The sequence below is a fragment of the Pelecanus crispus genome, chromosome W (assembly GCF_030463565.1).
Source record: "Pelecanus crispus isolate bPelCri1 chromosome W, bPelCri1.pri, whole genome shotgun sequence".
Taxonomy (NCBI): Eukaryota; Metazoa; Chordata; class Aves; order Pelecaniformes; family Pelecanidae; genus Pelecanus; species Pelecanus crispus.
This window is the reverse complement of record NC_134675.1, coordinates 5,089,252-5,161,340: the sequence shown is the minus strand read 5'-3', so window position 1 is coordinate 5,161,340 and position 72,089 is coordinate 5,089,252. Positions and strand designations below refer to the sequence as shown.

At 41.8% G+C, this 72,089-nt stretch overlaps 1 protein-coding gene across 1 annotated transcript; it reads right to left on the bottom strand.

Moving 5' to 3' along the window:
- Positions 1–27,645: 27,645 nt before the first annotated feature.
- On the bottom strand, positions 27,646–59,005 carry LOC142596571 (excitatory amino acid transporter 1-like). Its single transcript, XM_075725754.1, has 7 exons — positions 58,776–59,005; positions 57,009–57,051; positions 35,519–35,814; positions 33,036–33,269; positions 30,751–30,945; positions 29,165–29,299; positions 27,646–27,850 (listed from the first exon to the last, which is right to left on the bottom strand). The coding sequence occupies exons 1-7, from the start codon at positions 59,003–59,005 to the stop codon at positions 27,646–27,648; spliced, it is 1,338 nt and encodes a 445-aa protein (XP_075581869.1).
- Positions 59,006–72,089: the final 13,084 nt, after the last annotated feature.

Below are 72,089 nucleotides of genomic sequence, written 5' to 3'. Positions count from 1 at the left end.
AAGCACCATCTAGGACAATTTTGACCTTTCATAACCACTCTTTGTATTGCCAATGTCTTGGTTTTGCATTTGAGAATTACTTTAAGTAGTGTGCTTTGGCCAGGACAAAGGACTTCGTTGCTGTAAGTGCCACTGCACTGCTAGTGAAACCATCACAGGCTGGTGCCTGATGATTAGAAATGAGAAAAGTAGTTGGATGTATCAGCAGTTTCTCATTGCAGTATGTCCCAAAGATGCATCTTAGCTCTATTTTGACCCTGGCCTGAGTACTCAACAAATGGTGGTGGATTTCCAGCTACACCACATGTTTCTAAATCGCTTTCCTCCTTTCTCCCCTCCTCATCACATACTCTTTCATGGCCATCAAATTCTGCTGAACTGAACTGAAATCTGAAAGAAGCCTGGAGCCCAGAATATAGGTCAGATTCAACTTTGAGTTGCAGCAAGTTTTGCTTGCCATGCTGGGCTTAGCCTTTCAGTGACAGATGCATTCTCCAGACATGGCACTGCAGACTACTTGCAAGCATTGCTTGAACATGGGATTAGTGTGTGCAAGCTTTGTGCAAATCTGCTGTAGCCTAGGTAGAGTCTGAGTGTCAGGTGTTCCCCTTTAGAAGCTGAATGCACCTGTGCTGCCCCCACAAATGACTGGAATATATGGTGTGCACATATTGCAACTAATGGCTAAGCAGACCTTCCTGACGGATGTGAATTCAGCTTGTGCAAAAGACAGTTTCAGATCACAGAGTGCAACACACTAAACACAACACAGCAACGTGCAAAACACCCACCTCTCAGTGTAACTGAGAGCCCAGTAGGCTCTGGTTTGAGTAGAATTAGCTTATCTCAGTGACAGAAAAATAAGTGTCATATGATAACAGTGCTTTTAACAAGATAAGTAGTAAAGTAAACATTGGGGAGCAGATCAAGTGGCTGCAGATGTGGATTTCTTTTCCTAAATCTTTGATTCATGGTGTGACCTTGGCTAAATCAGATCCTACACCTTCATTTTCTCAGATGTTTTCCCACCTTTTGGAAAATGCTTTCCTTAGATGGAAGATAGCATCTAAAAGCAAAGCATCATCACTGCTGCAATTCTATTGCCTTATGAGCTATTTCTCTTCTGATTCTCTCTGGTGAGCATACTTCCACTGCACAAAGCTTGCAGTCATTTTCATTATCTGTCTGTCTGTCTTTTGATTGACAAGCCATTTTCTAGAAACTCCTGTGTGTCCATACAAAATAAGCACTTACTATATCTGATGTTTATAAAATGTAGCTGATTTTACCAGGATTTGGGAACCCCGAAAACCTGTGAATGGAATGTGACTTCCATCCTTGTTGATAACAAACTATTCCTGTATCTTTTATTGTTCATTTTATGATGCATCCCCGCAACTTACAGTTTCTTAAGTTTCAGAGAGGGATTGCAGCTGGGTCTTTAGGCTCTCTTAATTATATTAGCATAAATGTTGCCATACTGAAACCAGGGAGAGTTTAATTTTTGTAATAGCTTTCATATGTGGGACAGTAGTCAGATCCTTTTGGATCTAAACACTCTCAAACTTTGAAGAATTCTAAGTGGAGCTTTTGTTCATAAGTTGGTACCCCTGTGGTTTCAATGTAAGAAGCCTAGAACTTCCTACTGTCATGAGTCTTAAGGTAAAGGTCTTTCCTTCCTCATTTGACCTGGATGATCTCAAATGGACGTCAAGACTGTCTAGATACTGGTTCTGCATAAAATCCTATTTTCTGGATTATGGCAATTCTGTCTGTCTTACAAGCATCCTCTTACAAGCATGACTCCAAATGGTATTTCTTTGTAACTCAAGTTAGTTGAGTTTTATTTAAAAACCTAAAGTAGAAAGTCAATTACTCTGCAAGCAAATGACATGAAATGAAGAGTCCAGTCTCAATTTTGTAAAAATAAACAACATTCCCCAAATTCTCTATTCTTTTTTAGCTACCAGTTTCCCTGTAGTTCTCTCCCCCATTTTGATCAGTAATTTGATCGGTTACTGTTGTGGTTTAGCCCCAGCCAGCAACTAAGCACCACGCAGCCGCTCGCTCACTCCCCCTAGCCCAACGGGATAGGGGAGAGAATTGGAGGAGTAAGACTGAGAAACACTCCTGGGCTGAGATAAGAACAGTTTAATAACTGAAAAAAAGTAAAATCATAGAATCATAGAATCATAGAATCATTTAGGTTGGAAAAGACCTTTAAGATCATCCAGTCCAACCATTAACCTACACTACCAAGCCCACACTAAAGCAATCAAGGGTAGACTAGACAAAACCATGTCCCAGAGTGCCACGTCTACCTGTTTTTTGAACGCTTCCAGGGATGGTGACTCCACCACCGCTCTGGGCAGCCTGTTCCAATGCTTGACCACCCTTTCCATGAAGAAATTTTTCCTAATATCCAATCTAAACCTCCCCTGGCGCAGCTTGAGCCCATTTCCTCTTGTCCTATTGCTAACTACATGGGAGAAGAGACCAACACCCACCTCACTACGACCTCCTTTCAGGGAGTTGTAGAGAGCAATAAGGTCTCCCCTCAGCCTCCTCTTCTCCAGGCTAAACAGTCCCAGTTCCCTCAGCCGCTCCTCATAAGGCCTGTGCTCCAGACCCTTCACCAGCTTTGTTGCCCTTCTCTGAACATGCTCCAGCACCTCAATGTCTTTCTTGTAGTGAGGGGCCCAAAACTGGACACAGTATTCCAGGTGCAGCCTCACCAGCACCGAGTACAGGGGGACAATCACCTCCCTGCTCCTGCTGGCCACACTGTTCCTGATACAAGCCAGGATGCTGTTGGCCTTCTTGGCCACCTGGGCACACTGCTGGCTCATGTTCAGCCGGCTGTCTACCAACACCCCCAGGTCCTTTTCAGCCAGGCAGCTTTCCAGCCACTCTTCCCCAAGCCTGTAGCGTTGCATGGGATTGTTGTGACCCAAGTGCAGGACCCAGCACTTGGCCTTGTTAAACCTTATACAGTTGGCCTCGGCCCATCGGTCCAGCCTGTCCAGGTCCCTGTGCAGGGCCATCCTACCCTCCAGCAGATCGACACTCCCACCCAGTTTGGTGTTGTCTGCAAACTTACTGAGGGTGCACTCAATCCCCTCATGCAGATCATTGATAAAGATATTAAACAAGGCTGGCCCCAAAACAGAGCCCTGGGGAACACCGCTCGTGACCGGCCGCCAACTGGACTTAACTCCATTCACCACAACTCTCTGGGCTCGGCCACCCAACCCAGCGAAGAGTATGCCCATCCAAGCCATGAGCTGCCAGCTTCCCAAGGAGAATATTATGGGAGACTGTGTCAAAGGCTTTACTGAAGTCCAGGTAAATGACATCCACAGCCTTTCCATCATCTACCAGGCAGGTCACCAGGTCCTAAAAGGAGATCAGGTTGGTCAAGCAGGACCTGCCTTTCATGAAACCATGCTGGCTGGGCCTGATCCCCTGGTTGACCTGCACTTGCCTGTTGAGTTCACTCAAGATGAACTGCTCCATAATCTTCCCCGGCACCGAGGTCAGGCTGACAGGCCTGTAGTTCCCGGGGTCCTCCTTCCGGCCCTTCTTGTAGATGGGCGTCACATTGGCAAGCCTCCAGTCATCAGGGACCTCCCCTGTTAACCAGGACTGCTGAGAGATGATAGAAAGTGGCTTGGAAAGTTCCTCTGCCAGCTCCCTCAATACTCTCAGGTGGATCCCATCTGGCCCCATAGACTTGTGAGTGTCCAGGTGGCATAGCAGGTCATTAACTGCTTCCTCCTGGACTATGAGGGCTCCATTCTGCTCTCCATCCCTGTCTTCCAGCTCAGGGGCCTGAGTACCCTGGGGATGACTGGTCTGGCTGTTAAACACAGAGACAAAGAAGGCATTAAATACCTCAGCCTTTTCCTCATCCTTGGTGACAATGTTCCCCCCAACATCCAGCAAAGGATGGAGATTCTCCTTGGCTCTCCTTTTATTGCTGATGTAGTTATAAAAACATTTTTTATTATCTTTTACAGCATTGCCCAGATTGAGTTCTTGCTGGGATTTTGCTTTTCTAATTTCCCCCCTGCATGACCTAACAAGATCCCTGTACTCCTCCTGAGTTTCCCGCCCCTTCTTCCAAAGCCGGTAGACTCTCCTTTTTTTCCCTGAGTCCCCGCAAAAGCTCCCTATTCAGCCAGGCCGGTCGTTTTCCCCCACCTGTTGGTCTTATGACACATGGGGACAGCCTGCTCCTGCGCCCTTAAGACTTCCTTCTTGAAGAAGGCCCGGTGTTATTATCATTACTCAGTGAGTAATGAGAATAATAACAATATTATTATAATAATAATAATAATAATAATAATAATAATATACAAAGCAAGTGATGCACAATGCAATTGCTCACCACCCGCCGACCGATACCCAGACAGTTCCCGAGCAGCGATCGCTGCTCCCCGGCCAACCCCCCCCAGTTTATATAATGAGCATGACGTCTTATGGTAGGGAATAGCCCTTTGGGCAGTTTGGATCAACTATTCTGGCTGTGCCCCCTCCCAGTTTCTTGTGCCCCTGGCAGAGCATGGGAAGCTGAAAAGTCCTTGACTAGCATAAGCAGTACTCAGCAACAACTAAACCATCAGTGTATTATCAGCATTCTTCTCATCCTAAATCCAAAACACAGCACTATGCCAGCTACTAGGAAGAAAATTAACTCTATCCCAGCCGAAACCAGGACAGTTATATACCAGCTTCCTTAGGTTTAACTGAATAGTCAGCTCTATAATAGTTTCAGGTGTATTCTGCAAGGCAGTATTTGGGTATACACAATTTGAAGAGATTCTGTATGTAAGTTTCTTGCCAGTGGTAGTAAAGGCATCATGTGCTGTTATACCTGATTGTTGCAGATCAACAGATGTTCAAAATTAACTGAGGTTTGCCCTTAGTTACAGTTAATTAAATACCTTTCTCTAGACCCCCACCATCCCCCACCACCTCAGAGTACAAATTCTGTGAGTTGGTACAACAGGAATTGTTACTGATGCTGTGTCTTTTTTTTGTCATATTCTCCAGAATGCCTTCTTTCATGTATTCTGGTTGCTCCTTGGTATTTTTTCTTTGGTATATTGATGTGTAATCTAGTTTCTTGTTTTATTTGACAATTAGAATGATTGAAATGTTGAATAAATGAGATAATATATTTTGAGTTTTGTAAAAGGGTTTTTAATATGCAAGAGAGTTTAATTTAGAGCCCACTGTTTCTCCATAATGTACCTTGTAAAAAAACTTATTACATTGCCCTCTGGTGGTATGAATTGGTAGTTTAAAATACTTTTTATATCGTGAGGAAAACATTGCCTCGAGGAATTAAATAGAGAAAATTCAGTTAATGCAGCAATGATATTACAGTTCAATATCAATGTGAAATTAAACAGCATTTGCTGCTCTGGTTGAATACACCATCATTCAACTGATAGAAATGAGTTTGGTTGGAACAATTGCAAAAATAAGTTTGAAATAAGCTGTAGTCAGTTTCCTGTCCTAGAAAGTTCCAATACGATCCTTTCTCCAAAAAGTCTTTCAGTATGGTGCTTTACAAGAGAGAATTTCATTTTAAAGACCAAGGTAATAAGAACAGTCATCCTTTCTGATGAGCACAAAGAACATGCTTGCGATAAAACATGAATAGATATAATAAGGTTTGTGCTATTTGTATAAAGGGCTTGAAGCTGCAGTAATGCAGATAGATTTCCATTCTCATGAAGAACTCACTATAGATTATGACTACAAGGTCAGTATTTTAAGTTGTTTTATTTTACCCAGAATCCTTTTTGCCCACGTGTACCTTTCTAGAATGCATAAACAGAAAGAAATAATGAACAACCAACAATAATGTGCCACATTCCTCACCAAATCACAGTTTCTTATCATGCCATGAAACTCCCCAAATACACTAGGTTCTGCACAAATGTCTAGGAACATGCATCCCTACCTTAAGCAGATTACTTACATTACTTTCTCTGAGAAAACAAAGTGGAATTTTCTGCTAAAATCTAAAATTATTCAGTCTGTAAAATTTTATCTCCTAGTTGTGTTCAAATTACTTGGCATGAGTTTACTCTCAGTGGTACTAGTTCTGTATCTGCATCAGTACACTGCTTTTAGTTGGTTGCCTACTTTATTAAAAAAAAAAAAAAAAAATTTGTGCCATTTTCTTCTCTGGCATAGCATGCCCACAACCTGTAGCTGAAATAAAAACCTCTGCTTCTCTCTCTCTCTCCCCCCACCTAGAAACAGAGATTCCGTGGCATACAGAGAAAGCATCCAGTGTGGGCCATGCTTTCTCATCATGTATTAGGGTAACTGCTGCACAGCCTTTCTCCCCTGACTCCACTCCCACACTCAGCCCCCGCATGCAGATCATGATTATGTGTGACTGGGCTTCATCTATAATATCTATTTAATCTTGTTTTTTTTATGGGTACAGATGCTTAGCAGTAATGAGCCATATTTTGACACACATTGTTTCTTTCTTGCTTATGCTATGAAAAGAGAAAGTCAGCATTGGCCACTGTGCAGACATTCTCCTGGGAGCGGCAGATGAGCCTGTCAAGCTCCTGCTTTGGATGTAGAGATGCAATTCAGTGGCTCCCACCTCTTCTCCTCCTGCTGTGTCACCTGCCTCTCGCACAGTTACAGTGCGGCACTGCTCTTCCCTCCCCTCCTGCTTCCAGCAGGGCTATGAGCTGTGGACCTGCTGTGCCTAACACAGGGGTCCTTCACAGGGGACAGGCAGTGTGCAAGATAGTGCACTTGCTTCCCCCTTTTCCACCACACCCCTTTGCCTGATTCAGATCAGCCAAAGTTGCATCCATCACATGGCATCCTGTGACCTGGTTTGTGAGCTTGGGATGCCAGCATAGTGTTTTACAAGATCTCCACGTGTTCTTGCTACAAGCAATGTGTGACCATTAGAGAAGGAATGTCACTTGACCACTGGCTATACCTGCTAGGTAAAAGTGGAGTTTAGAGGACAAGTCATAGACAGAAATAACTAAAACTAGCCTTAAGATTGTTCTTGGCATGGAGCCTTTGGACACAGGAAACTGAAAGTTTGTATATATGCCAGTTAAGTCACATATATTAAAACATCAAGCAATAAGTTGCCAGTATGAATCTGGAACACATTGTGTTAGACAACATTGTGCTCAAACATTTCACAAATATCTGTCCCTACCCATTGGGAACCATCCTCTCTGTAGCATTCCTCCTACTTCCACGGATTTGTCTTCGGTGTATTTTTCCTGGTGTCGTGGTTTAGCCCCTGTTGGCAACCAAGCACCACACAGCTGCTCCCTCACCCTCCCCCCCGGTGGGATGGGGGAGAGAATCGGAAGGGCAAAAGTAAGAAAATTAATGGGTTGACATAAGAACAGTTTAATAATTGAAATAAAATAATAATAGTAATAAAAATTGTAATGAAAAGGAGAACAACAAGAGAGAGAAACAAAACCCAGGGAAAAAAAAACAGGTGATGCAACCGCTCACCACCCGCCAACCGATACCCAGACAGTTCCCAAGCAGCGATCACTGCCCCCCGGCCAACTCCCCCTAGTTTATATACTGAGCATGACGTCATGTGGTATGGAATAGCCCTTTGGTCAGTTTGGATCAACTATTCTGGCTGTGCCCCCTCCCAGTTTCTTGTGCACCTGGCAGAGCATGGGAAGCTGAAAAGTCCTTGACTAGCATAAGCAGTACTTAGCAACAACTAAACCATCAGTGTGTTATCAGCATTCTTCTCATGCTAAATCCAAAACACAGCACTATGCCTGCTACTAGGAAGAAAATTAACTCTATCCCAGCCAAAAACAAGACACCTGGGAAGGATATGAGGAGTTGGAAAGAAATCTGGAGAAAGAGCACATTGAACATCTAAGGGGTTTTACATGCTTTTTTTAGACTGCCAAGCAAAAGTGCTTTTTGTAGTGTCTATTGTTGTGAAATCAATAATGCAATCCTTGATCCCCTAAAAAGGCTTTCTTTTGGAAGAAACAGTGTACAGTGATCCATACAGAGAAGCTGGAGTTATTCTGGAGTTTGCCAATTTCTGTAAAATAAGTTTCAACTTTGCCATTTCTAACTGCTGCCAAACACCTTATTCTCTGCTGTATTGCATCAGGATTGCAAGAGGCAGCATCTTCTCTTAGTCACTTCAAGGAGCCGCTACTCTGTTGTATAATGTGATGAGACCAGTTTTTTAAAACTGCTCCTTGGCTCTATGGGTATGTGTTTGTAGTAGCAGGGGTTTAGTGATCCTCTTTTATGCTAGTTCAGACTGTGTTATTTGTGAACCTCATAAACCTTGCTTTTCCAATATATGAACTTTATAACACCTGTATAAGCTCAGCCTGCAGTGAAAGAAAGTTAGTCTAAGTCATATTGCCTTACAATTGCTGTGCACCCAGAGCACTCAGACAGTCGTTTCCTGCAGCTCACCCAGTGTGCAAAAACTTGTTTGCCTTTGTCCACAGGAATGATGTTACTGTAACATTGATCTAGATGCAAAATATGAACTCTGTTTTCCTGCACAAAGTCTAGGGCAAGGATCTTTCTAGGAGGTCAGACATGTAACTGAAAAGCTAGACATAGAGCTGCACAGGAATAACTACAGATTCATACCGGGTCCAGCATGGATTTTAGTTTGGGTGTCCATATTCTCTAATAAGAAAGCCAGACCCCCGAGATGATCGTCCGTGTAGTTTGCATCCCCATGATTCTCATCCATGTGAAGCAGCCTACAGGATCAATCCTGTATAGAGGTTGACAAGTAGGGACAGAACAGTGCTTAAATCATTATTTGAACAAAAGAGCTCATTAAACATCTCTCAGGGCAGAATATATAATGTAATCCCACTAAAATCAATAGAGGCTAGAAATGAGCTAGACTCCAGATGAACTTGGTGCTTTATGCATTATTCTAATCTCTTCATTAACAAGATGCTCTTAGCTCCACCACTTTTTGGTGATCTCAGCTGATGGTATGTCTTCGTATTCTATCTTTGTATTGATAGATCACAAACCAACCAGAGTCCTTCTGATCCACCCTCCTTTCATCCACTCATTTCTCTTCTTGCTCTCTTATGAAATTAAATGTTCACACGCTCTTACCCAAACCTCTTTATCTTTGTTCCCAAGCCATTGCTGCTCCCTGCATTTCCAGCCATTAACATTACCACCTCCCTGCTGTCTAACCTTCCACTGAACCACATAGATGGGGGCTGCTTTTACTCTGCTTCTGGGACTTGTTGTTTCTGGATGTGAATGAGGGACAGCTCCACCCAGCTGATAATGATTCCTAAGGGATAGTTTGGATATCACTGTTACAGCACTTCTTTCCTATGGACATCCCTACCCTCTGCCACAGCAATTACTCTGCTGGCTCCAAGTGGAGGTGGTTGTGTCAGTGCACCATTGTCTTGTATTTCCACTTGCCCTAAAAAACTCTTGCTCTGCACCTTGGTGAATTTTAGAGACACCAGCAGAGTTGTATCAGGCTTTGTGTGCAATTTAGACTATAGGAGATCAATAGGATCTCCCAGCTAGAGATCTGTGGGATGCAAGACAGTTGAGTGCTTGGGGTGAGGCTGATTCCCATGGATGTATCGTTTATAGTTTTTTAGCATTTAATTCTGAAGCCAGTAATAGGTTTCCTGTCCCCCTAGGGTGAGAGGAAGTGCTGCTGGAACCACAGACCTCCCCAGGGCTACAAGGAAGTACACCAAAGTTACATATGTGCTGCTCCCTTTGCTCAAAAGACCTCCATATATCTTGCTGGCCCTGAATGTGCCAAGGTAACCCCAGAGGCACTTTCTGTGGTGATGAGTACACTGCAGTAACTCCCTGTTTCTGCCTCATGCTTTGGTTTTGTTGCCCTATTTGCATTTTGCTTTGCCCATTTTCAGAGGTCACAGAGGAAGGGAGCAGAAAGGCCTGAATTAATCCTTAATGTTCAGAAAGCATGTCAAAGATGCCAATGCATGACTGCTATTGCTATTGTAAAAATGCATCTTCCACCTCTGTCATGCATGTCACAATCAGCACCTGCCTGTTTTGAGGGTGCTCCCACCAGCACTCAGCTGTCCCAGGTGGCAGTGCAGAGTGCTGCTGCCCTGCTGGGCCTGCTTACTGAGCCATCCCTTTTTACATCTGACTCATGCATTTTTATGCTGGCTGAATAATTACTCTCTGAAATTAAAATTGTTCCAGCCTATGTATGGCAGAGATTTCTTACTTCAAATTAACATTAAATGTTGCATGCATGAATCCTGTACAGACTGGAAAGGGAGGGATGGGGTTGCTTTGTGGCATCCAGTTCCCACATCAGATGATATGAAACTAATAAACAGGTTGGTGCCAGGAACTGGATTTTCACAGACTGGCTAGAGATGCAGTGGAAGATCTTCACTGTGGGGAAACTGTGGCTGCAAACATGACTTGGGCACAATAACCTATGAAGACAGTGAGATATTTACTTGAGTGAGCTCAAAAGGCTCAGACTGAGGCAGATTTGCTGTTTCTGGCAGAAATAGATTCCCCATGAGAATCTAGTCATTTCAAGAAATCTGCTTGCAGATTCAGACGGGATATTCTTAGCCTAGAGAACTTTTCTCCACCTGATCTCTCTTGTTATAAATGCCTCTTACTTCAAGCAGGAAAACAAAAGAGCTTTGAAATGAGCAAACAACCTGTTCAAATAGCTAGTTACTTACAGCTCAAGAGGACAATAAACACTTCATTGAAAATCCTAGGATCCATGAAGAAAACTGAGCACACTGTGCTTGCTTAAAAAAGGATGCTGGTTCTTGCCTCTAGCACAGGGGCTGTGTCTGGCCACATTCCTTCCCAGTTCGTTGATGTGCTTAGGTAAATGCCTGATGGTGAGCAGTTGACTAGTTCCCATGGCTTTTGGAGACTTACAGGTAGATACTGCAGGAACACCTATAATCCTACGTAGGTTGGAGCACAATATTATATTGTCCACTCAGCACTTTGCAGGAGTTTGTTGCTGAATTAAGATGATTTATTTCCCTTATAAAGTTACTCAAATGTGAACTGAGAAGGTCCTTGATCATGTGAGGGGAATTCAACATAGTCCACTGCTGGCACTGACTCTCTGACAGAAGATAAACAAACATATTTTCGTTCCTTGTTCTTTCCCATGCTGGAAAATGTCCTGCAAAATATTATTGCATTCCCTTTCTCACTTTCCCAGCCCCCCTCCCTTTTCTTCCTCTCCCTCTGCCTGATACTCAACCCGGTTTTAATGAAGTTGCTGCTGCCAGTAAAACAGTGGCTATATTTGTTTAATGAGCCTGTTCCAATGTGTTGTTTAATTGCTCCATTATTTCCTTTGTCAGCACTCTGGATAACAAAGTTATTGGCATTTGACTAATTTTTCATGCTTGAATTAAAATATATCAGTAAATATAATGCCAGCTGCAAAGAGGAAGTACCAGCAAACTATGGGGATTTAGGGACTTTTTTTTTTCTCTCTCTCCCTGAGCAGTAATTACTGAGGTAAATGAAATGTCTGGGAACTGTTATTTCAAATTGAATTTTAACTGTTTGCTTCCTGGAAGGGAAGACATCAAGCTTACTGAGTGAGTGAAGCATAAACAAGAATAAATATGGAGACACTTAGTGAAGGACTCACAGGGAAGGCAGATAGTGGGATGTTTACGCTAAATGCTATGCCCCTCATATTTAGGTAACAAAAAACGAAGTAACTCAAGTGAACACTACCAATGTAATGTTTTTATCTGGGACAGGGTCATCTCCTTCCCTAAGGAGACATGCTCACAGGGCATTTCAGGTCCATTTTCTTATTCTCCTTTCCAAAGAGGGAGGGGTTTATAGCATGATCACTGGGAAATCAGAGCACAAGGCTCCAAGAGGAAAACATGCTGCAGTCACAATGGTCAGTGCTGTAAGGGAAAGACTAGATCTGGCTCCTATAGTAGACTTCCTCCCCCACAGAGCACCTTTCTGACCTGCATCCACCTCTCCAGTTCCTCCTGGGGCAGGAAGGGAAGGGGGGAAGAGAGGAGAGAGAAAAGGGGAAGGGAGGGGAAGGGAGGAGAGGGAAAAAAGAAAGTCTGATTAAATTCCACACTGAGCTTTTCATTACACCTGAAATGAGTGGTTGTGCAAGTAGGTAAGGGCAGAGTGTGACCCATAGTGATATCAAACCCAGCAATAGTACTCAGAAAATGAGTGGATAAAAGCAGCTGAAAGCTCAGTTGACTTTTTGCAAGAAGATACTTTCAAGTAGGACTGATTCTGAAATCATCTTAAGTAACAAGGACAGAGTTTCCGTAGCCTTTTAAGCTGTGCAAGACAGAAGTTTTCCTTCTGTGTTGTTGTGCAAGCCCAGGCTTCTATAACCCCTTGAGACATCCTGTCACTGATTAGCATAGAGCATCAGAAAGCTGGAAACTTGGAAAGCTACCTGGGACTGGAACACATCCTCATTATAAAACCTGTGATTGCTGCAGTACAACATCCTTTCCAGCTCATTTCATTTAAGCACAGGGCAGCAGAAGGTGAGATGAGAGCAAGTCACTGAAAGTCCTACTGCCAAAATCAGCATAGTGAGCAGAAGAGGAGCAGAGGAGACTAGGGGTGGGGATTGCAGCATTCTCTGAGACAGATAAACAGAGGGGTTCATGTTAAGATGTGGTTAATCAGGTACAGCTGCCTCTTAGGGACTGTGCTCTTGCATCAGATACTTGGGTGCTTTCATCATGGTTGTTCTGACAAGATGACTGGAATTCAAGCCTGTAAACTGATGCAACAGTGATTACAGAGCTGACAGCAAGGGATTTGTTAATACTAATGTGATGGAAAGGAGTGAAAGAAAACTCCTAAACATACCATTTAGGCTCTGAATTAGAATACAAAGGAGGACCTCCAAAATAAATCAGTGCTGCATAAAAAAATGTGCGAGAGAGATGAAATTATATCTGCTGTCAAAATGATACATTGATTTTTAAAAAAGGATAAAGTCTAGAAAGTGCTAGTACTTTACTAAGGCTTCTACATGGGAAAAGACTTCATGGGAAAAGCCTTAGGAGTCCCTTGCAGCACAAGATGGGAGATCTCAGAACATGGCAAGGCTCAGGTTTCCAAGATAAGTCTCCAAGTGTCTGTATTCGAAAGATTTAGTATGTCTGCATTTACATGTTCCATCTCCTGAACATCTCTTTTGATTATCACGTATGGAATCATGAGATCAAAATACCTACCTTGTTTTAAATGGAATTTTGATGAATTTGTGGGCAGGCAATGTTACATGGCTGTTCATCCACTTCGGAGAGAAAATCTCTAGATTTCAGTTCCTGCTTCAAGCTATGTTCATGTGTTTTTATTAAATGACTGTTTGATATAAATATGTAAGTGTGTGTTGGAGTAGAGGCCAGAACACAGCTGCATATCGAAATCACCAAACAGCAGAATGATATTTTTATCTCAGAATCTTAAATTGTTTTCCATGTGTCCTGGTTTCGGCTGGGATAGAGTTAATTTTCTTCCTAGCAGCAGGCATAGTGCTGTGTTTTGGATTTAGTAGGAGAAGAATGTTGATAACACACTGATGTTTTTAGTTGTTGCTGAGTACTGCTTATGCTAGTCAAGGACTTTTTTCAGCTTCCCATGCTCTGCCAGGCGCACAAGAAACTGGGAGGGGGCACAGCCAGAATAGTTGATCCAAACTGACCAAAGGGCTATTCCATACCATATGACGTCATGCTCGGTATAGAAACTGGGGGGGGTGGCCAGGGAGCAGCGATCGCTGCTCGGGAACTGTCTGGGTATCGGTCGGCGGGTGGTGAGCAATTGCATTGTGCATCACTTGCTTCGTGTATCATTATTATTATTATCATTATTATACTGTTACTATTAGCATTACTATTTTACTTTATTTCAATTATTAAACTGTTCTTATCTCAACCCAGGAGTGTTTCTCACTCTTACTCCTCCGATTCTCTCCCCCATCCCATCGGGGTAGGGGGAGTGAGCGAGCGGCTGCGTGGTGCTTAGTTGCTGGCTGGGGTTAAACCACGACACCATGTAGCAATACAATTTTAAGCAAAGGAAGAGACCATAGTGTCCCCATATGCCCCCATCCTGAGAGCTTTTTACAGAGCCAACTCTCTCCTCCAGGGCAGGTGCACCCTCTGCAACTGTGTAATGTAAGGTACTTTCCTTCTGCTTTATCCAAGAATCAGTCAAAGGGAGAGCAGCACCCTTTTGCTGTCAAAATGAGTGTGGCAGAGTAGCAGCCATTTACAAAGACCTGTCTCTTCCAGAGAGAGCAGGGTATTTTGTGACCAGACAGGCAGTCACCACTGGATTACCCTGTGATGAGTTTTTGCAGGAAGACTGGGAGTGGAAAGTTACACATTGACTGAAATGTCATTTGAATATTATTTGAACAGTTTTGAATACTGTAGAAAATGGTATAAATTTTGTACTGTTCATAGACATAATGAATGTATTCAGCTGTCTTAGGTACTTTTTACAAAATGTAGATTTGTATGTGTTAATAATAATTCTTTTGAAGTAGTCATCAAAAACAGTAGACATGAACTCTGTAGAGAGATTAAAGTGACTTAAGTTTCTAAGTCTGTAGGATCAGGGCTTCAGATATGTAGAGGAGAGGAAAAAAAAATACTTTGAATGGGCAGCAGATGCATCTATGTGACTGATACACAGTGAAACAATGGCTACACTGGTTACCATGCTCAGGCAGATCTTGTGTATATTTGTTTGTACAGGCACATGCATGCCATGTATGTGTTGCACAACAAACACTCACTGTACTGGTTACCAAGTTTCATTCATGCTTGAAACAGGAATTACAGGTTTGCAGGGAAATTATACTGTAAATTATAATGAATAGGTTAGAACATATAATGGTTTATATATTATCAAATATACTGGAGAAAGTCCCAGAGAAAATGAGAAGAAATGTAAAAGGTTTGTAAAACATGCTATTAAGAGAGACTGAGGGAATTGGGTTTGTTTAAACTGCAAGAAAGACGACTGCGAAACAGCCACAGTCTATCCATATAGTGAGGCTATTATAAAAAAGGAAGGTGATCAATAGTTTTCTGTTCTGTGTGAGAAAAGAGCAAGAAAAAAACAGTAGGAGATACTTTTAACTGGAGTGTAACACTGGATGTGGTTAACTGAAGATTTTCACAGCCATGTTAATTTTCGAGAGCAGGTTGGACAAACATCTACCAAAGATAATGTTGGTTGTACCTGATCTTGCCTCTGCACAGGCACTTAGGCTGTACAGATCTCTCTGAAGCCCCCATTGCTGTGATACCAGTCTAGCCTGAGCTTAGTAGAATGTAAGGACATGGCAAAAAACAGAAGGAAGTGAGATGTGGGGAGTAAATGAAATGGGATAAAATGCAGCATGGATTCACTAGATGTAGATCAAGCCAAACTTGCTGTGTCATTTTCTTTCTAAATATAACTAATTTTCTTGACAAAAACAATTTACTAGATTTCATTTATTTGTTATTCAATCTAGTGTTTGGTATGATGTCTTGAAAAAAATTAACTGAATTGAAGAAGATGGGTTTGTATAGGAGTTTGAGGCACTGGTTAAAAGAGAAAGAGAAAAGTAGCATTGAAGGGGAGTGTTACTAGTAAAGTTCCTCACTTGAGACAAGTCTTAATAATTCTATTAATTACTTTGATATAAAAAGAAGTCAGGTACTGATTAAATGCAATTAAATTCATTTGTGCAAAGTCATTGCACTTAAGGACTAATAACAAGAATTTTTGCTATAAACTGGGAGATAATTAGTTGAAAATGTTTAAAGGATGACTGCATATAGAGAGAATGAGATGGTAGTAAAGCAGTAAATGAGATCTTGGGATGTGTCGGTGAGGTATTTGGTAGCTATTAGGAAGAATTAATGTTTTTGTGCATCCCTATCTTCATCTGAAATACCATTAGCAATTCTGGTCACTTATATGCAAAAAGAGTAAGGGCTCAAGTGCAGAAGAGGACTGCAAAAGATTTACTTTTAGTCCATCAGAAAAGGCTGAGAGGGAATACTATAATTGAACGTGAGAACTAAGAGCTACTTACATGCTAGAAGGTATCTGAAATAAGGACAAATGGATATAAAATAGTTTTATAAAAGTAGGAAATTAAAAGGAATTTCCTAAGGACAGGTTAATAAACAGCTTCCCAATTATAGTGATAGAGGTAAAAATCCAAATCCTAATTGTTTTTAAAATGGAGCTTGGTAAATTCATGACAGGAGATGTATGATGTAGTATTGATGATAACAGGGCATTTGCCTCACAGGCTCTTGCTTTCTTGCCTTCCCCTCCTCCAGTAATAAACATACATGTCTTTTGCTTTCACATGCTGCTGTGGTAATTGGGGACATGAGAACTGCCATCCTGGATCAGACCTCTAGTTCATGTCATTTGATAATTTGATTTTGGCAACAACATCAAGCCAAAGCTTCAGAGAAAGTGCAAAGCTGCTGAAAAAGGCATGTGATCTAGCATGCCCCAGGTGGATTTTCCTCCTACTCATCACACAGAGACTGGTGGGTGCCCTGAGGCATGAGAATTTCTGTCCCTTTTAAAAGTTTGTATATTAATTTATCTGATGTGAGTATGGATGTTCTCATTGTCTTTATTAACATGGAAATTCTTCTGGATTCTGCTGAAATCTTCACCTCAATGTAATCTGAAGTAACTAACTGTAATGTGTGAATTTACAGCTGCACATTTCATGGACTGCCACTTTGCTTCTTCATTAGAAGAGAGCATAAACGGCACATCTTCTTTCTACTTAATGGAGATTGTGGCCACTTAATGTCTTCTTTAATAGCACTCCAACTAATCCTACTCCTTCTATGCTCTTTTCATCTGGAAAGTTTTCTATGCCTCTAATATAATTTCTTTTGCCTTTCTTGGAATACCCTTTTGCTGTTGCATAATTTTTGAAATGATGTGGCTAAATATGAACAGCGAGGAGTTGCTATTCACCCCATTGGAAAAAACACAACTATTTTCTTCTTTTATCCATCCTTTCTGGGTATAGACTTTATCCCTTTTAAAGACTTTATAGACTTTATTCCTTTTATACCCTTTCTGGGTATAGACTCGCTCTCTACAACTACCTGAAAGGAGGTTGTAGTGAGGTGGGTGTTGGTCTCTTCTCCCAAGTAGTTAGCGATAGGACAAGAGGAAATGGGCTCAAGCTGCGCCAGGGGAGGTTTAGTTTGGAAATTAGGAAATATTTCTTCACGGAAAGGGTAGTCAAGCATTGGAACAGGCTGCCCAGAGGGGTGGTGCAGTCACCATCCCTGGAAGTGTTCAAAAAACGTGTAGATGTAGCACTTCGGGATATGGTTTAGTCTGGTCTACCCTTGATTGGTTTAGTGTGGATTTCGTAGTGTAGGTTAATGGTTGGACTGGATAATCTTAAAGGTCTTTTCCAACCTAAACGATTCTATGATTCTATGATTCTATACAGCTTTGTATCGATACTTACCAGGCTGCTCTGAAAGGAAGTTGGATTTGCTGAAATTAATTAAGGAACAGAAAAACATGAGATGAGAATATGTGACATTTTGTTCACTGTTTCACCTGGCCTTTCTTACATTGCCCAAACTGCAAAATGGTGCTTACTAGGAGATCTAGGAAGCAGGTCTTGCTGCTCCAGGTCTAGAACAGAGGTCTGTGTCTAGAGAAGCCATGTCAACTTTGTAAAAGGTTTAACAAGAGAACTTTGTAACATGCTGCAAAGGAAGATAACATATCATACACATGAGCAGACACAGCATTGCAAGTATGAAAGCAGAAAATAGCTCTTACTGAAAGATGTTAACCATCAGTTTCCAGCTCCAGGGTGACTACTTTATGTAAGATGCAGGAATTGAAGGAATGAGTCAGTGAAGTGGAAAGTCACAGAAGGAATTACTGGTGCCATAGGATGCTCATCAACAGATAACAGAATGGGCCATGTTGTGTTGCCCAAATGCCTGCTATTGTGTGACAGGTGGAAAAAATTAAACACTTTACAAATGTCCTACTAGGTCAGGCCAATGATCTGTTAAGCCCAGTATTCTCTCACTGCCCTGCAGTGGAGACGGTATTTAGTGAAAGCATGTGAACTGGCGCCTTCTGTGGGTGACTTCTTTAACTTCCAAAGTTGTTGCAGTAAGGATGCTGGAGGGTTTGTCATTCCTTGTTCCTTTTGCTATCTGCTTTTAAGCCTGTTCATGAATGTATATAATCCTGTATATGAACCTGTTGATACCATTGCCTCCACTGTGATACTGTCTGCCTGCATGTCCTGTGACAGCGAAGTTCCAAAGTTCACTACCTTCTTTGTAAAGCTGTACTGTCTTTTAACAAGTTTAAACTCTGTATTTTAAACTACTCTCTCAGTAGTGTCATCAAGTTCCCCCTGTGTCTAGTGGTGTTGGATATGGTGAATAGCAGTTCTACATTTACCTTATCCATTGCCTTCTTGATTTTGTAATTCTTCATCATACAACCTCTTCAAGTAAGGAGTCACAGCCTTTTTGTATCTCCTCCTAAGGCAGCTGTTTTATTTCCTTGCTCATTTCTCTGTACCTCTCTAATTGCTGTACAACCTCCTACAGGACTTGAAGTATGGCTGCACCAAGACCTTAGCATAGCAGCAAAATGATGTCTTCTGTTCTTCTTGTTCTGAGTATCTTTGCTGATGACACCCGGCATCTTGCTGCCTTTTTTGGCCTGTGCATTGAGCCAATGATTTCAGAAAACAGTCAGAGACAACTGACAATCCTTTTCTTGGCTCATAACTGCCAGTTTTGAGTTCAGTGCCATGTAGACATGGTTTAGATTATTTTTCCATAGGTGCACTACATATTATATTTGTCTAAAGGGAAGCTTACCTGGCAGCCTTTCGCCCATTCAGTTTTGTGAGCTCCTTCTGGAATTTGGTGCCATTGGCAAGGAATTTAACTACCTGAAAGAGCATAATTTCATCTGCACACTTAAGAGCTTTCACTGCAAACTCCTTTCTCCAGGTGACTGATAAAGGTATTGAATAAAACTGGTCCCAGCACCAGTTTCTAGGGGGACTCACTTCTTCAGGATGCTTCTTCATCCTGAAAAATGTCAGTTAAGCCCTACCATTTTTTTCTTATCTTTTAACAAGCTTAAAATCCATAAAAGGACCTATCCTCCAGTCCATGTTTATTTTCTGCATTAACCTTTGGTGTAGGACATTGTCAATGGCGTTTTGAAAATGCAAATATATTGCATCCACTGGTTTCCTTACTAGTGTACTTACAGAAGTCCAGCAGGTCCATGCAGCAGGATTTCCCTTTGCAGAAACCATGTCAGCTCCTTTGCAACACACTGTGTTTATCCATGCACTGAGTGGGTTTATGCTATTATCTTACTATGGCAGGAAGTCAAAATTGCTGCTCTGTAGTTTCCAGTATCCCCCCTAGCACCCTTTTACTCTTCCAATACTGTCTCTCGTGTGTCCAGAGCTGAGCATATTTCTGGAGCATGCTTTACCCACCAGACTAAAGTATACTCTGAACATGAATCAAAAGGAAAGAAGGAACAAGCAAAGCTTGACTCTGCAGTTTATTGATTAGGGCTCTGAAATAGAAGAATCACTTTGGGTTGGCAGTAAACAAAGTCCTAGCCATGCTCCTGGAATTATTTTCACAATTTTATAACTCTTCTCTACATTTTTAGCAGATGATGCGCTTTTTGATAGTGGTGGAGTTTCATGGTGGTTCAGTTGTTGCTAAACTGTGAAAATACTAGTGCAGTTTGATGAAGACATTCATTGACAGAAAGGTCAATATTTGTGAGAGTAGCTTTTGAGGGATGTTATTTTAGTAGAATTCAGTTTTACAGATTGCAAATGTTCAAAATCATGAGTTAGGCTCTTTTAAGACTGACTTAATAATTTGGAGCTCTTTATGTCACATTAGGTTTTTAGAGAGCTATGAGGGCTGGAAATGTATTTTAAGACAGTGTAACCAAAACTCTCCTGATTCTGACTCTAGGAGTTTACAATACAATATTTAGTACTATGAGAGTTGGCAGCACTGCTGGTTTGCAAAGGAAAAGCTTAGGCCCTGGCCAGATGCCACATAGCGTTTGCTTCATGCCAGCAGAGAGCAGCTGCATAGCTGGTGGATGTGGCCCTGGAAGATCTCATCTGACTCATCTGAATTCTGATGTAGTTCAGAGATTTTTGAGGCAGATCGTCAGCCCACCAGGAAGGAACACATGTAAGAAAGGTACAGTACTTGTCCTTTGTCTGTACTCTGAGGGGCTCTGTAACTTGTTGGCAGGTTAGAGCAGTTGAGCCCGGGAACTGGCCTGGGCCAGACTCTGTCTTAGGAGCAAGGAAACTTAAAAGTTTTGTATGTTTTTCTCTTCATCAGGTGCTCTTTGGCCACAACTGACACCCTGGATGATACTTTTCAGTTAGGTGTTAATCAAGGGTTCCTGTAGAAAGACTAACATTTGGCCTGACTCTCAAGTCCCTTCAAAATGCATTATGTCTATGTACTGTCTATATGCGTTGATCACATCTAGCATTTTCATAGCACCTTGGGGGACATCAGATTACCAAGAGAAAGCCCCTTCAAATCAGAACAATGAGAGTGGAAAAGAGATTAGTAATTGTGTGAAACTCCACTGTGTTAGCAGTTAGTGTTAGCAAATTAGTCCATACACGACCATTCCCCCAGTATCTAAAAGAGTATTTCAGGAACTGTGGCACACATGTTCCCGAAGACACCTTCATCTCGCCTGAGAGATGCTCAGATAAAACATAGTGTCCTGGTTTCGGCTGGGATAGAGTTAATTTTCTTCCTAGTAGCAGGCATAGTGCTGTGTTTTGGATTTAGTAGGAGAAGAATGTTGATAACACACTGATGTTTTTAGTTGTTGCTGAGTACTGCTTATGCTAGTCAAGGACTTTTTTCAGCTTCCCATGCTCTGCCAGGCGCACAAGAAACTGGGAGGGGGCACAGCCAGAATAGTTGATCCAAACTGACCAAAGGGCTATTCCATACCATATGACGTCATGCTCGGTATAGAAACTGGGGGGGGTGGCCAGGGAGCAGGGATCGCTGCTCGGGAACTGTCTGGGTATCGGTCGGCGGGTGGTGAGCAATTGCATTGTGCATCACTTGCTTCGTGTATCATTATTATTATTATCATTATTATACTGTTACTATTAGCATTACTATTTTACTTTATTTCAATTATTAAACTGTTCTTATCTCAACCCAGGAGTGTTTCTCACTCTTACTCCTCCGATTCTCTCCCCCATCCCATCGGGGTAGGGGGAGTGAGCGAGCGGCTGCGTGGTGCTTAGTTGCTGGCTGGGGCTAAACCACGACACATAGACAAATGAACACACACACACAAAAAAAAAGAATCAATATAAGAAGAATGAAGGTGTTTACAGCTGAACCTCTTTAAGGCTGTGTTGAACAAAGGAAAAGATGAATATGTTCTTTATGTGAATAAATTGGATTATAACAATAACATTCTGCAGCTGAAGCAAACGTTAAGTGTTGTGCTAAACTGTTCATCAGAGGATTTAACTTAATTTTTTTAATTGGAGGGAAAAAGTTTTGTAAAAAACATTTGCCACACGATGGCAGCATAATCCAATGAGACAAAAATTTTGGCTGTCATTGCTGGGAAACATTTTTCAGTTTTTAGGAGGCTGATTGTTGCAGGGCCACAGTACATCTAAAAATGAAGTGTTGGCAGCATCTGAATAACTCTTTTGCACTGTGGAGGCTAAGTGGCACAGTGGGTTAGTACTGTAGTCTTTTTCTTCTGGAGACTCAACCTTACATCCTGGCTTAGCCTGTAAATGAAAGCAAGTTGGGTGATCTCATCCCAGTCCCCATTTGTTCATATCACAAAACCACCAGGCACTTTGGCATGGCCAGGAGTTGCTGCCTGGGAGAGGAGCGGGATTCGAATAGGAGGGGAACTCCAGGTCATGAATGAGGTGAACCAGCACATCTGTGAAGGGAGATTTGTGTAGCACCTGCTCAGACCAAATGACAGTCACCATATGTCATCAGTACTAATTTCATTCTGAATATATTTGCACTGTAGTTTATTCCCTGTGCATGAAATCCAAGTCAGATCTTTATTTTATCCTTCTCCCTATTGCTATTCATAGGAGTTTTGCCAGTGAAAGGAGCCAGCAAGCACCACAGGATTTGGTCTGTTTTTATGTACAATTATGATGAACAAATTAATTTAAGTTTCGTTTTGAAGCAAAGGTAGTATAAATTCTCAAATACACCTCAAGTACCTAGAGCACAAGAGATAACAGTACAAAGGTCCTATGCACTAGGGGCAAATCCTCAGGGTTTGGATGGTGCACAAGATGTGATTCAGGTATGTGTGTCATCTCCGTTGTACAGACCCTCCACAATCTTGATCTTTCTGGAAACAACCCTGGTGCTAGGGCAACGCTATTGCCCCCATTTTACTGATGGGGAACCAAAACACAGAAAGGCTGAGAGTCTTGTCTAGGTTTATGAAGGAGACCAAGGGTACTATTGAGACCTGAATCTGGGTTTATGAAGACCTGCTGCAGTGGAGTTCTTGGAGGAGAAACTGTAAAAATGAAGGTTAGAGCTAAGAGAGAAAGTGGGATAGATGGAGAGAGGAATATGGTACTGCAGAAAATGGGAATCTGGTTGAGGCATTGAAAAAAAATTATGCAGGAAATGAACAGAAGTTTAGGAGCAAGACTACTAATAATAATATTGGAAAAATATCAGGAAAGTTGTTTTTTATCATTTTAAGGAGTTTTAAAAAAAATATTAAAAAGCCAATGGTACAATGAAGAAAAAATCTGAGCAATCAGGAAAAGCAGAAAAATGTGCAATGTCTAGAGAAAGGAAGTTGAAAAGAGCAAAGAAAAAGCATTCATATAAAAATATATTGTTGAAAAATGCAGTTTTGAGGCAAGTACTTGTGAAGCTGTGCCAACTTCTGTAAATACAATTGGCTTTAAAGCGAGGAGATATTATAGAAAATTTAAAATATTTCATTTTGACATTTTCCTAGCAAAACAGTTCAATGTTTTATTTCAGAGTTACAGTTCATTTTACAGCTGAGTTTGTTTTAATTTTAAATAGAGTAAAAGCGATCCAGAAATGAGATAGGATGTTTCAAGAAGTAGAGAATGAAACATTTCATTATACCTGAAAGAAAGAAACTGTTTGTTTTTTTTTTTTTTAAGCAATTAAAAAAATGTTTCATGATGCCCTGGAAGGATTATTCTCCCCAGTTTTTCAGTTCTCTCACTGAAGTGAAAAATCAATTATTTGTGCAGCCCTAGTTGTGTAATGAGGCATGCTGAAGAAAAACTTTGGTTAGAGATGCAAGTGCTCCTGTACTAAAATTTTGGAATTTTAGATACCTCTGGGTATCTTAGTCATCTAAGGAGCCAGGTGGGGGAAGAGGGGAAAGGAAAGGGCTTACCGTGCAGGATTATATAATCTGTTTACAGTTCTCTTTGTTATCAGAAGGAATCTTGCTGCCTCACTGATGTTACAAGTCTAGGTTTTCAGTTTGGCATGGAGCTGTAGAAGTCTTTCTCCATATCCCTCTTTGTTATTCCATACTTCCAGTGTAAGCCATCCTCTTAAAAAGATGACACAGAAACCCAGACAGGGAGTGATCTATCAGTTCATCTCAGATTTTTTTATCCTGTTCCAGGAAATAGTTGATCACACTAGAAGCAAGTTGATCACACACTGTTGATCACAACTAGCACAGTTGATCACACTAGAAGCAAGATATACTCTTCTGTACCATTTCCATTGTAACTTTATTAAACCAAGCACATGTTACAGTGTCAGTTGAAAAAAAAAAAAAATGCCCTAAATTTCTCATCAGTTATGCCTGCACTGGAACACAAATGTCACTTGTGCAAATCCAGTCCTTCAGAAAGGAAGACAGAAGTACTTTCCTGTGCCAGTTGTTGATTTTCCACATGCATGATCACTTTGCTTTATAGTGGCCACACACTGTTACAGAGACATAAATTCTTGCTGAAGAATGGCATGGCTGTTTTGTACCCCAACTTCCAAATGACAACACTGCTGAAAAATTATGGGATACCAGAGATCTTTATTCTGCATGGGGGCACAGAAAAGTGAGTGAGGCCACTGTGCCAGTAATACCTCCAAGTAATACACTAACTCTCTTTCTTTAGCTCTTCCCATCATGATAGTAATTCTAGAAACACAAAGATTGAGTGAATGAATGAGTAGGTAACTAGAAAAAAAATCGGAAAAGTTATGCTCATGCACTTTATAACACCATGTCTTCTCTGAAATTTTTGTTTACAAAAATGGTTTAACTTATATATTGTTTTCACTCAAAATACTGCAGACAAATTAATAGAGGTCATTGTCCAGTGGTCTGTTGGTGTATGTTCAGGAAGGCAGGACTTCTCCCTGCTGCCTCCATCTGCTCCAACCAACACAGCTTTCCAGATACAAATGATTCAGCTTGTGTCTTTTATACCTTCCTGGTCCTTCTGACAAGACATTCACTTCCAGTAGATGATAACTTTGCTAGCTGAAGTTGTTGCTGAATGAAACTTTACACCATCACAAACCATTTCTGTGAGAAAAACAGTGGATTGTCTAGGATGACTGTAATGCTACGACACTGTAATACCCCAGTCAATGGACGTATTTTGCTTCCCATGGCACAATGACCTTTCTGAGTTTTGGACCATCTAATTACACATCCATAATGAACTGGCAGCTTTGCAGTAGCTGAATCAATGAAAATATAAATGCTTATTTTTTTAATATTTTGTTGATATCAGTATGAATTTATATACTTGAATTTGAATGAGCTTAAGTTGGAATAACACTGGTTCTTTTAGTTTTTGATGGTGCTCCCTCCCCCCCTTCCTTGCTTTCTTTTGTCTGTGCAGTTTCACTTATTTATTTTTGATCATGAGACCATAAGCAGGTATTTGAAGTGAGGAAGCCCTGCTATATCAAAGCCCTGCTGTATAAAATGGCCTGGAATTCCTGAAATCCCATATTATGAGTTTGTTTGCTCTGACTTTGTGTGAAGCTTCTGTTACAGAGCCTTTGAAAGAAATCCTAAATGACAGAAAAGCAGTAATGTAAAACTATTTTTATTGAAAATACATCTACAAAGTAATGTTTCTCAATCCACTCTGGGTGCATACCAATGCAAAACCAATGAGGGATGGGGAAGGGAATCTTTCGATAATACCTGATTTCCATAAGAAACAAAGTTAGTATAAAAAAGATCACATTCTTTGTGACACAATTCATTTTTCTCAGCTATGTCATAGAAAGACAGCCATTTACATTGTCTTTGCAATGTATTTCCAAACAAAATCTTAACAAAAATTAAATTGTTATGCCATAAATTCTACAGTTAACATTTATACACACATTCTGACTACAGTATCTATATAAAAATATCTCTAATTACGTATCAGAAAATATCTGTTTGTATCCTAGATTTGCATTTTGTTAGCAAAAAAACCCCGCCCCATACTTGTTTTCTTTCAGTCAGAGATTCATTTAGAGCTTTGTAGGTTTGACTGCTCAATACTCTGTATTAAATCCTGATCACTTAATTCACTGGAGAGTTCCTGCTCGTATTGTCTGGGTTACTCAACCGGAGAAGATAGGCAGGAGTTTTCAGTCCTAAATAAGAGTCTTGCCTCATTGCTCTAAACATGGGAAAAGGTTTGCCTTCCACTAGCATGCTGACATTTTCACTACAGTTACTTGTACACCATATTTATGTTCTTTTAGTGACATGAGCAACATATTGAATATTTTTTTGAGTGGCAACTGGAACATTGCAAGGGAATTCTTAATTTCTATCAGAATTCTTTGGTGGAGGGAGGGAGAAAGAAGAGAACCGAACATTTAAATAAAAAAGATCACTCAACATTGTTGTGCCTTTTGATTAATATTTCTTAATTCCCCCAACTGTAACTGCATTATAAATCTTTCCAGTTTAACCTCTATAATAACACAAGGCAAAAAGGAAAAAATACATAATTTATATTTCTAAAAAAGGGCTTCATCAGGGAATAACGTTGGAATGAACAAAAAAAGCCACCAGATTACAAGTACATTGTCTCTCTTTTTTTCATTCTTTCCTTATCTATTCCCTGAAAGAAACCTACAATATTGTGCTTTAAAATACTTTCTAATTAAAATGTCAACATTTATTATAGCATTTGCTATTTTGCAATTTATATATTTTTCCTAGTAAAAAGTAAAAAAGCACCCATTAGTTTTACTTTCTAAAGGGTTATTTTTTTCTTTTTTAGATGCTGCTGATAAACACACAAGGATTTTGAAATTTCACATTGAGATAGGGAACCTTCTTCTCCAGATGGAAAAATGTAAATCCAGCTAATAGCTTTATAATTTATCAGTGGAATGACCAAGCATTTGGGAGGTTTCCAATCAGAAAACTTCCTGTTGGTCTCAGGGATTCAGATTTAGAATCCAGTCCCTTTACAATCTGAGCATCTTACCCTTCTGCACCTTCTGCAGAGGGCTGGCACTGCCTGCTATTCTTATTATTGCTTATTAAGTAGATAATTGGCATACCCAGAGCATGTTAGCTTGTTTTTCAGAGACATGAAGACACATTTTCTGTCCCAGAGTCAATACAGCCTAGGGCCTTGCTCCTACAAAAACACACATAGATTGTTCAACTAGGTTGTGATATTGAAATTAAGGGGGCAAATACAGAGTGGAGGTACATACATACATACATAAATGTTTGCAAGTCAGTGGGAGCTGACTAGGCTAAGTTTTTGTCAAGATCAGCTGAAGCTAATGCAAAAAACTGTGTCCAGATAAAATCACTTTCTCAGAAATATTTCAACTCAGCTGATAAAAGTGCTCATTGTGGATATTTTTTTCTTTATTTATACATCTTCTCCTCTTTTATCCTTTTAATTAATGTCCTTTTTATTGTCCTGCTAGTATTTGAACAAGAATATAACACTAGAGAAAAAAACATCAGATAAAAAGCAAAAACCCAGTTAATTTACTTAGCTGGATGCAGTTATCAAGTTAGAAGTATTGACTGTGTGTTTATAGATGTTAGGAATTTTGCAACAGGTATTTTAAAAAATTAAACCATTTTCAGGCTCTGTTATCTGGTTTTACTTTCCAGTTCATTAAAAAAAAGAAAAAAAAGAATAAGATCACATTTACAGGACTGAGTAGCATATACACTGATTTTATTTTTTTTTATTTAGTTGACAGTCTGTCTTTATTTATCCTCAGTTAGCACATGTCTAGCAGGACTGGTGTTGTTGCCTGTTATTTTTTTTTTTAAATCAGAAGCCAACATATACCTTGATCACTGCTAATTTGGAATACATTTTCATTAATTCTTTCCAGTGCTAGCATAAAGGGAGAAAACAAGGAATAAGTGAACTTGGTGAATTTAAGATATAAATGGCTGGAAAAAGTGTGTTTTCCACACTTGTAATGTTGGACTCATGCCTTCTTTACCCTACATCTTGGTTTCACTATCTAATGGTTTCTCACTCTCATTTTCTTGTGAGATCAGTTGGTATGGTTTCTTCATTTCATTCTCCTCTATCACATAATTACACATCTCAGCATCCCTGTTCTTCAGCTCATGCCATGATAAATGTTCAACAATTCCTGCTCCGATGGAGTCTCCCAAGACATTGGTAGTGGTACGGAGACGATCCCTAAGGAGAAATAATAAGTTAGCCTTGACTTGATCACTTGTTTAAGGAAGCATGCAGACTAGCTGTTAAAATGGCCTTTAAATAGGTACTAGATGATTCATTAATTTTATGTATATTCATTTATCTGAACTGTTAATGTCATGATTCCTTTTACAGGAATTAACGAATATACTAGAATTTGGAGCCACAAAATATGTTAATACTCTTGGCAGCTTCATATCAAGAAACAGCTGTGTGATGAGGATGACAAAGGGAGCATATGGCAGATGCTTTTCGGAGGCGTTTCTATACTCTGGTGGTTTGGGTTTATATCCTCTGAACATGTAAGCCAATGAGAATCTACCTTGTTAGGGTCATTTCCCTCCTGACCCTAAACTACGGTCAGTAATTTAGGGTGGAATTCTGCTAAAATGATTCAAAGTAAACTACAACAATTCAGCCATCTTAGAGGGCTCTGCCCAGAAGGTGTAGGAGGCAGCTTGACGAGGAGTGACTGGCACTTACTCGATAAGCATCCACCTACATAAGATTGTGGGCATGTGGTTAGATAATCATAGAATCATAGAATTATACAATGGTTTGGGTTGGAAGGGACCTTTAGAGGTCATCTAGTCCAACCCCCCTGCAATGAGCAGGGACATCTTCAACTAGATCAGGTTGCTCAGAGCCCTGTCCAACCTGACCTTGAATGCTTCCAGGGATGGGGCATCTACAATGTCTCTGGGCAACCTGTTCCAATAATCATTTGAAGACATTACATTCTGATAATGACATGGGCAACTTCTTACAGGGATCACTTGAGAAGACTGAAGGGTAAAAGCCTCTGGAAACTATAACTAATAGGGGTTAGATGAAATAGAGTTTTTTCAATTCTGTGTCCATGGGGTAGACATATGAACCTTTCCTGGATTAGATAGTCAGCAGGGCTGCAATGAACTGGGTTGGGTCTGAAACAGCTCTGAGCCTGATTGATGGAAAGGTTTTCATTGACAGCCTACGAAAAATAGAAGACTAAAGCAATTCTTTGCTGATTGAATTACAGTGTGTGTGAAAGCTTTCTTAGTACCCTAAGGATCCAGGTTTCTAAGTAACCCTTTTGCATGCAAGAGGAACCATCATTAAGTAACACCTCTCACCATTTGCTCTAAGAAAATACATTAATTGCAAGAAATTGTGATTCTTTTTAACAGTTCCTTCCAACTGCCTTCCACAGCAAAATAAGTACACCACTGATCGCAGTATTGCCAAAACGTCTCTGGCTATTGCACTTCTAAATATGGTCTAAGCCCTTAGTGACTCCATAAAAATACTTACAAGAACCAGTCCACTGCAATGATAAGAGTGATATCATCTGTAGGCAAACCTACTGATGTAAGCACAATGACCATGGTGACCAGTCCAGCTTGAGGAATCCCTGCAGCCCCAATACTGGCAGCTGTAGCTGTGATGCTGTGCAAAGAGATGGCAAGAGCAATTAATTGACTTACATAATAAACTCTCCTTATCATCTGGCAAATATTAAAAACAGATATGAAACAAGAAAGCATTTGCTCAGTAGTAAAGAAAAAGATGAGCCCAGTCCCTAATCTGAACACTACACAGCTGCAGGGGAGTGTGGATCTTAATCCAAAATGTTTATACTAAATCTTTATCCAGAACCCTGGAAACATGATTTTGTTAGATGTAAAATCCCTTACTAGATGCTAAGGGACAGACAAAAACATTATAGCTACATGCCCCTACCCACTGAACAAACTCACTCCACAAACTCAAACATGTTAAAAGAAAAGCTGAGGAAGTAATTTTGTCCTGGCAGATCTAAAGCAAGAACTTTTATTCTCTGTCCATCTCACTATAACTTCATGTTAGGTGAAGTATGTGTCCTCCAGCAGTTGGCATTCAGCCATCAGAAAACAGAAAGCTGCCAGAAACTCTGAATCATACAGTCTAGTAACTTGATAGAAATATGCTTGTTCACACCTAGTTTAGGAAGAATTTTTGTCAGGTGATTTGGCAGGGAGCAGCTCTAGTACTAATGAATGTGGAACTATTGCCTCAGAGTGTGAAGACAGTTTTGCCTTCTGTTGCTGAATATTGAATTAAGCTGGTGTTTTTTATGGAGAGAAGCACTTCTGCTTGAAAATCTTCTACATTCCCAGTTCACCATATCTGAACTTTCAGTGTTTCTGAGTGATAAAATACCTCTTTCTGTCCTACAGTGTCCCCCTCTCCCCTTGCTGACATTTTTTTCTTCTGCACATGTACTCATCACCCTTTTCTCTTAAACTGTTTGAGTAACATAATAAATTAATGCAGATCAGTTATCATCAAGCGGTACTTAGTGGGTTGTTTGCTCTTCTATTTCAAACATGAAGGCGTGTGTCCTTGAAATCATACCTATCTTCTCCATCTCTATCAGCTAGTGTAATAAAAGGTATTCTCCTTACACAGCTTTCTCTACTTGTATCCTGAGACCATCATGACTAGGAAAATGCTGCCTCTCCTAGGATTAGCACTGTACCATGCCACTGTGATGCTCTTATGCTACTGCTTTGTACATGCATTAGAAACTATCTGGTACTGATTGTAAGTCTACAGCTCCAAAAAGCTGCATGAATTCTTAAGAAAGAAAATTTAAAAGTCATTAAAAACTGTTCTTGTTGACTCTACTAAGTCCAGTGATAGGTGTGTCATGCTACAGTTTTTTAAAGGTTTACCTAATGGAGAATATGTGCTGGGGGGCCTCTTGTGCAGAAGATGTAAATCATTACAGTTATTCAGCTACTGTAGCAGTTTTTGTTTTTAGCTCTAGATGCTTTTGTTTAATCCCACATATAATGACAAGAAGGAGTCATCACAAAGGTGCTTTTATTAGATGTAGGTAATAATGGCTTGTGTACCTGATTGTGATAATCTGTCCAAAGTTCAGATCAAAGTTGTTAACCTGTGCAATGAAAATTGCAGCCAAAGCCTCGTATAAAGCAGTTCCGTCCATATTAATTGTAGCACCAACTGGGAGTACAAATCTTGTAACTCGTTTGTCCACTCCATTTATTTCTTCTAGACACTTAAATGTAACAGGTAGGGTTGCAGAACTGAAACAAAAAGAAAGAAGGTAATACATGATATAAATTCTACAAAGAGGGAATTAAAAGAATGTCATGCTTTGTGATGACAAGATAGATTGTTCTAATTGTCTTAATTTTTATGTGATCTACCAGATTTTTTTTTTTTTAAATGCCAAGGCTGGATTGTCCTGGTTTCGGCTGGGATAGAGTTAATTTTCTTCCTAGTAGCAGGCATAGTACTGTGTTTTGGATTTAGTAGGAGAAGAATGCTGATAACACACTGATGGTTTAGTTGTTGCTAAGTACTGCTTATGCTAGTCAAGGACTTTTCAGCTTCCCATGCTCTGCCAGGTGCACAAGAAACTGGGAGGGGGCACAGCCAGAATAGTTGATCCAAACTGACCAAAGGGCTATTCCATACCATATGACGTCATGCTCAGTATAGAAACTGGGGGGGGTTGGCCGGGGAGCAGCGATCGCTGCTTGGGAACTGTCTGGGTATCGGTCGGCGGGTGGTGAGCAATTGCATTTGTATATTATTATTGTTATTATCATGATTATATTGTTATTATTATCATTACTCTTTTACTTTATTTCAATTATTAAACTGTTCTTATCTCAAGCCAGGAGTGTTTCTCACTCTTACTCCTCCAATTCTCTCCCCCATCCCATCGGGGCAGGGGGAGTGAGCGAGTGGCTGCGTGGTGCTTAGTTGCTGCCTGGGGCTAAACCACGACATGGATTTAAACACTTCTAGTGATGGTGGTTCTCCTGATGCTCTTGGAAGGTTTTTCCAATGGTTAATTACTGTCACTCTCTATGTAGTCCCTAGTCTGAATGTGTCTAAGTTCAGTATTTTGTCACCAGATTTTGTTATACTTTAGCATGCTAGCCAGAAGAATCTATTTAAAAATTACCTCTTCCCATTTTTGAAGTCATTGTGTTATGACTGAATCACCCTTAAGCATTGTTTTCCTGAATTTATACAAATTGAGCTACTCAACCCTTCAGTAAACAGCATGTTTTCTCATCTTTATTTTCTGGCTCCCCTGGAAAGGGCATTCTGATGGATGATTACATTATTTTACCACTTGTGGGTTAACCCCAGAAGGCAGCTAAGCAGCACACAGCCACTGCCTTCCCCCCCCCCCCCCCGCCCCCAAGTTTATTTTCTCTTAAACTATGTTGACTGGCATTAGTTATATTATCTTCCTTTTAAAATCATTATTAATCAATTTCCCTTTTAGGCATCCCACAAATTTGCAAGGATTGACATTAAAATTTCAAACGTGAAATTAGTAATTGTCCCTTTCTATCCATTAATATACTGGCATAATTTTTTAAAGTCCTAAAGAGCTTTTTCAGTGATACAAAACTTCAGATTCTACATTAATGGTCCCAATAGCATCTTATCCAGATCTTCAGAATAATCCCAAACACCAGGGTCTTGAATTTAGTTATATGGAATGGCTGACTGAAAACATCTGTCTTTATGAGATGCTTTTCAAATCTATTAAAATGGAAGGTGTTTTATGAAAGGTCATATGGTGTAGAAATATATATTTGATTACAAAAATGTTTCTTTTCATCATAGATGCAAACAGGTTTTTTATTCATATGAAGTCCCTATGATTTCATCAACAAAGAGCAAAAATGGCATTTCTATTGCATTTCTGATATCCATTATTGGCTATCAGGATTTTGAGCACAGAATGTCACCTGCCAAGATGGGCTCTCAAGCTCTCTCAGAATCCCCTCTGAACCTTCCTGTTTGCTGCTCCATTTTGCCATGCACAAATGTAAAACTTCCCTTGTCAGCAGCATTTATCAGCAAGCCATTACAAACTACTTACAAATCTCAAACGCCAAGGCTAATCAAAGTCACAAGGGTTCCAGCCATAGTCTGCATCACCAAACAGACCTATTTCATCTCTGGTCAAGGGTTCTCATAGAAAATAGACAAGTCAACATAATGATAATAATCATCTCTGTCGGAGAGCAGTGGAACTGAAATAAAGTGCCCAAGTGAATATTTGAATATGAATACATTAGGCAAAATTGTTTCTCAAACCAATAATATTATAAAAACAATATGGCCTTAAAATATTCTATTATACCTGGAAGATGTTCCCAAAGCTGTGACTAATGCCTGGATTAGGCCTCCAATAAATACCCAAGGGTTCTTATGAGTGATCAGGAAGTAGAGAAGAGGTAAGACAACGACAGCATGAATTAGCAAACCGATGATAACTGTTACAGTATACATGGCAAGCTGACCACCAATCACGCCCATATCTTCCATCTCAACAATTTTTCCAGCAATCAAGAAGAGGATTCCAAGTGGAGCATACCTGCAAATAAGAAATCAAATTAGCATTGCACTGAACAAAGTAGAAATCTGCTCCTCTATCCATACCTTTTGTGTTTATATGCATGCATGAATGTAGGCTTTTGCTGGTAGAATGACTGTAATTATTCAGAAGCAGCCCAAGAGTTTAACTCTTTAACTCTTAACAGTTTAACCTGGATGAAACCACAGCAGTGAATGTTTCTGATAGGCTCTGTTGGATTCAGGATCTGGTAAGGATTTCAAGAAGACATATAGCATGTCTTTCAGACATGTAGGGAGATGAACTCCCTTTGGAATTCAAGTGTCATTTAAAAGCTAGTTTAGCCAATTCTGTTATAATTCTTTCTGTATGAATGAAGGCTCAACCAACATATTTGGAGACTATGCCAAGTGCCCAGTTCTATTATCTCTCCAGTGTTGTTTCCCATGTTGTTGGGGAAGGAACTCACACAGAAGGCTAACTTCTGATGATTTCAAGCTGCTTCTGGCCATGCCCCATTTTATCCAGTGGGGCACTGGTTAAATACTTTAGCATGAAGCCATCTGTATGACAGAGGTTAGCTGCATTGTGGGGCAGCAACAAATGTGGTATAATCTGCTTTTTCCTACTGGTAAGCACAGCTACAGATGAGCATAAATCTCTAACATAATCTTGCTGCAGCTGGACTTTTGATACAGCATTATATCCATAAATGTCCCCTTGTCTTTTTATACTAAGTTACCACAGAACAAAATTTATCTAGCATATCTGTCCTGGTTTCAGCTGGGATAGAGTTCATTTTCTTCCTAGTAGCAGGCATAGTGCTGTGTTTTGGATTTAGCATGAGAATAATGCTGATAACACAGATGTTTTAGTTGATGCTAAGTAGTGCTTACACTAAGTCAAGGCCTTTTCAGCTTCCCATGCTCTACTGACTGGAGATACACAAGAAACTGGGAGGGGGCACAGCCAGAATAGTTGATCCAAACTGGCCAAAGGGCTATTCCATACCATATGACTTCATGCTCAGTATATAAACTGGGGGAAAGCTGGCTGGGGGGGGCTGCTGCTTGGGGACAGGCTGAGCATCAGTCGGTTGGTGGTGAGCAATTGTTTTCCATTTGCACCACTTGTCTGTCTTGGGTTTTATCTCTCTCTCTTTTTGTTATTTTCCTTTTCATTACAATTTATTAATATTAATATTAACATTATTTTATTTCAATTATTAAACTGTTCTTATATGAACCCACAAATGTTCTCAGTTTTACTCTTCCAATTCTCTCCCCCATCCCACCAGGGGGGGAGTGAGCAAGTGGCTGCGTGGTGCTTAGTTGCTGGCTGGGGTTAAACCATGACAATATCTCAATTGCACTTTCAGCCATCAAATCCATGTAGAAAATGTCTCAGAAGTAATAATTCTCATCCACTGCTTTATCATCTTAAGTGAGCTCGTAAATAAGGAGAAAAGATTTTTGCTTTGTATAGATTTTTCCTGGCAGAATAGAATTTTACTTACTGGAAAAAATATACTTATTTTTAGTTTTGTATCTAGTACTACAACATATCTGTGTGTGCTCTTGGGTAGTTTTTTATGCTTTTGGAGTTTGTTTGTTTGTTTGTTTGTTTTCTGTAGTAAAGAAGACAACAAGACATAATTTATTTTCATAATTAACCTTCTACCTGACAAATAATGTATCTTCATTGTTGAAAAGACTTCATACCTAATGTTTGAAGGAAAAGGTATTGGTTTTATTTACCCATTGAACACAATAAAGTGACAAAATTTTGTGTGTCTGTAAGCAGTGTAACTACAATACAAGGACATACATATACACTACACAACTGCAGGAATCAGTTGTGTTGGAAACTAATGATAACAAGGTCTTGCTGTGTAGAAATAAGATTATGGGAGAGGTTTGTCGTTTTCCTTTAGTGAAGTCAGAGTAGGTTATAAGGAAACATTGATAGCATACTGTTGTGATTGCTGTCTTTATGAAGACATAGAATTGGCTCTGTATAAGCTTGGCAAATTCTGCCATATACCCTGATTTTTTCATGTCAAAAGCTAAACACACTGGAAGAATAGGTATGTTTGGGCAAATTATTGATATACAGAATTACAGTTCTTGGGTTCATTTACGAAAAAAGCTACAAGGTAGTTAAGATCTTATTGTGTGACTTCCTGCCAAACAGACTCTTGCCATCCAGTGCATGACTGTGATGAAAAATATTAATAGTAACTTAATATGGAATTTATCAGAGGCACTTACCACATTATTAGAGCTACCAATCTCATGATAGCCTCATTTAGGCTATAAAAAAAGTCTTTTAATGCCTGACCTTGCTCCTTCATGCTTCCAATTACCAGGCCAAAGCTTATTGAGAAAACCACCAAGCCAAGGGCATTCACTCCATTTACAGAACCTGGAACAGGAACTATTTCCTCTTTCATTTGGGTGAGGGTTTCTATTGCTTCTGACACATTACTTAATATGGAAGCCACTGTGGATGTGTCATTGGACGAAATATCAACTTTAAACATTCTCTTTTCATAGTTAGTTTTGAACTGGTAAGACAAAAAGAAAAGAAAGATAGGAATTCTGTGAATTATAGCAAAGGTAAAAATCACACATTAAATTATGAATTACTATTGCAGGACACTTGAATTCTTTGTGTAATATTTGTTGGTAGAATGTACTGTTATGAAAACCTAGCTTTCCTGAAAGCAACAAAAATCCATATTAACTTCAGAGCTAAAGCTTCACCTTTAGCTTCCAGAAATTGCTTTCTCATAAATATGTCAAAATCAAAGACACACATTTGTCATGCTCATGAGCTTTGTGACAAAACTATTGATTCTTAGTTTGCATTTTATAAATTGTTATTTCTCCCAACAACATTTTCCCAACTGTTAAATAAATTGGCCTTTTTTTGCTAGTTGAAATATTTTCATGTGCTCTGGAGTATCCTTACTTTTTCATCTTTTTGAATTAGAAAAAGTTAAAGTAACTGAATAGTTAAGTTCTACCTTAAATGGTTCCATTATGGAATGAGCAAATCAATTTAAAAATCTCAATATGCTCCTAAATGTCTACATTGAAAACCAGTCTTTCACCACCTAATACTTTTTCAAAGAGAAATGTGTATCCTGAATATTTCTCTCTGGGCTCAAAAAGCCCTGCAGCCCTGTTTTGATTAAATTCTTTTGAGCAAAGAATACTAAATATCACTAGTAAAATGTTTCTAATATATCTCAGGATGCTAAATACCATATTAAAGCAATGGGATGCTGGTGTCAAGGTTATTCAGCAACTTTGGATTTTTATTCTTTTGGGCCTGCCAACAAAAAAACCCCAAATATTAAGTCCAGGAGCTGTATTATTCGTAGTATTTGGAGACTGTGGCGCACACTGAAAGTATTTGAGTGAAATGGAGTACTTATGACTAAGATGGGAAACCTGAATATCAGCATCTAGCAACACTGACCTAATTTTCTGTTATTTTCCACACCTGAATAGTTTTGATGCACTCCTTCCACATATTTGCTGTATCCCCTGAAGGCTTTAATCCTTTCAGAACTTCAAGTAAAACTTGCTTAGAGGAGATTTATGGAAATTTTCTGAATAAGATGTAGCAGAACAAATCTCCATGGAGGTTAGATATTCTTGAGTTTTAAATGAAATTTGCTAAAAAGTTTTGACAAACAGTTGGCTGACATGGAAAAGCACAGTTTCACTTCCTCACCCCCTCCTATCCAACCTGTGATAATTTCTCCTCTGTGTCAGTTCTAGTTTGATCTCTCCATGAGCCAATCCTACTCTTTAACTTGGCAGAAAACTTATCAAGCAAAAAAGTGGCCATTTTTTTGATAAAGGCTACGGAGGTGAATCAGCTCACTGAGGAATCAGATGAATGCCAGAGAGGGCAAAACACTGAGACTGGGACTATACAGCCAGGGAAGGAGGGATGGGATTGCCTCTTTAAGTGACAGAGAGGTATTAGAGTGGAAATTATCTAGAAATTATCACTGAAGGGATTTTAATTCAGTCATGACAGGAGTGTTAAAATACTGACTGCCACTGTACATCAAACACTTTTCTTTAAAGAAATGTGTGTGGGTATGATAATTGTGTTATATGTATATTTTTATTACTGTTTTAAAGTAGAAAAAAAAAGTTAGGTAAAAAATCCTTAATGCAAATATCTGAAAGGTGTAATTATGCTGGACTTGTGGGCATGCAGCTTAGACAAACATAAAAAAGCAAGCTGCTTAATGAGGACTGGAATGAAAGCCTAATTTCCTACCACATTTCCTATTCATTTCCTACTTTCCCTAGACACATCATAACTGTCTTTGTCCTCATTCTCCTCCATTACCCTCAGGTCCTTCTCTCATTCCTACCTATTTGACTAGGTCAAAAGCAACACATGATATGGCTATTAGACAGTGTTAGATGTGTGCTGCCTGGCTGAATGGCTGCTGCTTGTTGGAACAGGTTAAGAGCTAAGTCATAAACCACTTTTCTTTCAGTGGCAGCACAATTTTGATTTCTCTGAGACTTGCCCCCCCTTCCCTCCTCCATCAAATTAGGTTGGAATTGGTCATTGGGCTCAAAAATTACAAGGGACTGAGAAAAAGTTGGGCAGCTACAGGGGAGAAAGCACAATCACATGAAGTTTCTTACCTTTAAAAACCCAGTTAGAAATCATTTTAGGTTATAATAAGCATATTCCTTCTTTTTTGTGCTGATTCTGGAATTCTGTCCCAGCCTTTAATCCTTTATTAGTTAAGTCTCTTTAGGGATATAATAGGGATTTTAGGACCTCACTTAGCAAAGCCTGTTTTTGTTTCAGCTACTAGACTGGTACACAGAGATGTAGATCTTATCTGCTGACTATCCTGTTGGTCAGACTTAAGTATTCAGAAATGTTAGCTTTAGCCTAGGGAGAATAGTCCTTCTAGAACCCTTTCCAGAGCAGTAGAGAAACAGTTTATTTAGAGTGAGATTCTGTCCTGGTTTCGGCTGGGATAGAGTTAATTTTCTTCCTAGTAGCAGGCATAGTGCTGTGTTTTGGATTTAGGATGAGAAGAATGCTGATAACACACTGATGGTTTAGTTGTTGCTAAGTACTGCTTATGCTACTCAAGGACTTTTCAGCTTCCCATGCTCTGCCAGGTACACAAGAAACTGGGAGGGGGCACAGCCAGAATAGTTGATCCAAACTGGCCAAAGGGCTATTCCCTACCATATGACGTCATGCTCAGTATATAAACTGGGGGGGTTGGCCGGGGAGCAGCGATCGCTGCTCAGGAACTGTCTGGGTATCGGTCGGCGGGTGGTGAGCAATTGCATTGTGCATCACTTGCTTTGTATATTGTTAGTATTATTATCATTATTATATTGTTATTATTATAATTACTATTTTACCTTATTTCAATTACTAAACTGTTGTTATCTCAACCCAGGAGTGTTTCTCACTCTTACTCCTCCAATCCTCTCCCCCATCCCATCGGGGCAGGGGGAGTGAGTGAGCAGCTGCGTGGTGCTTAGTTGCTGGCTGGGACTAAACCACGACAGATGCAAAATGGCAATCTGAGCAACAGGAATCAGAGCAACTTTATTTGCTCTGAGACAGTCATTTGAGCTAGTCTTTCTTTCATTATTGCCAAATGAGGTTAAATATAACTTTGTGGATGTGTCTGTCTTATGCTCAAAGTTGTCTATCAGAAGTCATGAGAAGGTTCCTGGTGAAGCAAAAGAAATTAGGGAAAACCAAATACAGGGAATGCAAAGGAGATATCTACCAAGGAAAAAAAATGTAGGTTGAGGTTTATTCTTGTTAGTGCTTTTTCAGATGACACAAGGCAAAATAGAAGATTGCTTGACTACCACAAAACAAATGTTTTGTGTGTGGAATGGTGAAAAAGCCAACTGTTTATAGGAAGTGACAGGATGAAAGAGCACCTTCAAGAGGATAGGAAATGTCAAAGGTTTTGAAATAGATAAGGTAATAGCAGAGTTGACTATTACTACTTTGCAGAGAAACTGGTGATAATTTTGTGAGCTTTTATGAGATCCCTACATTCAGGCAGATCTCTACTGTATCTTGGTGGGAATCAGAGTTACCAGCAGTTCATTTAGCTCAAACTGACATTTTAATATCACACTGTGATTCTGCAGATCCTTGTTCTTTTGCAACATTCACTAATGGAAGAAATTAGACAAAGAAAAACTGCTCATATAACATTGTATGCTTAAGGGTCTCAGAAGAGCTGGTTATGTTTTACTAGAAGTCCACACACCTACGCTGATAATGTGTGATGGGCTAGCTTCTCTAGGCTAAACAGACCCAGCGCTCTCAGCCTTTCCCCATAAGAGAGACGCTCCAGTCCCTAATCATCTTCATAGCCCTCCACTGGACTCTCTCCAGTAGTTCCTTGTCTTTCTTGAACTGGAGAGCCCAGAACTGGACACAGTACTCCAGATGTGGCCTCACCAGGGCAGAGTAGAGGGGGAGGATAACCTCCCTCGACCTGCTGGCCACACTCTTCCTAATGCACCCCAGGATACCATTGGCCTTCTTGGCCACAAGGGCACATTGCTGGCATGGTTAACTTGTTGTCCACCAGGACTCCCAGGTCCTTCTCCACAGAGCTGCTTTCCAGCAGGTCAACTCCTAACCTGGGGTTATTCCTCCCTAGGTGCAGGACCCTACACTTGCCTTTGTTAAACTTCATTAGGTTCCTCTCCGCCTGTGGAGTAATTGCTGGAGGTGACTTAGACTTACAATTTCAAGAAAAACACAGCATTGAAGAAGCTGTCCAGATGAAATGCAGCTGGATGCCAGGAATCTATCCCACAGGGAGTTCCCTAAGCCTGCAACCTTGGATGTCGGCAACATCAGGGGAGCCTGGTGCACTGGCTCTAAGGGGAGTTGCCCAGAGGGAGGAGTGGTGTGGAGACACCACGGCCAAGCCCTGTGATAAGGGACTCAGAAGAGCACCATGGCACCGATAAGCTGCATAATTGATACCCTGAGCCAACAAACTGTCATGATTTTGACAAAATGCTGTCCTTTTGGTAAACTTTGCTCATTATAATATCATTATAATACCAAAACACACCTCCATCCCAAAACCTACCCGCCTCTAAGGTGAGACCACTCCTCACTGAGCCTGCGCTCTGAATTTTTCTGAGCCTGTACCTTTAAAACGAAGTGAGAAAGTTTTACACCAATCGTAACAAAAGTATGTATGACTAGAGTCCCTCAAGCTCCACCTGAAAAGTAAAAGTACTATAAATTGGCCTAAGAGAGAGGACATGTTGGGGAAGATACCATCGCGTGCTACTCTGACCTCTGGGATCAGTCAACGGGCTGAGCCTCTCTTCCCCCCCATCGGGACGCCTTTGGGTAAGAATCTAACACTTGGTTATACCAAGTGCACACCTCCCCCCCCATCGCGGGAAACTTAGAAACCTCTATAGAGTCGCTTTTATGTCTTTTGATGCATCTGTATTATCCAAAGCTTTGGTATTTGCATGTGCCTTGCAGTCAGTGAATTTATCACCGGTAATCCAAAGAACCTGTGTGTCTGTTGCTTTAATAAATTGCTTTGATTTATTGGTCTAGCGTGATAGTGGTCATTGAACGTGACCAGACGCTTTAAGTGTGGCCGTGATAGTTCATGCAGCACGACTAGACGAAAGGTGCCTACGTTATTTGTGAATCCGTAATCGTGATATTTCAGTGCACTGAATGCGACCGGACTTATAACGATAAATTGGGTACCTTCCAAAGCCTCTCTTGACGCAACACCGCCCAACTCTCTAGCCTGTCCAGGTCTCGCTGAATGGCAGCACAGCCTTCTGGTGTATCAGCCACTCCTCCCAATTCTGTATCATCAGCAAACTTGCTGAGGGTACGCTCTGTCCCTTCATCCACGTCATTGATGAATAAGTTGAACAAGACTGGACCCAGTACTGACCCCTGGGGAACACCGCTAGCTACAGGCCTCCAACTAGACTCTGTGCCACTGATCACAACCCTCTGAGCTCTGCCATTCAGCCAGTTCTCAATCCATCTCACTGTCCACTCATCTAACCCACACTTCCTGAGCTTACCTATGAGGATGTTATGGGAGACAGTGTCAAAAGCCTTGCTGAATTCAAGGTAGACAACATCCACTGCTCTCCCCTCATCTACCCAGCCAGACATGCCATCAGAGAAGACTATCAGATTGGTCAAGCATGATTTCCCCTTGGTGAATCCATGTTGATGACTACTGATAACCTTCTTTTCCTCCACATGCTTAGAGATGACATCCAGAATGAGCTGTTCCATCACCTTTCCAGGGATGGAGGATGAGGCTGACTGGCCTGTAGTTTCCTGGGTCCTCTTTCTTGCCCTTTTTGAAGATTGGAGTGACACTGGCCTTCCTCCAGTCCTCAGGCACCTCTCCTGTTCTCCATGACCTTTCAAAGATGATGGAGAGTGGCTTAGCAATAACATCTGCCAGCTCCCTCAGCACTCATGGGTGCATCCCATTGGGGCCTATGGATTTGTGGGTGTCCAGTTTGCCTAAATGATCTCTAACCCGATCCTCATCGACCAAGGGAAAGTCTTCCTTTCTCCAGACTTTCTCTCCTACCTCCAGGGTCTGGGATTCCTGAGGGCTGGCCTTAGCAGTAAAGACTGAAACAAAGATGGCATTCAGTAACTCCACCTTTTCTGTATCCTCCATCACTGGGGCACCCACCTCATTCAGCAGTGGGCCCACATTTTCCCTAGTCTTCCTTTTGCTACTGATGTACTTGAAGAAGCCCTTCTTGTTGTCCTTGACATCCCTTGCCAGATTTGATTCCAAGTGGACCTTAGCCTTCCTCACTGCATCCCTGCATACTCTGACAATGTTCCCATATTCCTCCCAAGTGGCCTGTCCCTTTTTCCACATTCCATAAACTTCCTTCTTCCACTTGAATTTTGCCAGAAGCTCCTTGCTCATCCATGCAGGTCTTTTGTCCCCTTTGCTTGATTTCTTACTCATAGGGATGCATCAATCTTGAACTTGGAGGAAGTGATGCTTGAATATTAACCAGCTCTCTTGGACCCCCCTACCTTCTAGAGCCCTAACCCATGGGATTCCTCCAAGTAGGTCCTTGAAGAGGCCAAAGTTAGCTCTCTTGAAGTCCAGGGTTGTAATCCTACTTATTGCCCTGCTTCCTCCACGCAGGATCCTAAACTCCACCATCTCATGGTCACTGCAGCCAAGGCTACCCGCAGCCTTCACATCCCCAACCAGTCCTTCTTTGTTTGTTAGTACAAGGTACAGCAGCACACCTCTCCCGCACTACTTGTGCCAAAAAGTTATCATCAATGCTCTGCAGGAACCTCCTAGACTGTGTGTGCCTAGTTGTGTTGTCTTTCCAGCAGATATCATGATGGTTGAAGTCCCCCATGAGAACCAGGGCCTGTGACCATGAGGCTACTTTCAGCTGTCTGTAGAAGGCCTCATCGACTTCTTCTTCCTGATCAAGTGGCCTGTAGTAACCACCCACAACAGTGTCACCCATATTAGCCTGCCCCTTAATTCTTACCCATAAGCTCTCGACTCATTCTTCATCCACCCCTAGGCAGAGCTCGATACATTCCAGTTGCTCTCTCACATAAAGAGCAACTCCACCACCTCACCTTGCTGGCCTGTCTTTCCTAAATAATATAATGAATTAGTTGTTTACACTTTTATTATTCTTTTGTTTTCATTAGTAGTACAAGATGCCCACAGCCATTTGACTTGAATATATTGCATGACATTTTAAGAAGCAGCATTATACCACGGCAGTAGCACATTCTAGTGATTAACTTGCAGACAAGGTAATTGAATGGGTAACTGCTCTGAAAACTCATCATTTGCTGTCAGTACTCTGAGCTAGTATGATTAGCAATGTATGTGCTAAGTCACTATGGTGATATCATTTTTAGTGAATGATGATTTAAAAGCAACATGTTTGTTTAAATGCAAGCCTAAAAAATGAAAATAAATGAAAATAAGGCAGTGATATCCCATCTTCCTGTTTCATTTTTTCTTTCCTTTCCATATGGACATGTGTGAAAGCATTCGAAATTGTCTGCAGAAGAGCTGATGACACAGGTTAAAATATATCTTAACTAGCCAAAACTATCACAAGGAATAGACAGCATATATTAGTTAATATTCATGTCTGGATGTGTGATTAACACTTCCAATCCCCTTGATAAGAATGAGTTCAGGAAAGAATATTAATTAAAAATAGCTCAGAAGAAATGCAGGTATCAGATGTACCTTTCTAGTTCTTTAAGCTTCAGCTGGCATCAAATTCCACCTATTCACAACAGAATGATCCTCCCCAAATTGTTAGACTGATTCTGCTTCTCTTGATGTCCCAAGTTCACTTGTGTTTCTTTTGGTTTTTGATATATCCCCAGAGCACAGCAGAAAGAACAAGCAGTTAAAAAGCAGTATCTGCCTAACAAGCAGGCTGCTTACAACTGCTTAGCCCCATGATAGATAGCATCTTTGACTTTAGCAAAGAAAGAGAAATGAAGAGATAATGGTTAGAGTTGAAAGATAAATCCAAAGATTTATTTAGATATCCCCAAATTGCGGGTGAATATAGGAGTATAGAGAAGATTTTGAAGAAAGTAATCTAGTTTTAGGTGTGTGGAATATTTATCAGCAGTCAGTCTTTTCAGATTTTCCTGTTACTGATAAAAATCACAAAAAATCCCAAATGATCAGTGCATAGTGAAGGTAGTAACGTATATCATATGGAAATAACCAGCACCAGAAAGTATGCTGTTTGGATTAACAATCTGCTGTTTCCAGTGATCCCTATCTGCCACTGATTTAATTGGAGGAGGTCCTGATAGAGACAGGGTTGGTACAGGACTTTAGTCTTTCACAGGGAGAGAGAGAGTAACTAGTGGAGAACAGAGTGAAGCTGAAGCCCAAAATTTTCCAACTTTCCTGGGGCATGGGGCTGAATGCCACCAGCTAGGCCTGAAATGTTTTTTCTGATTTTCAGTTGAAAGGTTTGAATGTAAGGATTTCCTTAGCTTTCCTGTGGTAGCGAGGGAGCTACAGAGGCGGCTTCTGTGAGAAGATGCCCGAAGCTTCCCCCATGTCCGACAGAGCCAGTTCCAGCCGGCTCCAAGACGGACCTGCTGCTGACCAAAGCTGAGCCAATCAGTGACGGTGGTAGTGCCTCTGTGATAACATATTTAAGAAGGGGGGAAAAAACTGCTGCGCAAGAGCAGCCAGGAGAGACAAGTGAGAATATGTGAAACAACTCTGCAGACACCAAGGCCAGTGAAGAAAGAGGGGGAGGAGGTGCTCCAGGTGCTGGAGCAGAGATTCCCCTGCAGCCCATGGTGAAGACCATGGTGAGGCAGGTTGTCCCCCTGCAGCCCATGGAGGACCCCATGCCAGAGCACATGGATGTGCCTCGAAGGAAACTATGACCCCATGGAGAGCCTGTGCTGGAGCAGGTTTTCTGGCAGGACCTGTGGCCCCGCAGGGGACCCATGCTGGAGCAGTCTGTTCCTGAAGGACTGCACCCTGTGGAAAAGAACCCACGCTGGAGCAGTTCGTGAAGGATTGTCTCCCATGGGTGGGACCCCACACTGGAGCAGGGGAAGAGCATGAGGAGGAAGGAGCGGCAGAAACAATAATAGAGGGGGGAGTAATAGAGCAGCTTGGTGGGCACCTGGCAGCTAGCCAAGGTCAACCCACCACACTTTCTCTCCTACAGGGGCTCCTCCTGGCTTCTGGGATCTACAATGGTGGGGTGGGAGGCTGTTTTGGAGGGGAAGGGGCATTTTGTTCCACCATTCTTCCTGTTTCTGGGGAAGAAAATGTGCAAAGAAGGAGAAGAAGCAGCAAGAGGAGGCAGCTTTGTTTGCCTCACAGACTTGCTGGGAAAGAAGAACAGGAAAGGGAATCCAAAGGACCAGAAGACTAAATGAGAAGCAGCAGAAAATTTAGGAAGATCCTTGCTAAATGAGTCCTAAGGTCCCAGTCTTCCTTCCTGACTCTTCTTCTCCCAGCAGCAATCTTATAAAAGCTTTCCCAACACCATCTAGAAGCCCTCCCCACCTTGATTACCCCTCTCCACACAGCACTTCCATTTCATTTTGCAGGAGAGAAATTCCACGTCCAGAAAACTAATTTTACTTCACTAAAATGAATTACGCGAAGGAAAGTACAATTTTCCACATCTTAGTGTTACAAAATTTGAGCAATAGCTGATCTTTTGAGGCTAAAAAACTTTGAAATGATAGTTGGTCCTGTGTGTTAGTGGAGCTGCTTTGGGAGGTGTTTGTTACTGATGGAGAAATAACAGGTTGAAAATTTGCTGTGAGTCCTAACACAGTCACTAGAGGACCTGTTTGCTGGCCATGGTGAGAAAGAAAGAAAAACCTTCCAGTGGATTCCAGTGCAGATCTCTGTCAGGAAAGAAACCTGCCTAAGGATTCTATAAGACAGAATGTGAGCACTTAATATGTCAAAATATGTGATTTGAATGTGGAGTGTATATGCCAGTGATAGTTTCCAGGTGTGCAAAGCTGTGGATCAGTATTACGCCTTTGAGTGTGGACTACTATGAGTAGTAGTGTGTTTTGTGTTTGGGCCAGCAAACATGGTGTTACAGAACCAGATTAGTGTCAGATGGATCATCCTTCTTCATAAATCTTCTGAGAAACATGAAAAACCTGATATAAACTTTTGAAAAGAAAGCTATGGAGTCAGATGTACAAAGTCATCTGGATACTTATGAATCTTACACATACTTGTTTCTCCTGTAAAATGTTTTTATTGTAACAAATCTGGTTCAACAAAATAACTTATGCCAAAAATCTAGGTTTTGGTACCTGATTCAAAAGGTAATAGTATCAGTATGACAGATTTAAAATCCTGGTGTTTCAGTAAGCATATCTGCTGATGAAAGTCAGAAAAAACTCTCATTAAACATTTCCTGGTTTTTGGACCATTTTTAGGAGATCCCTTGTCGTGGTTTAGCCCCAGCCAGCAACTAAGCACCACGCAGCCGCTCGCTCACTCCCCCTGCCCCGATGGGATGGGGGAGAGAATCAGAGGAGTAAGAGTGAAAAAAACCACTCCTGGGTTGAGATAAGAACAGTTTAATAATTGAAATAAGGTAAAATGATAATAATAATGATATAAAAATGATAATAATAATAACAATATACAAAGCAAGTGATGCACAATGCAATTGCTCACCACCCACTGACCGATACCCAGACAGTTCCCGAGCAGCGATCGCTGCTCCCTGGCCACCCCCCCCAGTTTATATACTGAGCATGATGTCATATGGTATGGAATAGCCCTTTGGTCAGTTTGGATCAACTATTCTGGCTGTGCCCCCTCCCAGTTTCTTGTGCCCCTGGCAGAGCATGGGAAGCTGAAAAGTCCTTGACTAGCATAAGCAGTACTTAGCAACAACTAAACCATCAGTGTGTTATTCTCCTACTAAATCCAAAACACAGCACTATGCCTGCTACTAGGAAGAAAATTAACTCTATCCCAGCCGAAACCAGGACAGTATTGGTAGGAGAGGATGCGTGCTGGGCCCATAACCCAGAGGTCGATGGATCGTAACCATCCTCTGCTACCAGGCGCCCAACGTGGGGCACGAAGGGTTTGAGATAATAACAGATTAACCAAAGTGTATTAAGGAATCTGTTAACAGTTGCCAGTCATGATATTAGTTCATCTGATCTGTACCATGTTCTTTTCTTGGCTGTGCATGTTAAAGCTTGGTGTTGGTCTGTGCATTGTGCTATGCTCTGCAGTGATTAAGGATGTTTTGCTTGGGAGGTTCCTTATCAAAATCCTGAACTTGAGCATTGTTTTATATTTGGGTTTTATACACAAGTCATTACTGTACTTCGGGTACCACCTCATGGAGAGAGTTAGCAATTATACCTTTTCCTCGGAGACATTTGTTGTGCAGGAAATACAGAATGGCACCTTCACTACCTTCTTCTATAATGCTTCCTCCCTCATTACAGAAAGTTTTCGGTATTTTGAACATCCCTGGGCAGTTAAGATACTTCTATTGATACTTCTTGGGTATATTGTTTCAGTTTTGACAAAAGTTAGTAAGCAATTTAAGAATATCATCCAGAGATCTGCCCCAAGGCTGGAGAGTTGTGAGTGGCAGGGTGTGTGGGATAGTATGGGCAAGTACCTAGGACAGTGGGCACCTCCCGTCTTTTGGAACTTCACCCCTGAAGAAGTGCAGAATCCTGAAGAACTAGTAAAGTATTTGGAAAAAGTATGTTGTCACCCTGGCAACTCCAGAGAGACACAAATCATTGCAACATGTTGGGGACTGGCCCATGCTTATAGAGCCCTGTTCAACACTATTCAGTACCCTCAAGGGAAAGAGAAGGTCTCTGGATCAGATGACAAAACAACAGGCACTGTGGCTACTCCAACCACAGCCACGGGCACTGCAGCTACTCCAACACCCACCACAGGTACTGCAGCCACTCCAACCCCAGTGACAGGCAACGTGGCTAAAACAGAGAATCAACCCGCACCGGTATCAGTTGCCCCTATACAGAAGAAAAAATACACAAGAAAATCAGCTCGTTTAGTAAGGGATGAAGATGAACCAGGGCCATCACGAGAACCAGAGGAGGAAGAACCCATAAATGAGATGGTAATCACCCGATCCCTATCCCTGAGTGAGCTGCCAGATATGCAAAAAGATTTCAGTCGTCATCCAGGCACATCATCACCTGGCTGCTCCGATGCTGGGATAACAGGGCTAGTAGCCTGGATTTAGAGGGTAAGGAAGCCAAGCAGCTGGGATCTCTTTCCAGGGAAGGGGGCATTGACAAAGCAATTGGAAAAGGGGCAAAACCGCTCAGCCTCTGGAGGCGACTTCTGTCAAGCGTGAAGGAAAGGTATCCCTTCAAGGAGGATGTTTTATACCGCCCAAGCAAATGGACCACCATAGAGAAAGGTATCCAGTACCTGAGGGAATTAGGCATGCTGGAGGTGATTTATAGTGACCTGAACGATGAGCAGTTACCTAAAGATCCAGATGAAGTCAGGTGCACACGACCCATGTGGTGGAAGGTGGTACGGAGCGCACCAGCATCATATTCCAACTCGTTGGCAATACTAGCCTGGAAAAATGATGAGGCACCAAAGGTGGATGAAGTGGCTAGACGACTCCGGGAATATGAAGAAAGTCTCTCTTCCTCCCTACGGGCCTGTGTCTCGGCTGTGGAAAAACTGTCTGAAAAAATATGCCAAGAGTTCCAACAACTCAGAGAGGATATGTCCTAGTCCCCACCTGTATGGACCAGTATCTCAGCCATTAGGAGTCAACGTCCTTCTGCTCAAGAGAGAGGATGGAGAGGATACACAGCACGGGGCACCCTGTGGTTTTACCTGCGTGATTATGGAGAGGACATGAGAAAGTGGGATGGAAAAATCCACCTCGACCCTAGAGGCACGGGTGCGTGAGTTGCAAGGAAAAACTATTACAAAAGGTGGTTCTCCCAGGAAAATTGCAGCTCCAGTTTCCAGTGAGCAGTTCCCCAGACAGAGAAGGAGGTCTAATTTTACTCCTGATCTTAATCAAGGGACTTTTGATTCACATTTACAAGGAGTGAACAACGAATACTATGACCAGTGTTAGAGGGGCCCTGCCTCCAGCCAGGTGGAGGAAAGGGACAACCGGGTTTACTGGACTGTGTGGATTTGATGGCCTGGCACATCAGACGCACAGGAGTAGAAGGCTCTGGTGGACACTGGTGCACAGTGTACCCTAATGCCATCAAGCTATAGAGGGGCAGAACCCATATGTATTTCTGGAGTGACAGGGGGATCCCAACAGCTCACTGTACTGGAAGCTGAAGTGAGCCTAACCAGGAATGAGTGGCAGAAGCACCCCATTGTGACTGGCCCAGAGGCTCCATGCATCCTTGGCATAGATTACCTCAGGAGAGGGTATTTCAAGGACCCAAAAGGGTACCGGTGGGCTTTTGGTATAGCTGCCTTGGAGACAGAGGAAATTAAACAGTTGTCCACCTTGCCCGGTCTCTCGGAGGACCCTTCTATTGTGGGGCTGCTGAAGGTTGAGGAACAACAGGTGCCGATTGCTACCACAACTGTGCACAGGCGGCAATATCGCACCAACCGAGACTGCCTGATTCCCATCCATAACCTGATTCGTCGACTGGAGAGCCAGGGAGTGATCAGCAAGACTCGCTCACCCTTTAACAGTCCCGTATGGCCAGTGCGAAAGTCTAATGGGGAGTGGAGACTAACAGTGGACTATCGTGGCCTGAACGTCATCACACCGCCACTGAGTGCTGCCGTGCCAGACATGCTAGAACTTCAATATGAACTGGAGTCAAAGGCAGCCAAGTGGTATGCCACAATTGATATTGCTAATGCATTTTTCTCCATCCCTTTGGCAGTAGAGTGCAGGCCCCAGTTTGCTTTTACCTGGAGGGGTGTTCAGTACACCTGGAACCGACTGCCCCAGGGGTGGAAGCACAGCCCCACCATTTGCCATGGACTGATCCAGACGGCACTGGAACAGGGTGAAGCTCCAGAACATCTGCAGTACATTGATGACATCATTGTGTGGGGCAATACAGCAGAAGAAGTTTTTGAGAAGGGAAAGAAAATAGTCCAAATCCTTCTGAAGGCTGGTTTTGCAATAAAACAGAGTAAGGTCAAGGGACCTGCACAGGAGATCCAGTTTATAGGAATAAAATGGCAAGATGGACGTCGTCAGATCCCAATGGATGTGATCAGCAAAATAACAGCTATGTCCCCACCAACTAGCAAAAAGGAAACACAAGCTTTCTTAGGCGTTGTGGGTTTTTGGAGAATGCATATTCCAAATTACAGCCAGATCGTAAGCCCTCTCTATCAAGTGACCCGGAAGAAGAACAAATTCAAATGGGGCCCTGAGCAACAACAAGTCTTTGAACAAATTAAACGTGAGATAGTTCATGCAGTAGCCCTTGGGCCAGTCCGGGCAGGGCAGGATATTAAAAATGTGCTCTACACTGCAGCCGGGGAGAATGGCCCTACCTGGAACCTCTGGCAGAAAGCACCAGGGGAGACGCGAGGTCGACCCCTAGGGTTTTGGAATTGAGGATACAGAGGATCTGAGGCCCACTATACTCCAACTGAGAAAGAGATATTGGCAGCATATGAAGGGGTTCGAGCTGCTTCAGAAGTGGTTGGTACTGAAGCACAGCTCCTGCTGGCACCCCAACTGCCGGTGTTGGGCTGGATGTTCAAAGGGAGGGTCCCTCTACACATCATGCAACTGATGCTACGTGGAGTAAGTGGGTTGCACTGATCACACAACGGGCTTGAATAGGAAACCCCAGTCGCCCAGGAATCTTGGAAGTGACCATGGACTGGCCAGAAGGAAAAAACCTTAGAATATCACCAGAGTAGGAGGTGACACGTGCTGAAGAGGCCCCACTGTGTAATAAATTGCCAGAAAATGAAAAGCAATATGCCCTGTTCACTGGTGGGTCCTGTCGTCTTGTGGGAAAGCATCGGAGGTGGAAAGCTGCTGTATGGAGTCCTATACGACAAGTCGCAGAAACTGCTGAAGGAGAAGGGGAGTTGAGTCAGTTTGCAGAGGTGAAAGCCATCCAGCTGGCTTTAGATATTGCTGAAAGAGAAAAGTGGCCAGTCCTTTATCTCTCTACTGACTCATGGATGGTGGCAAATGCCCTGTGGGGGTGGCTGCAGCAATGGAAGCAGAGCAACTGGCAGCGCAGAGGCAAACCCATCTGGGCTGCTGCATTGTGGCAAGATATTGCTGCCCGGGTAGAGAACCTGGTTGTAAAAGTTCGTCATGTAGATGCTCATGTACCTAAGAGTCGGGCCACTGAAGAACATCAAAACAACCAGCAGGTGGATCAGGCCGCTAAGATTGAAGTGGCTCAGTTGGATCTAGACTGGCAACATAAGGGTGAATTATTTATAGCTCGGTGGGCCCATGACGCCTCAGGCCATCAAGGAAGGGATGCAACATATAGATGGGCTCGTGACCGAGGGGTGGACTTAACTATGGACAGTATTGCACAGGTCATCCATGAATGTGAAACATGCGCTGCGATCAAGCAAGCCAAGCAGTTGAAGCCCCTCAGGTATAGTGAACAACGGCTGAAATATAAATATGGGGAGGCCTAGCAGATTGATTACATCACACTCCCACAAACCCACCATGGCAAGCGCTATGTGCTCACCATGGTGGAAGAAACCACCAGATGGCTGGAAACATATCCCGTGCCCCATGCCACTGCCCAGAACACCATCCTGGGCCTTGAAAAGCAAGTCCTGTGGTGACATGGCACCCCAGAAAGAATCGAGTCAGACAACGGGACTCATTTCCGAAACACCCTCATAGACACCTGGGCCAAAGAGCGTGGCACTGAGTGGGTATATCACATCCCTTACCATGCACCAGCCTCCGGGAAAATCGAGCGATACAATGGATTGTTAAAGACTACCCTGAGAGCAATGGGTGGTGGGACGTTTAAACATTGGGATACGCATTTAGCAAAAGCCACCTGGGTAGTCAACACCAGGGGATCTTCCAATCGAGCTGGCCCTGCCCAATCAAAACTTTTACATACTGTAGAAGGGGATAAAGTCCCTGTAGTGCACATGAAAAATATGCTGGGGAAGACAGTCTGGGTGACCTCCCCCTCTGGCAAAGGCAAACCCATTCGTGGGATTGCTTTTGCTCAAGGACCTGGGTGCACTTGGTGGGTGATGCGAAAGGATGGGGAAGCCCAATGTGTACCTCAAGGGAATCTGATTTTGGGTCAAAATAGTCAGTGAACTGAATTCTGTGATATTAATTGCTGTATAATTCTGTATGTTATCTCTTAACTGTATGTTAATGTTAAGTATATAGTACTGTATGTTATGGTTGCTATATGCCACATCAATGGTATTACAGTGAGAATTGCCCAGCTTAATGAAAATGAACTTTGATGAAACCGTGTTGGAATGAGAACTGGCTTCAGCATGCAACAATCCAACACTGCACACCACCTCTCCTGCTCTGAAAGACTGTGATGACAGATGGAACCCAAAGTCATGGGCTAAATGAACTCAATGGACATTTTAGAGGGATGGGCCATAGATGAAGGGAATGATATCTGTGTGTATATATCAAAACAAGATAGGGAAACCGGTGGTGAGATAATTAGAACACATTGGAGAGGGGAGGGCCTGTGCATGACATAGATGGTATAGAATAAGGGGTGGATACTGTCCTGGTTTTGGCTGGGATAGAGTTAATTTTCTTCCTAGTAGCTGGCATAGTGGTGTGTTTTGGATTTAGTATGAGAGGAATGCTGATAACACACTGATGTTTTGGTTGTGAAGTACTGCTCATGCTAGTCAAGGACTTTTCAGCTACCCATGCTCTGCCAGGGGCACAAGAAACTGGGAGGGGGCACAGCCAGAATAGTTGATCCAAACTGACCAAAGGGCTATTCCATACCATATGACGTCATGCTCAGTATATAAACTGGGGGGGTGGCCAGGGAGCAGCGATCGCTGCTCGGGAACTGTCTGGGTGTCAGTCGGCGGGTGGTGAGCAATTGCATTGTGCATCACTTGCTTTGTATATTGTTAGTATTATTATCATTATTATATTATTAGTATTATCATTTTACCTTATTTTATTTACTAAACTGTTCTTATCTCAACCCAGGAGTGGTTTTTTTTACTCTTACTCCTCTGATTCTCTCCCCCATCCCATTGGGGTAGGGGGAGTGAGCGAGCGGCTGCGTGGTGCTTTGTTATGGCTGGGGCTAAACCACGACACCCCTTAAGCTGTAAAGCACATGAGAAATAGAATATACTTAATTTAAAAAGAATCTACAGGACATCTTTAATTAAGAACATAGATTTAGGACTGCTAGTCACTGAGTTGAGTTTATTGTTGCTGTAGGATACTTTATTGAATGAATTTTTCAAGCTATATCTTAAAACTGATGAGGTAGTTTGTTCCCACAACTCCTAATTGAAGATTTTTCCAGGACCTCACCTTTTAGGTAATGAAGGTTAAAAACCTTACTAATTCCCACTTTAAATTAAGTCATAGTGATTTCCATTTCTTCTTGTATAAACATTTTTTTTATCTTATAGAGCTCTGTTTCCCACTTTTTTTTTTTTTATCATCTGAATAGTTTTTAGAGCAAACTTCTTTTTGCTTTATATGCTGTGTTCTTTTGAACAGCAACTCCTCTCTCCATTGTGCTTATTTTACATTAATCTTCCTTGAACGTAATGACCAGAATACACCCAGTATTCCAGACAGTCACATTCCTCTTGTTTTATTTCCTCTCTTGGAGTTATGTCACCTAATATATCCTAGAGCTGAATTAGAGGGGGGTTAATTATTTTTTCTTTCTGATGATGACTTCCCACCTCTAAGCAGAAATTACAGTTAATTTCTAAATGTTTATTTCACATGTGATGAAGAGCTACAAGGAGATAACCGAACATGCCAATGTGTGCAAGAGTCAATTCACTTTGTTCTTGTGACTTTATAGTGTTATAGGACATACTACCTTCTTTGGTGTTTGTTAGATATCTCAATACAAAGTGCTTCAACTTTCTTGTCATCTGTAAATTTCATTGTGTGCATCCTGTGGCAATGTCATTCATAAAAATATCAATTGAGATACGCCCAGTCCTTCAGCAACTTCCATTGCTATCTCTACAAATTTTACAATTCTCACAATAAACTTATCCCCTGCTCAACTCTTTCACTTCCTTCATAGTATGAGCCTGGTTAGCTCAGTTGGTTAGAGCATGGTGCTAATAATGCCAAGGTCACAGGTTCTGCTCACTGCAGGGGGGTTGGGCTAGATGATCTCTCAAGGTCCCTTCCAACCCAAAGCATTCTATGATTCTATATTAAAAACTCTGTTTTAGAGAAGTCTAAAGAGCTTAGATCCGTTGCACTTCTGTGGCACCACAAAAAAAAAGAAAAGAAGAAAATGAGCAATCTTGTGGAAGAAAGATTGAAGGTTATTCTGGTAAAATCTGTTTCAGAAACCCATGTTATTCTTTATCTTTTTGAAAAGATATTCTTTATCTTTTTGAAAGGCAGGTCCTGCTTGACCAACCTGATCTCCTTTTATGACCTGGTGACCCGCCTGGTGGATGAAGGAAAGGCTGTGGACGTCATCTACCTGGACATTAGCAAAGCCTTTGACACAGTCTCCCATAATATTCTCCTTGGGAAGCTGGCAGCTCATGGCTTGGATGTGTGCAGTCTTCGCTAGGTAAAAAACTGGTTGGGTGGCTGAGCCCAGAGAGTAGTGGTGAATGGAGTTAAGTCCAGTTGGCGGCCGGTCACGAGCGGTGTTCCCCAGGGCTCAGTTTTGGGGCCAGTCTTGTTTAATATCTTTATCAGCGATCTGGATGAGGGGATTGAGTGCACCCTCAGTAAGTTTGCAGATGACACCAAACTAGGTGGGAGTGTCGATCTGCTCGAGGGTAGGATGGCCCTGCAGAGGGACCTGGACAGGCTGGATCGATGGGCCGAGGCCAACTGCATGAGGTTTAACAAGGCCAAGTGCCGGGTCCTGCACTTGGGTCACAACAACCCCATGCAACACTACAGGCTTGGGGAAGAGTGGCTGGAAAGCTGCCTGGCTGAAAAGGACCTGGGGGTGTTGGTTGACAGCTTGGCTGAACATGAGCCAGCAGTGTGCCCAGGTGGCCAAGAAGGCCAACAGCATCCTGGCTTGTATCAGGAATAGTGTGGCCAGCAGGAGCAGGGAGGTGATTGTCCCCCGTACTCGGCACTGGTGAGGCCGCACCTGGAATACTGTGTCCAGTTTTGGGCCCCTCAATACAAGAAAGACATTGAGGTGCTGGAGCGTGTTCAGAGAAGGGCAACGAAGCTGGTGAAGGGTCTAGAGAGCAAGTCTTATGAGGAGCGGCTGAGGGAACTGGGGTTGTTTAGTCTGGAGAAGAGGAGGCTGAGGGGAGACCTTATTGCTCTCTACAACTCCCTGAAAGGAGGTTGTAGTGAGGTGGGTGTTGGTCTCTTCTCCCATGTAGTTAGCGATAGGATGAGAGGAAATGGGCTCAAGCTGTGCCAGGGGAGGTTTAGATTGGATATTAGGAGAAATTTCTTCACGGAAAGGGTGGTCAAGCATTGGAACAGGCTGCCCAGAGAGGTGGTGGAGTCACCATCCCTGGAAGTGTTCAAAAACCGTGTAGATGTGGCAGTTTGGGACATGGTTTAGTCTAGTCTACCCTTAATTGGTTTAGTGTGGACTTGGTAATGTTAGGTTAATGGTTGGACTGGATGATCTTAAAGGTCTTTTCCAACCTAAACGATTCCATGATTCTATGATTTTTTTTCATGTATTTTTCATTTATTACTAAGCCTTTATTTTTTCCTTCAAGGTACTTGTATCCTTCAGTACAACCGATATCAGGCTCATGGGTTATTAACTGCTTAAATCAATTCCGAAATCTTTTTGAAATTGGAATTTGAAAGGCACTATGATTGCTTTCACCAGTTATTCATAACAACTTCCCAACTTGACAGATTTATTAAAAATACTTGCTGCTAGATGTGTAACTTTTGTGCCCCAATTCTTTCATAATTTTGAAATACAAATTATATAATTCCCCAACTTTGTTACATTAAATTCTTTGAATTTTTTTTCTAGTTTAGATACAGACTTTTGTATTTCCATACTGCTCTTCTGCATCACTGTCCTTACTGAAAACAGAGGCATAGCATTTGTTGGTTTTGCACCTGGGACTAGTTTATCTTTAATCTTGACCAAATCTTTAATCTAGAAAGTCTCTGCTTTTTGGTGGTTATGTAACTAAAGAAAATGTTACTGTTTCTTTTCAATTCTTCTGCAAGATGTAACTCAGCTGGACTTTGGAAAGTTTCTACTTTATCCTCTTGCTTCTTGACCTCCAAATTCCAGCTTTTTTAATTGCTACAGCAATAACTGGTAAATAATATCAGTTCAAGATTGTCTGTGGGGTCAATATGAAGCAGGTAGATTATGGCAATATATATTATAGGTTTCACTGAAATGATAATGTTCTCTTTTTAAAGGAGGAATGTAACTAGTTCCTATTATTTTCTCCGTAGAACAGTTAAGGTTAAGACCAGGCTAATGATAGAGGAATTTGGGAAGCAACATAGAAAGAACATTCCTGTGCACTCCTACCATAGGTGACAGGAAGTCCCCTAGTTTGATTTTGTTATTGATGTCCACAAAATTGTTGCCTCAGTGTCTAACCTATGCACATTTCCCACATGACATTTTTTAACATCTTCCAATCTTTGTATAGATAGTATATATCTCAGTATCTCCCAATTTAACATAACACTGTTTTTGAAAAGTAAATTCTGTATTGACTTTAGTGAAGCTTGCTGTAGACTTATGAATTTGACATTTTGAAAAAACTTATTTTTTGATTTGCTGTGTCAGATGTGTTTTCTTCATTTCTCATAGCTAATACTGAAATGATATGATTGAAAACAAAGCATAGATTTGGTTGGGGGTTTTTTGGTGACAGCTGGCAGGATACATAAAATTTGTTTCTGCTAGTACATGATATTTCTAAAGAAAATATTATTACAGTTCAATCTCTTACTTTATTATATGTTTTAGTTGGAAATAACAAAACATTTTTACCTGTTTAAAGCAAGCTTCCACCAGATTTGGAGGGAACATATTTCTGTGAAAAAGAAAGAAAATAACATGAGAAGTAATAAGATTCTAGTAATACCTTAAGTAGTGGCACAGCTAATAAAAGAATTGACCAGCTAATTTTCAAAGGAATCCTAACACAAATATGCAATTGTGTATACAGTGAGTAGAGCTTTGCATATAGCATTGGCCTGGTTAGCTTTATCAGGATGAAATATAGTAGGGTTGGATAGATCCTGTCAATTGCAATCTCTGTATCCAATATTGTATAGCAGGTCTGGTTATGGAGCAGAATATTAGCTAAATTACCAAATGAACAAAGCTCTGTGGGTCAGTGTTGACTTTTAATTTTGTATTTATTAATGCTGTCTGAATCCAGATGAATAAAGAAGTTATTAATATTTAATGCATTTCTACTTCTCAATTTTTGCAGTCACGTAGCCTAGTACGTCATGACATTTATCACTTGATTTAGAGTCTTGTTGTGATTAAGAAATAAAAATTTCTGAAGTCTGAGTATTCTTTAATAATAACACATACACATATAATTATATATGTGCATGTATACTTGTTAGATATGGGGTTTTGCTTGTTTGCTTTCCAGAATGGTGACATTTCTGAGCAATTTAGAAGCACCCTAACTGAATAAATCTTGAGGAACCTGAGTGCAAACCTCTTCATGGGTCTTTCCGAAGTCCCCCTTCCTGGCAGCATGACTCTTGGAGGCCTTTCTCCATGTCTCTGGCTTCTCCAGATGGGTTAGTGGAACACAAAATTTTGGTGGCTTTACCTGTGGAAAAGCTCCTGAGTTCAAAACCTCAGCTTCCCTACTCCCTGGAATACATCTGTGACATATTAGCTCTACAAAAGAATCATAGAATCATTTAGGTTGGAAAAGACCTTTAAGATCATCAAGTCCAACTGTTAACCTAGCACTGCCAAGTCCACCACTAAACCATGTCCCTAAGCACCACATCTACACATCTTTTAAATACTTCCAGGGATGGGGACTCAACCACTTCCCTGGGCAGCCTGTTCCAATGCTTGACCAACCCTTTCGGTGAAGAAATTTTTCCTAGTATCCATTCTAAACCTCCCCTGGTGCAACTTGAGCCCATTTCCTCTCGTCCTATCGCTAGTTACTTGGCAGAAGAGACCGACACCCACCTCACTACAAGCTCCTTTCAGGTAGTTGCAGAGGCACTGCAGAGTCTCTGAGCAAGGAGAAAACAAGCTTTTATATTTGCGCCCCTCTATTTCAAGCATTTTACTTGCCTGTTCCTGGAATTTGTTTCCCATCCATACAATTTAACAAGGTTGAGTAGATGCACCCAGACTGGTGGCTACAATTCAAAATTAAGATTAATAGCTAAATCAGGGATTCAAGTGAAATGATGAAACTGTCAAAAGCTGGAAGTAAGGGAAAGCAGAGGAATTTGGTAATAAGGATTGTGCTATGGAAGGAGGGGAAAAGACCCATGCAGATAGCAGAACAGAAGTCTTTCTTTTGTGCATGAAAGAAAGAATCTTTCTTTCTTTGAATATTAAAAGCAGTTTCTTCCCTTGCAACAGCCTGATTTGAAAATAAATCCATGTATTCTTTTGTAGCGTTGTAGGGGTTAGAGATATTGATAAGAAAATTGGCTAATTTAGGCAGTCACTGTCTAAAATTCTCTACTATCCTTCTTGTGTGAATGTAAATGTTACTGTTGTCATTATTGGTACAGAAAATGTGCAATATCATAGCCATACCTGATTAAATCAAGAAAGGCATCTGCTGCTGTCACTTGAACAATTTTGCCTTCTCTGTGCATGTTTTCTTTAGTACCTTTCCCAGGGTGGATGATGACCACAATGATTATACCAATCAGTACAGCAATGATCGTAGTACTCATGTAGTAGACTACTGCTCGGACTCCCATCTTCCCTGATGCTTTACTATCCAGGGCAGCAATTCCTAGCAAATTTAAGCACAAGGACATTCACCTCATACAGTTGTGAGTAAAGACTATAAACTCAGCATGATGAAAATGGTTTTGTGGGAAGAGTTTTGCTGACCAGTACATTTAAAGCTACCCAAGGTAAGTTGGCCTCTTTTGCAGCTTGTACTGCCACTGTCCTCCCATCCTACCCCTAATGCTTGTTTTTACATAATTTTCTATTACAAGAGTTACAGCTTTCTGTGCTTTATTAACACTTGTTAAAAGCAAAGATTATTGTTCTGATGCAGTGTGGCACTCCCTATATTCCAGTGAGCCAATTCATGGTTTTTGATTAGCATAGTTACCATAGTCTGAAAAATGTACCTTAGAAATGTGCTGCACCCAATTTGTAATGGTAAGAAAGAAAACAGAGCATTCTCAAGTAATGTTGATAATGTTTGCTACAATTAATGTGTATGAAGAGTTTTCTTCAATCCCTAATGGAATGACCTGAGTTTACCTCTGTCCCAAGCCATGGGAGTTTAAAATAGATTAAATGTTGTTAGCTTGTTTCAGAAAATCCTTACTGTTGTATGAATAAGCATTTAGAGTCTTTTATAAGCTTTGCAAAACTTGTGACATTACTCCTAATTCTTGGCTTGTCTTAATGCATCTGATCTAATATGAATGCTAGGGTGCTCAGTATGGCATCTGCTAAAGTATTTGTTCATGAGATTGCACCAACAGGGATGCACTGTGTTTTTTTTAAATGAAGGTGCAGTTCTGCCAGGGAAAGAGCTCTGAATTTCTGAGGAGTGTCTCATGAGGACTGTCAGAAATGGAAATGCTCTTTCTCTTTCCAAACAGGTGCAGTTAGTGTTCCTCTCCTTAAAATGCCCCTTTGCTCCTTCTCCTTAAAATTTGAAGTAGTCAATAACTTCCCCACACTTCACCTGGAGGGCTACACCATCTGTCTCAAAACAGTGCTGGTGTTTCTTTTTGGAATCATGTTTTCAAAGTGCAGAATGAAGAAAGAGGTTAGGAAAAGAGCTCTTTGCTTTATTATCTCCTCCTATGTACCTCTATATGGCACTGTCTAATCCAAACTTTTGTGGACTGCCCACATATTTATCTAGATGCTATCTTTGAACGTATAGAAGGTAACGAAAGATGCCTACCTTCCACTCTGGGTACTTATCTCAGAGGAGAAAGCATTTAAAATAAGGCAAAAGGACTGTGTGAATATAAATAATATGGCAACATAAAACTAGAATCGTGGCCTGGGAAAACTAAATATTTTCTCAGAATGCTTATCATTATAGATATACCATACTTCTGTCTATCTTCTAAAGGAGGAAATATGTGCTACTGGAGTTACAGTGAAACTACTCTAGATAGTCACTGATGTAACTGAGATCAAGGCTGTATTCCAGGCTCTGATCAAATCTTCAAAGTATAAAACCAATCACATGCTTCATACTTACCCTTTCATTTCAGCTAGGGCTTGCCTGTCCTTTTGGCAGAAGCAATTAGAACCAGTAAGATTTGTACCCACAGAATGAATTGCAAGGGTGATTACTAGATTTGCACCCTGAATTGCTTGATTTATATGTGCCATTGTAGTGGAAGAACAAAGTGTTACATGCACAGGAAGAAACTGAAAATGGAAATCCAACATTTGAAGCACTTGATCCTTCATTTCTCTGCTCAGCTTTTCCATCAGTAAAACTGGATGATAATGCTTGTGGTAAGTTTACATTTATGTTTTGAAATTCTGTGAGGGAAATGGTAAATGCTACCAAGTAATAAATAGTTAGTTTTACAAACAGGAAGTAAATCCTATAGCCAGTCTTGGCAGATGAAGTATTGCTTGGCTTTTTAGAGTCCTCAAATTAATGCAAATGCAAAATAATGCAAATATAATTAACCAATGCATAAAAATAAAGTTGAGAATTGTTGGAGTCTTTCAGAGCTGCTACTGAGTTGTACAATGTTTATATCAGACAGAATTTGTAACAAATTTTATTTTTAAAGACTCAGTATATAACTTTAAAAGAAGTGTAATTTAAAAAGTGAAAAATGAATGCATGCATACTAGTCCTGTCAATTTTGTCTTTAAATATTTTAATTGCTGGTTTATGTTCTTACTTGCTATTTCTAAAGTAGCAGCAATAGGCTGTGTAGTTTTTCCATTTTAGCTAAGATCAACTTTAAACTTGGTTTACATCCTAAGCATGAAAAGGTAAATTTAACCTATATAGTTTGGTGAGAAGATTTGGAAATGCACAGATGTTAAATCAGTCAGTTCTCAGTATCCTGCCCTTGCCAGGTAATAGATTCAGGACCAGATGCTGAGCACTGTCAGTCTAGAGGGTTCACAGGCATATGTGCTTACTGCTTTAACCAAGCCTAATTTTCTTTGTACTCCACACTTGATACTATGTTGAGTCCCCTACACTCCAAAAATCACTAGGAGTCAGTGTAGGGCATATCTTACCACTAAAGATTGCTGTGTTGAAGGATTAGAGCTTGTGATCTTCTTTCTTTCTTGGACTGATTTTGGGATTGAGTGGTGAACTGTGTGCAAGTGATATGTCAGGGAGCAAAAGTCATGCTCTTTTCTTTATAAGCTGCTTTCCAGCTTGGTTTCCTATAATGCACTCCAGTTGTGACTACACAGCCCCTTATTTTAGGTTGCTCAGTCTCATTTCTGCTCTTGCTTATCATATAAATGACTTCTCAGCTTGAAGGTAGGGGACAGCAATTCCTCTCTTCTTGAGCTCTAACTGCTCATGGCATGTATAGCAGTAAGCATTCAAAGCAGAGGGATGACAGACGTAAGTATGACCAAAAGCTATATGAGAAGGAAGCAAGTTCTCACCTCAGAGAGCCCTTACTGGGGAGCTGCTGGGCAGCCTTCCCTCCCACTGACATTAATGGGAACTCAGGGAACTCACAAGAGGGACACTCAGTATCTTCCAGGGCCGAAACTGCAAAAGCCTCCAGCATACCAACAACAAGAATTATCTAAAAAAATATTTAAAATCTGTTTGTAAAACATGAGAAAATGAAGGGGTTTGTTTCCTTTACATTTTAAGATGTTGACAAGATTTCTTAGAGCTGAATGGGTCTCTGGAAGGGTTTCATGTCAGGATCTGGAAGCTTTCATGTATCACAGACTATTGTATCCTCAGTGTGTCCTTTCACAGCCAGCCAGCAAAAGTCCCATTGTCCTGTGGGAGATGTATGTGCCCCTTTGATCCTGCTCGCTACTCTGCTGGCTCCAGCACCTCTGCCTCCTCTCTTCCCCTCCCCTCCCTTTCCCCAGGGGGCCTGGGAAACTTTGCTGTGCCACCAGTCCCCACACACATGGAAGCCTTGAAGTCGTCAAGGCAACCCCAAGCAGAGTGCCTGTAATGTCTCCCAGCGTGTGCATGCACACAACATGAATGGGAATGATTTTTTATGTATTGCTGGGGACGGAGGGAGGGAGGGAAGGGAAGAAAGAAAGGGGCAGGTGTAAGCCTATAAAACTGCAAACAAACCCAAGCCCTTACCCCATCCTCTCCTTTCATCTACTCTTTCTCTCTCTTGAGAAATAAGTGAGGAATCAGTCACACTGTGGGTGAAATAAAGACATGACAAGGAGTTCTCCAGAGTGTCAGGACAAAAAGAAAGCACTATGTTGTTCTTTAACAAAGGTGTTAGAGAAGAAATGAAAATATTTTTAGGATGTAAGAAAGGCAGCAAGCAAGCAAGCAAGCAAGTAGGGTATTGTAAGAGAAGGAGAAAGAGAGAAAGGATGCAGGGAAAAGGAGAAAAAATCTAGTTAGGACAATTTGTTAAAAATGCTGAATTGTTAATCTGATAGTTCTGATTGTTCACCTGATGATCATGGTTCTGCAAATTTGCATGAACTAAACATGCAGCAACTTTCTTGAATACTAATATACTATTACTGGTTTTGTGCCAATTTTATATATATATTTACTGTACTTATGATTCTAGATTATACAGAATTCTAGAATTTATAAATCCAGAGTTGGCTCTATTGTTTTTAATTTTCTCAACATTGTAAGCATGCTGTACATAGTCTGTGTGTAATCTTGGATTCTACTAGGGCACACTAATGCAGAGGGATGATACTCAGTAAGATCAAAGATAAAATACACTGAGCATATTCTCTTTAGATAACATTTAAGCCAATAATAGCGTGGATCTGCTTGTTCAAAAATAAATTCCAAGGAATTATGTTAAAAGCCAAAAAGCAGAGCCTATGCTAAAGAGTCCCACAACTTCAGAACACTTTCTCCCTTTAATTAGTGCAACTGCATCAACTGATTTCTTGCAGAACAGCCCAATGTCCTCAAGGCATAAGCGTGGGCAGGGACAGGAGTGACGGTGGCAGTTTAAAACCCAGTGTAGCCGCCATTTCAACGAAATCACCAAGGGAAAGGGCTCCGGAGTGGAGGATCATGCTGGGGGACCCTTCCTAAGGCGGCAAAAGTGCAGGGAGAGAGAGGGCACCCTAGCCCCGACCAAGAGCAGGAAAGGGTGAGCTGCTGACGAGTGGCAGCTCTGACTCAGCGTCGGCGGGGACAGGAGGGATGGTTGCCAAACCACCTCACCTATAAAAGCAGCCCCCAGGGAGTGTGGCAAACAGGAAGGGCAAACAGGGCATGGGGCGTCAGTAGGGTATGGCGCGGCAGGAGGGCGTGGCGCGGCAGTTTGCATGGCAGTTCACGTGGGGAAGGCGAAGTCCCCCTCCTAGCTCAAGAAGTAGGTTCGGTAAGTTCAGCTGGTGAGAGGGAGCCTAGGCATGGCCATGGTGTCCACCCGGCGGAAGGCTGTATCCTCTGCACTACCCAGAAAGGCTGTATCTACCCAGACTGAGCTCCCAGGGAAACACACGACCGTCCAGGTCTCTGGCTGCAGGGAGTGCCACCAGCTTGCACTGGGAACAGATGGCAGCGGAGCGAACAGCTGTGTGCGCTGTGATCAGGTGGACTATCTACTCGGCTTGGTGGCAGAGCTAAGGGAGGAAGTAGACAGGCTACGGAGCATCACGGAGTCTGAGCAAGAGAGAGACAGGTGGGACCACGCTCTGACCTCCCGGAAACCTGACCAGGGACAGCCTCCAGAAAAAGCCCGTGACCAAAGGGATCCAGTATCCTCCCCCCACCAGGATGTAGGCAGGGTCTTAGAGGGAAGCAGCAAGTGGAAACAAGTCCACAATCGGGGTGGCAAGTGAACGCTTTCCTTGCCCACCGTGACCCCCCAGGTGCCTCCGCAAAATAGGTATGAGGCTCTAGATGTGGAGGACCAGTCAGTGGATGATGTGGGTGTCGATCCGTCTATGCCAGAGGAGTCACTAGAGTCCACAAAGACCTACCCCCCCCCGTATTACTACCACCTCCACAAGGGAGAAAAGAAGGGTCCTAGTTGTAGGAGACTCCCTCCTGAGGGGAACAGAGGGTCCAATATGCCGGGTGGACCCTCCTCATAGGGAAGTCTGCTGCCTCCCAGGAGCCCGGGTCAGAGATATCACCAGGAGACGTCCCAGCCTGGTACGGCCCTCGGACTACTACCCATTACTGCTCTTCCATGTGGGTGGTGACGAAGTTGCAGTGCACAGCCCAAGGGTGATTACAAGAGACTTCAGGGCCTTGGGACGGTTAGTGAGGGAATTGGGGGCACAGGTTATCTTTTCCTCCCTCCTTCCAGTCACCAGGAGGTGACATTGGTAGGAACAGGCGGACCCAATCTCTTAAGACATGGCTCCGTGGCTGGTGCCACCGTCACAACTTTGGGTTTTTTGACAATGGGACGGCCTACATGGCACCAGGCTTGCTGGCGACAAATGGGAGCCAACTTTCTCAAAGGGGAAAGAGGGTCTTTGCTCAGGAGCTTGTAGGGCTCATTGACAGGGTTTTAAACTAGATGTGAAGGGGGAGGGGGAACATACCAGGCTTGCCTGTGACAAACTGTGGCATGGTACACAATGGTTAGAGGGACGGGGTGCTACTGTGAGCCCTCAACCTGTTGCCCAGAGGCATGCTGGGGATGCTGCAGCACAGTCGAAGTCTTGCAGAGATGAGCTGGGGGCTCCTGAGGTAGGAGGAGCTAACAAGGAAACCTCCGTGAAAAACCTCAAGGGAAACAAGGGATGTTCCACTAAGAAGGTGCCATGGCCAACAGCCCAGATGAAATGCCTCTACATGAACGCACGCAGCATGGGGAACAAACAGGAGGAGTTGGAAACTACTGTGCTACTAGAAAGCTACAACCTGATTGCCATAACTGAAACTTGGTGGGACGAATCCCACGACTGGAATGTGGCTATCGATGGCGACAGGCTGTTCAGAAGGGACAGGCGAGGAAGGAGGGGCGGAGGCGTTGCCCTCTACGTAAAGAAATCGATACAGTGTGAAGAGCTGTCCCTGAAGAATAGCCACGAGCAGGTCGAAAGCTTATGGGTAAGAATCAGAGACAGAGGCAACAAAGGGAACCTTGTGGTTGGTGTCTACTACAGGCCGCCTGATCAAGGGGAGCCTGCTGATGAAGCCTTCTTCCTCCAGCTCCGGGAGGCTTCACGCTTGCAGACTCTCGTCCTGCTGGGAGACTTCAACCACCCCGACATTTGCTGGAAAAGCAACACGGCAAGCTGTAGGCAATCCAGGAGATTCCTAGAATGCATAGACGACAACTTCCTAAGCCAGGAAATAGACACCCCTACCCGAGGGGACGCAATACTGGGCCTGATGGTCACCAATGCAACTGAGCTCATCGGTGACGTCAAGACTGGAGGCAGCTTGGGCTGCAGTGATCACGCGTTGGTGGAGTTCACGCTCCTGAGGGACATGGGAAAAGCGAGGAGTACAGTCAGGAGCCTAAATTTTAGGAAAGCAAACTTCCAGCTCTTCAAGGAGTTAGTCAGAAGGACCCCCTGGGAAACGGTCCTCAGGGACAGGGGAATGGAACAGAGCTGGCAGATCTTTAAGGACACCTTCCATAGAGCGCAAGAGCTCTCAGTCCCCAAGTGTAAAAAATCAGGCAAGGAAGGGAAGAGACCAGCATGGCTGAGTCGAGACCTGCAGGTCAAACTAAAGAGTAAGAGGGAACTGCACAGGCAGTGGAAGCAGGGACAGGTGTCCTGGGGGGAATGCAGGGAAACGGCCCGGTTGTGTAGGGAGGAGGTCAGGAAGGCCAAGGCAAGGATGGAGCTGAATTTGGTAAGGGATGTAAAGAATAACAAGAAGGGCTTCTACAGGTATGTCAACCAGAAAAGGAAGGTTAAAGAAAGCGTACCTCTCCTGATGAACAAGAATGGTGACCTAGTATCAACAGACGAGGAGAAGGCTGAGGTACTCAACAACAACTTTGCCTCGGTCTTCACCGGCAACCTCTCTCCTCACCCCTCCCGAATCGATGGACCAAAACATGGGGACCATGGGGGTAAAGCCCCTCCCACTGTAAGGGAAAATCAGGTTCGAGACCACCTGAAGAACCTCAATGTACAGAAGTCTATGGGATCTGATGAGATGCACCCCAGAGTCCTGAGGGAATTGGCTGATGTAGTTGCCAAGCCTCTCTCCATGATATTTGAAAAGTCATGGCAGTCAGGTGAAGTCCCTGCTGACTGGAAAAAGGGGAATGTTGTGCCCATTTTTAAAAAGGGAAGAAAGGGGACTACCGACCTGTCAGCCTCACCTCTGTGCCTGGGAAGATCCTCCTAGAAGATATGCTCAAGCACATGGAGGACAGGGAGGTGATTCAAGACAGCCAGCACGGCTTCACCAAGGGCAAGTCCTGCCTGACCAACCTAGTGGCTTTCTATGAAGGAGTGACTGCATCAGTGGACAAGGGAAAAGCAATGGATGTCATCTACTTGGACTTCTGTAAAGCCTTCGACACAGTCCTCCACAACATCCTTCTCTCTAAACTGGTGAGATATGGATTTGATGGGTGGATTATTCAGTGGATGACGAATTGGCTGAACGGTCACATCCAGAGTGTAGCGGTCAACAGCTCAATGTCCGGATGGTGACAAGTGGAGTCCCTCAGGGGTCTGTACTGGGACCAGTAGTGTTTAATATCTTCATCAATGACACAGACAGTGGGATCGAGTGCACCCTCAGCAAGTTTGCAGACGACACCAAGCTGAGTGGTGCGGTTGACACACCAGGAGGACGAGATGTCATCCAGAGGGACCTGGACAAGCTGCAGAGGTGGGCCTGTGTGAACCTCATGAGGTTCAACAAGGCCAAGTGCAAGGTCCTGCACCTGGGACGGGGCAACCCCCGGTATCAATACAGGCTGGGGGATGAAGGGATCGAGAGCAGCCTTGCAGAGAAAGACTTGGGGGTACTGGTAGATGAAAAGCTGGACATGAGCCAACAATGTGCGCTTGCAGGCCAGAAAGCCAACTGTATCCTGGGCTGCATCAAAAGAAGCGTAGCCAGCAGGTCGAGGGAGGTGATTCTGCCCCTCTACTCTGCTCTGGTAAGACCTCATCTGGAGTACTGCGTCCAGCTCTGGAGCCCTCGGCACCAGAAGGACATGGACCTGTTGGAGCGGGTCCAGAAGAGGGCCACAAAAATCATCCAAGGGCTGGAGCACCTCTCCTATGAGGACAGGCTGAGAGAGTTGGGGTTGTTCAGCCTGGAGAAGAGAAGGCTGCAGGGAGACCTTATTGCGGCCTTTCAGTACTCAAAGGGTGCCTACAGGAAGGATGGGGGCAATCTTTTTAGCAAGGCCTGTTGTGACAGGACAAGGAATAATGGATTTAAACTAAAGAAGAATAGATTTAGACTAGATATAAGGAAGAAATTTTTTGCAATGAGGGTGGTGAAGCACTGGAACAGGTTGCCCAGAGAGGTAGTGGAGGCCCCATCCCTGGCATCATTCAAGGTCAGGTTGGACGGGGCTCTGAGCAACCTGATCTGGTTAAAGCTGTCCCTGCTCACTGCAGGGGGGTTGGCCTAGATGAACTCTAAAGGTCCCTTCCAACCCAAAGCATTCTATGATTCCATGATTTATTTCAGTCTGATATTTGAATTTGAGCATATACCTACTTTTCCTGTTACAGTACCTAAGAGTTTCTGCCTGTGTGTTTTTTTTAGAAAGAAGGGATGTACATATTTACATAATTAGAAGGAATATGCGTATTTACAACAATTATAACTGGACAGTAGCTGGTATGACTGAGGCCCTCTTTCTGTGTGTAAACCTAGTCAGCAAAGCATTCTTGGAATTAAATTTCTGCTTAATGTTAATCACTAACTAATGTGGTTTGCTGAATCAAGGGCCATAACTAGCAGTTTTTAAATGGAATGTTTTTCTTTACACTCACTGACCTCAAATAGTCCCAACAGTAAGTAGTATGCCACTGAAGAACTGGGCAAATGGCAAGATTAATTTTATTTTGCTTTTCCTAAAAAAACAGTCACTACTTAGGACTGATCCTAGTACCTTAAGTGATTTTATCATTTGTCAGAGCAAGCAAGGCTCTGTCACTGCGGGGAGAGGGTGTGCATTTGAGTGTATACATATATGCATATGTATAATTTCAGTTTGAAAAAATTAAAATGCTCAGCTACTGCTTTTCGTGTGAGAAGTCCCTGGTTATGCAAGCTTTTTGCTGCCCTTTAAAAACTTTTGGAAAAAATAAGAAGTTTATGTGTTTGCTTTCCTATACTAAAATTCTTGTGCTTTGTGTAAGAGAATCTAACATTTTGCCCACAATATTTTTAACTTTTGGTTTCTTTAAAATTACTTTTGATACATATATTTTAAATATATAAAATGATGAACCAGTTCTGAATGAGTGTGTAGAACAAGCTGTCCATTCTGGTCCTCATAAATATTGACTACTGGAGATAAAAAAAGAGAGTCTTTCTATGATCACTATGAATTCTTTCCTTATTCAACATATTAGAACTGAATTGATAGCACTTCCTTGCTAATGTAGATTTTTATATAAATTTCCTTTAGATGTTTCAGACTCAGTCTTTAAAAATAAAACATTATGAACATAACATTTTTTCATTGCTAATTATTTTCCTGTTTATTTTTACAGTCTCTTCATTAGGAAATTGCAGTCACTTGTTAAAGACTTCTATGGTGGAACAGCAATAATGGCAACTATTGATTCAGGAGTGTTGCCCTAATTTTGTTTCTTTAAGGTTGTCTTTCACTCTCCTAATGAAGCACTCTTAAATGGGCTACTCCCCACCCCCTACATCCACTAAGCACTGTGTGATGAGTAAACTCTCAGTATGAGACCATGAGAACAGTCCCTTTCGTGTATGTTGATGAGGATTTGTGGAAATGAATAACATTGTGCAAGGTCACAGTAAAATATGCTGACAGAAAAATTCTAAGGAAAAGCAATAGTTAGGTAAAGACAGTTGAAGTATTGCCTGAGTTTAATTAACATCAGTAAGCTCTAGAGCTTTGTTTTGATAGCTGCTGAGCATGTCCTGAGTGGTGCTCAGCATTCTCAAAAAACAAAAGTTAAATAATATTTAAGGCTTTGACAATTGAGGCCTTCACAAGATCAGGTCCAAAATTAGTCCAAACTCTAGATTATTATTTTTAATAGCAGTAGCAGTAAAAGAATAAAATTGCAAAGAAAAAAGCTAAGTAACATTTTCAAAGAACTATATGCATTGGTGAAGTTAATTAATATTAAATTAATACAGCTAATGACTTCCTGGAGCCACATAAAATACATGTCTGAAATACAGCTCTGTATGCCATTTTGCATGAACTGATAGGACAAGCTGTCTCCAAATCTCAGTTTAACTTATCCTTATTTGAATATGGAAATTTAAATGATTAAATTAGATATTTTAATAATTTTTCCAGGCCTATTAGGAACATTGGACAAATATCTCACAGGAAAATTAGTAATTGTATTTGATCCAAAATTATGTGACCATGATTAAGCCAAGCTGACTAATGAAATGAATGGCTGGGATATAGTAATGCAACTTAATGAGCTAATTAAATGGCTATGAGTGGCTCCTAAAGGACTAGACCTGCCCCACAGCTTTGTAGTCCTACCCCATCCCTTGCCACCAGAAAACTATTAACTTTGGGTTTTGTAGGGTTAGTTTTTCTGTCAGTTTGTCATTCTGAATCATCTCAGAATGGTGTCATGTGAACACCAGAACTTGTACAAGGGAAGCAGAAGGAGAGCATGTCCAGGAGCAGAAAACTAGCCTTTTTGGCAGCAATTTGCCATTAGTTCAGGTTGGCTGTATTGTTCAACTGCATCCTTTGATGGCAGCTAAAGCAAGTTAAGCATTCCTTACTTTCCCCTGCTTATCTTTAAGCTGTCTCTGTTCTCACCACGTAGCTGAGCAAACAGCATCCACCATTTGATGACAAGGAGAGAAAGGTGTGTGAAAGAGCACTTGGGCTCAGGAGAGCTCAGGAGGGCCATGGCTACTCAAACCAGCACTGCCTTAAAAAAAAAATCAGCATAAAAATATACCCTTATGAAGATACACAGATGTTCCTGTTACATTTAAGAAAAAAATCTCACTGCATGAGTGAATCAGAGAAATCACAGACCTTAACAGAAAGGTGGGACTTAACAACATGTAGACAAGTCCACATAAAAGTGCTTTATTTAAGTGGTGTGCCTTTCTTTGTAGATTCTCCACCACCACAGTGAGGAGAAAGGTTGTATATGATAGAAAAAAACCTTTTATAGAGGATGCTAACCTAACCTTGCCATACATACTTGTTTCTGGTATTCATAGAGTGCTTGGTTTGAATTATACCTGAATGTGGACACTGGATACCTCTCAGTGATTCTGAAAGCTTTTGCACATGCAAACTGAACATTGTACTTTCTGTTGTTCCCATACTTCTTGATGGAAACAGTGTAAAAATATGCTAGCAAATAGGTGCAATGTGAGCTAGCTGCAAATTTTTTCCTCCATCCCTTTCTAACTCTTGCTGAGGGAAAATATTTAGCAACCGACCATGTTTTTTTGTCCTTCATCCTCCTGGCTGCAAACACATGTTCTTCTAACCACAGCTTTGTCATTAGAAGGAATATGTTTGTGAAACCATGGTAAGATACTGTCAGAACATCACTGACTGGTGTGAATGGTAGAGGCCCAAATAATCTCTAGTGGCTTTACACTGATTTTTACCTTTCAGTTAACCACGAATGAAAGACCATTTTGTTGTCATTCATCACTGATAATGCTCTTTCAGTGGAATAACATTACTTTAACTTTACAGAACTCAGCTTGGTTTCAGTGCACCAAGATTAGTTGTTATCTTATAAAAAAAAAACCATGACAGAAATCTATGGTGGAAAGTATTTCCTGGGCCGTCAAGTATAGTATTCTTATACAGCAGGCAAATATATTATATAGTCTTGGTTATAAATGTATTGAGCTTGAGGTTCAAATCAGTTGCTATTTTTACCCTATTTTCATGGTAGGGTATTCCACAGCCTTGCTCACTTCTTTCTTTTCTTGCTTCCATGGTGCTTTTTTACACATGCACAAATAACTTGATTTTCTTCCTTTAAAATTCTTCTCTGTATCAGGACAGTGTCAGTCAGTGAAAGCAGGGAAAAATTCAGTAAAACTCCCCAGACTGTGCTGCTTGTTGCTAAATAATTTATAGACACCAAAGTATTACAGCTCCAAGTAAAATGAAATATGTAAATATGGTACACTTAGGTGCTGCATTTATTGAGTGTCAGTGATATTTGTGTTACTGCAGGAAATGTCTTTCAGGAATATGCTGTACTGTTCTGAAAAGTGTAGTTGTTTTACTTTTCGGAGTTGGAAGATAACAGAATACATTTGGAGAACTGGTAGGAAAGAACATTTCCTGAAACTCCCATCTGCCTGAGAAGGACCCTGCTGTGGGGTTGTTTAGATACCCATTTAACTCTTCGCATTATTCCATCTTTTGCTCATAGTATTGGAATGTGCCAAACAATATGCTTTTTGAAGGGAAACTAGGGAGCAATTTATCTTCTTTGTGTGTGCTAAGCAGAGCAAGAGGGAGAAGCAAGCAGGGTTTCACAGCAAGCCATGGAGCAGTGATTAGTAACAGCTGACAGTCTCAAACCAAGACTCTCTTTCTTTGATTACCTCATTGTAATAAC

Bases quoted from the DNA above. Each gene is read 5' to 3' on its own strand.
- LOC142596571 (XM_075725754.1), bottom strand. From the start codon at position 59,005: ATGTCCTTGTGCTTAAATTTGCTAGGAATTGCTGCCCTGGATAGTAAA. The intron at 30,946-33,035 runs GTATAATAGAAT...TTTTTGTTTCAG, and splicing joins GCTTTGGGAACATCTTCCAG to TTCTGCAACCCTACCTGTTA. The intron at 27,851-29,164 runs GTAAGTATTTTT...ATTTCTCCTTAG, and splicing joins ATTGCAGTGGACTGGTTCTT to GGATCGTCTCCGTACCACTA.